The sequence below is a fragment of the Primulina tabacum genome, chromosome 18 (genome assembly GCF_025594145.1).
Source record: "Primulina tabacum isolate GXHZ01 chromosome 18, ASM2559414v2, whole genome shotgun sequence".
NCBI classification, from domain to species: Eukaryota; Viridiplantae; Streptophyta; class Magnoliopsida; order Lamiales; family Gesneriaceae; genus Primulina; species Primulina tabacum.
Window position 1 is genome coordinate 26,152,622 of NC_134567.1, and position 70,384 is coordinate 26,223,005.

The 70,384-nt window shown below is 34.5% G+C and overlaps 7 protein-coding genes and 2 pseudogenes across 11 annotated transcripts; 7 read left to right on the forward strand and 2 right to left on the reverse strand.

Moving 5' to 3' along the window:
• Positions 1 to 2,085: 2,085 nt before the first annotated feature.
• LOC142533160 (high affinity nitrate transporter 2.5-like) lies at positions 2,086 to 4,029 on the reverse strand. The gene is made up of 2 exons (XM_075639825.1): positions 2,623 to 4,029; positions 2,086 to 2,546 (listed from the first exon to the last, which is right to left on the reverse strand). The coding sequence occupies exons 1-2, from the start codon at positions 3,765 to 3,767 to the stop codon at positions 2,198 to 2,200; spliced, it is 1,494 nt and encodes a 497-aa protein (XP_075495940.1). The 5' UTR covers positions 3,768 to 4,029; the 3' UTR covers positions 2,086 to 2,197.
• A 1,994-nt stretch (positions 4,030 to 6,023) lies between these two features.
• LOC142532424 (uncharacterized) lies at positions 6,024 to 6,539 on the forward strand. The gene has a single exon (XM_075638728.1). The coding sequence runs from the start codon at positions 6,024 to 6,026 to the stop codon at positions 6,537 to 6,539; it is 516 nt and encodes a 171-aa protein (XP_075494843.1).
• A 4,567-nt stretch (positions 6,540 to 11,106) lies between these two features.
• On the forward strand, positions 11,107 to 22,260 carry LOC142532207 (alpha-glucan water dikinase, chloroplastic-like). 4 transcript variants are annotated; one of them, XM_075638496.1, is made up of 35 exons: positions 11,108 to 11,260; positions 11,388 to 11,481; positions 11,759 to 12,040; positions 12,371 to 12,415; positions 12,558 to 12,667; positions 12,777 to 12,855; positions 12,974 to 13,065; positions 13,154 to 13,307; positions 13,839 to 14,063; positions 14,241 to 14,579; positions 14,655 to 14,762; positions 14,884 to 14,982; positions 15,082 to 15,222; positions 15,334 to 15,422; positions 15,858 to 15,992; positions 16,194 to 16,356; positions 16,474 to 16,563; positions 16,676 to 16,861; positions 17,182 to 17,244; positions 17,321 to 17,383; positions 17,475 to 17,534; positions 17,650 to 17,802; positions 17,921 to 18,004; positions 18,094 to 18,270; positions 18,357 to 18,463; positions 18,673 to 18,886; positions 18,981 to 19,084; positions 19,262 to 19,394; positions 19,528 to 19,653; positions 20,268 to 20,378; positions 20,691 to 20,789; positions 20,903 to 21,076; positions 21,347 to 21,439; positions 21,692 to 21,807; positions 21,907 to 22,260. In XM_075638496.1, exons 3-35 carry the CDS (start codon positions 11,771 to 11,773, stop codon positions 22,109 to 22,111), a joined length of 4,407 nt encoding a protein of 1,468 aa, XP_075494611.1. In that variant the 5' UTR covers positions 11,108 to 11,260; positions 11,388 to 11,481; positions 11,759 to 11,770; the 3' UTR covers positions 22,112 to 22,260. The 4 variants fall into 4 exon arrangements, with proteins under 4 accessions (XP_075494614.1, XP_075494611.1, XP_075494613.1 ...); XM_075638497.1 differs by lacking the exon at positions 11,388 to 11,481 and having other exon boundaries at positions 11,148 to 11,260; XM_075638499.1 differs by lacking the exons at positions 21,347 to 21,439; positions 21,692 to 21,807; positions 21,907 to 22,260 and adding an exon at positions 21,192 to 21,336 and having other exon boundaries at positions 11,107 to 11,260.
• A 6,465-nt stretch (positions 22,261 to 28,725) lies between these two features.
• On the forward strand, positions 28,726 to 32,497 carry LOC142533815 (protein neprosin-like; annotated as a pseudogene).
• A 4,077-nt stretch (positions 32,498 to 36,574) lies between these two features.
• Positions 36,575 to 39,103, forward strand: LOC142532923 (tryptophan aminotransferase-related protein 2-like). The gene is made up of 5 exons (XM_075639472.1): positions 36,575 to 36,834; positions 37,371 to 37,677; positions 37,898 to 38,178; positions 38,306 to 38,607; positions 38,691 to 39,103. Exons 1-5 carry the CDS (start codon positions 36,716 to 36,718, stop codon positions 38,879 to 38,881), a joined length of 1,200 nt encoding a protein of 399 aa, XP_075495587.1. The 5' UTR covers positions 36,575 to 36,715; the 3' UTR covers positions 38,882 to 39,103.
• A 3,008-nt stretch (positions 39,104 to 42,111) lies between these two features.
• LOC142532815 (glutamate--glyoxylate aminotransferase 2-like) lies at positions 42,112 to 46,035 on the forward strand. 2 transcript variants are annotated; one of them, XM_075639305.1, is made up of 14 exons: positions 42,112 to 42,343; positions 42,784 to 42,965; positions 43,167 to 43,232; positions 43,306 to 43,423; positions 43,634 to 43,715; positions 43,803 to 43,890; positions 43,964 to 44,122; positions 44,217 to 44,390; positions 44,479 to 44,610; positions 44,749 to 44,814; positions 45,093 to 45,157; positions 45,231 to 45,322; positions 45,420 to 45,576; positions 45,674 to 46,035. In XM_075639305.1, exons 2-14 carry the CDS (start codon positions 42,849 to 42,851, stop codon positions 45,801 to 45,803), a joined length of 1,446 nt encoding a protein of 481 aa, XP_075495420.1. In that variant the 5' UTR covers positions 42,112 to 42,343; positions 42,784 to 42,848; the 3' UTR covers positions 45,804 to 46,035. The 2 variants fall into 2 exon arrangements, with proteins under 2 accessions (XP_075495420.1, XP_075495419.1); XM_075639304.1 differs by having other exon boundaries at positions 42,112 to 42,322.
• Positions 46,036 to 50,928: 4,893 nt separating this feature from the next.
• On the reverse strand, positions 50,929 to 54,387 carry LOC142532843 (glycosyl hydrolase 5 family protein-like). The gene is made up of 4 exons (XM_075639360.1): positions 53,854 to 54,387; positions 53,051 to 53,298; positions 52,181 to 52,701; positions 50,929 to 51,582 (listed from the first exon to the last, which is right to left on the reverse strand). Exons 1-4 carry the CDS (start codon positions 54,379 to 54,381, stop codon positions 51,059 to 51,061), a joined length of 1,821 nt encoding a protein of 606 aa, XP_075495475.1. The 5' UTR covers positions 54,382 to 54,387; the 3' UTR covers positions 50,929 to 51,058.
• Positions 54,388 to 56,388: 2,001 nt separating this feature from the next.
• LOC142532742 (uncharacterized protein At3g49055-like) lies at positions 56,389 to 60,339 on the forward strand. Its single transcript, XM_075639163.1, has 5 exons — positions 56,389 to 58,091; positions 58,171 to 58,247; positions 58,777 to 58,888; positions 59,016 to 59,132; positions 59,798 to 60,339. The coding sequence occupies exons 1-5, from the start codon at positions 56,727 to 56,729 to the stop codon at positions 60,149 to 60,151; spliced, it is 2,025 nt and encodes a 674-aa protein (XP_075495278.1). The 5' UTR covers positions 56,389 to 56,726; the 3' UTR covers positions 60,152 to 60,339.
• A 2,959-nt stretch (positions 60,340 to 63,298) lies between these two features.
• LOC142533189 (protein-tyrosine-phosphatase MKP1-like) lies at positions 63,299 to 65,446 on the forward strand (annotated as a pseudogene).
• Positions 65,447 to 70,384: the final 4,938 nt, after the last annotated feature.

A 70,384-nucleotide genomic window follows, 5' to 3' on the forward strand; every position in this document is an offset into this window, starting at 1 on the left:
ACCAGAATTTTAAATAATGAAAAGAGAGAATCCGATAAGATTAAAAGATTCTATTTATTAAATTCATGTTACAAAAATTGATAACACAACAATTAATAATAAAAAATCACAGGAAATCTAGTCTTGAATTTGCATCTCTCTCTCCCTCACAGGGCCACCTTGTTCCTTAAAAAAAAGCTTTCGCCCATATTGATTGAAAAGAAAAACTGAAGTCTCGGCCAATGCTCGGATTAGGGAGTTAATCATAAGAGCCAAATTTTGAGTAAGGAGTTAATAAAAATCTTTGGCCAAATCATTTATTGGTAATAAAAAGTTATCGTCCACTTTTGTGAATATTTATCAAGCAATTCACGGACATGACTCACGTCCACCACTGTGCTGCTGTGGTTCGCGGATCCATGTGGTTCAATGTTTGGAGAATCAATGGTTAAAGGTCAACCTCTTTTGCCGAGATCGAGTGTACGTCTAAAGTTAACGGAAAATCTTACTAAGGTGGATCAATTTGGGGTTAAGAGTCGATGTATACAGTGATTCTCTTATAAAAACTCTCCTATTTGAGCGACTTTTCATTCCATATATAGTCAATGATTCTCGAGATTGATAACTCTTGAAATAGACTTGTCCATGTTTTTTATGCCAAAAATATTATAAAAAAATATGGACTTGTCCATGGCTCTTAAGCTTGGTCCTTATAGTTGAGCTCTCGATAGGGCGATCTATTGGTAGAGGACAAATCGAGTATTCACATTTGGGGCGGGGTATCTTCCAGAGCAATGATTAAAATTTTAATTCTTGTTTTTATTTGTTTTTTTTTTCTGGGAAAATTTAAAAATCTAATTATTTCTATTTTTTAGATAATTTATTTTAAATCAAGTTATTTTTTTAAAAAAATTACTGTTAGATTAAGATTGTTTTAGAATAATTTTTTTTATAATTTATATCAAATATAATAAATGTTATTGATATTATTTTATGATTAAATCTTAAACAAAATACATATATTAAATTTTTATTTTTTTTAAAAAAATCGTCCCCCAAATGATAACGCCTAGCTAGCCTCCGCCCCAGTTTGTTTGCATTGCTTCATCATGCCGTACAACAAGGGGTGGACCATGGAACTCACGTAGACAATGCCACAATGAAATCCACCAATATTTATTGAAATTTATTTTTGGAATCTCGTGTGATTAAGATTATGAAAACGTTAGATATTTTAACAAAGAATTCACGTTGATCCACTTTGGATCATTTCTACTTATATTTCATTATTTGACATTTATACGTTAAAATAAATCTGAATTTGTCATAGGCAAAAACTTGTGTGAGACGGTCTCACGGGTCATATTTTGTGAGACGGATTTTTTATTTGGGTCATTCATGAGAATTATTATTTTTTATGCTAAGAGTATTATTTTTTATCGTGAATATCGGTAGGATTGACCCGTCTCACAGATAAATATTCATAAGATCGTCTCACAAGAGACCTACTATTTGTCGTATTACTAACTCAATGACAACTCTTTTAAAGTTGTGTCTTCGGTTGATCGGTAATCAACAAAGTTGCTAATCTTAGATCATAAACTGAAAAACAAAGAAGCAAATTTAGAAATTGGGAAAAGGAAGTAAAACTATAAAATTACTCGTGTAATTTGGCCTAATTGTGATTTTGATCACGATCACATTTTAGATTTTGTTTTATATTTTAGCTTATTTTAAAATTTTAGTATTTTTTTTCTCGAGATCTGGTACTAATATGAGACCAATAATGTCATGCCAACACTATTTAAAAATTTAAAATAAAAAATTATATGATTAAAACTTAAACATGGCTAGTCAAAGAACCAAAATCTTAAAAAGCCAAGTTATAAGACAAATATTGCCATTTTCTCTAATTTAGAGACAAGTTTATGTGATTGAAAAGACTTTCAAATGTTTACAAACTGAACATTATGATACATAACTGATTTACATTGAAAGAGTAAAACGGGAGAACATAACTACAATACAATCGAAGGATGATTAAAAAAAAGAGAAAAGAAAAGAAAAGGTAAGAGAAATCATAATTTTGACACGTTGTCAAATATATTGGTATGAACAGAATATTAAATTTAACAAAACCATGCAAGAGTTCAACTTCTTTCTGTCCAAGCAGAGACACTAAAAGCAGCGGGTTCAGACAAAAGTATCTGGAGTTGTATCAGCAGGCGATAGGTGCCGAGTCCACTCTTTTACCCCTCTCACTTCTGCTGTTTTCTGAGAATTTCAAGCTTGCCTTGTGAAATCCCTTTTCTTTTTCTGCTGAAGTCCATTCAGACATGTAATAATCTTCTTCAGATACGCCTTTAGAAGACGGCCCGCAGAACATTCCACCCCATTGAGGGAAGTATATCAACATGATCACTGAAGTGCAGCATATAATCATCACCCCCATGAGTACTAATCCTGTCTCGGGAGAGTATCGGGATCCTCGAAAGAATATAACTTGAGTAAGAACCGCTCCCACGTTTCCCCCAGCACCAGTCATCCCAGATATGATGCCTAGAGACCTGGTAAGTAATGAGTAAGGATGCGTAAGGAATACTAAACGTGTGTATATATATATATATATATCTGAAAACATACCTTCTTGAAACAAAGGGAGCAACCCCGAACGTAAGCCCACAAGCAGCTTGAACAAACACTGAAAATATGAGCATCATAGTAACCGATAAGGATAAAGATCCCGCTTTCCCCAAAAGAATACAGAATATTCCTCCCAGTGTCTGCACAACCAACAGAATCCATAGCCTTCCTCGCATTCCAAACTTCTTCGCCATGAGATCCGACAGCATCCCTCCTCCTGGCCTGGAGAAAAGATTTGCTAATCCGAAACTCGCAGCTATAATTCCAGCTGTGTGAAGATTCACATCGAATCTATCATAAAAATACTGTGCAATGATGTTGTCTATCGTAAGTTCAACCCCGAAACAGTATCCGTAAGTAAGTGCCAGGATCCATCCTCTGTAATTCGTAACGGCATGATAGAAAACTTTCGAGAAGTCGTCTTTATGCTTGTCTCCTGACTTGTGAAGCTCAGAGTAGTTTCCATCCGGTAAATCTTGGCCCAGAAAGAAGATACCGAAAGCTGATAGAGTTTGAAACAGGGCAGGGATGAAGAATGCGATCCTCCAAGCCGTAAAATCGGTTGAGCCGACACTGCGTATGAGATTGTATACTAAAGGCATTATAAGCTGTGTTGCGCCACCGCCAAGATTTCCCCAGCCAGCGGACACCCCGTTGGCCGTACCGACCACCTTTGCTGAGAACAAAGAGCTCATCCAAAACTGAGTCGAAACGAAAGTCGCGAGAGAGAAACCGGTGAAGAAGCGAACCAGTAGGAAGGAAACTGGAGAACTGGCTAGTGAAGTAAAGTAAACTGCCGGTGCAGTGATGAGAGTTAGCGCGGAAGAGGCGAGGCGTGGCCCGAATAAGTCGCATGCTGTTCCCATGGCGATTCGGGCAAAAACCGCTCCTGTGACAGCAGCAATCCCTGCGTTTCCGATATCCGTGGCCGTGAGATTAAGGTTGTCACGTATGATCGGCAACAGGGGTGGAGCAGCGAAGGTGGAGACGAAACAGGCAAAGAAAGACACCCAAGAAAGATGGAAGGCTCTCATGTGAGGCGCTGCCACTGAAAATAGCCTGAATTCTGTGGCTTTGTGCTCAGAATCCACTGGAAGTGCAAATTTCCTCTGATTGGACTCGTATTCACTGTTAGAGATCTCCATGTTCGAGGATAAACAAGAAAGCTCTCTTTGAGAAATTGAAACTTTTCCAGGTACGTCTGCATTACAGAACGGGATTCTTATAATGTTGGAGAAGTAACTTCAATTGGCTCTAAAGGGAATTCGAAAGGCTCAAAATCTTGGACTGTCGCCGAGTCTCACTGGCTATTTTACTTTTCGACAGCGGGGAAGTGGAAATATCGAATATCTTGACATGTTAATCGGGTTTCTTGCGGAGAAAGCGCTGCAACAAGTTGGATAAATAATGGCTAGTGGGTGAAAATTAAGAAACAACTGCCTAATCGACAGTGATGTTCAAGCGAACTCCATTTGTTCCATCCATTGACTTTGGAGAAAAGTACGTACGGATCCGATGCTTATAATGTTGAAGAAGTAACCATTAATCTGCCCGCCCCAGCACTTTCAAATTAAAGGATTATCGAAAGGCTAAAAATGTTTCACTATCGCCGAGTCTCACCGATAAATTTACTTTTCGACGGCGGGGAAGTGCAAAAATCGGGTTTCTTGCTGCCTAATGGACAGTGATGTTCAAGGGAACTTCATTTTTTTAATGCTTCGACTTTGGAGACGAGGAATCCAAGGGAATGTGCAGTTCTTTTGACTTGGTTAACGATTCTCTGTCAGAATATTCCTCCATAGACCAAATGACAATTTTGTCCTCCGATTTTGCCGGACTAAAAAAGTAAAAAGAAAAATGGAAGGTCTTTATGACATTTTATTTTCTTTTTCTTTTTGTAGATTAGTTAAATGGCAATTTATTAGCAAATGTTTCCAAAAAAAATATATTAGATGTGACATTAATGGGAATATGCTTGGTGGTGCATAATGTTTCCAATTTTAAAAATATTAGATGTGAACATTTATATAATTATAATTTTTCGACTATATTACTAAAAACAAACTTGGTTACAATGTATATTCTTGGACTTTTCGTCTCCTATATTAAATAACTAATACTATATGTACATCATATTTGTATATCAATTCGTATAACACCAAAAATAGTAAAAGTTTACGATATAATGATTATAAATATTATTGTAATGATATATTAGTTGTATTTTTAATATTATTCACAGTATACAAGGGAGATAATTAAAAACCTAAGTTTCTTATTTTCTTATAAAAAAAGTTTCAATTTCCAACATCTATACGTTTCGTCTGCAACTGGAGGAAGAGTCCATTAATTATAATAAAAACTCCGAGAATATAAAAATTTGCGTACTATATTCCTTAATTAAGGGTTTCCTTCCTGGCTGATTAAGATAGTACATAGATGTGCTAATAATTGAATTTGACGTTCGCTAAAAAAATTGGAAATAACTCTTTCCGCATTGTGACTGAATCAGCTACTACTGATGAATTAAACAAGATTTTTCTCTTATTTTAAAAAATATATGATACATTTTGGAGACCAATTGTCATAAATCTGTCTCTATTTCGCGACCAAATTTTTTATTTGCCTCAAAGTAGCGATTATTTGAAACACTCGGGCCATTAATCTGGGACTGGATTTAAAGAGTGTTTGAAATAGCTTCTACTTATTTTGAAATGATTCTTTTAGAAACTATAAAGAAGTAAAGTAGGATAGTTTTTGAAAATAAAAGTCTATAGGACAAACTAAAGTTTCAATGTTTGGAGAAATATAGTTTACAATCTTAATTTTTAGTAAAATGACAACGATATACTTAACATATATAACATATATTTCCTTCAGTTATATAAAGAACCGATCAGACCAGTTCACCTTTTTCTTAATTTTTTAGAATTTAATTATTTCTTATACTTAAAATATTAAATTTTAAAATCAAAATTTTAATTTTTCCATTTTAAATTTTATATCCCATTAAATTAAATTTAAAGTTATCACGCTAAAATGGCAAAAAAAAAAGAAAGGAAATGGCTTGGTTATTTTTTTAAATTTAAAATTGATGATCACGAGTTTTTTTCAATCCAAATTCCAAACCAAGGATTTATTAAAGAACTAAAATAAAAGCACGAAATTATGTACATCTCTAATTTCTCTCAACCAAGGGGAAGCCCTTCTTTTATCTAGCGTCACACCCCAAAAATTTGCGTGAAATAAGAAAAGTCACTCATTCTTAAACTCCTCCTCAATATATAATCCAAAAATTTGTCAGAAATTCATTCTTTACTCTTTTTTTCCCTTTACACACACAAAGAGAAGAAAAGAGAGACGTAAAGATCGACCAAGAGTCGAAAACAAAAACAATTCAAATGGCTCAGTTGAAGCATCTCTTCCTAGCTGCAGCATCCCTTCTCCTCTGTGCCACCCAGACTCCTTCCGCTGAGGCTCGGAGACTCTTTGAGGTAAACGCCTTCTGCCGCACATCCAGCCACCCGCAACTCTGCACAAAAATGGTGAACGGCGCGAAAAACTGGCACGATGCTTCAGCTAATGCCATGAAGGCGACTCTCACCGCGGCTAAACGTCTCCAGTCCATGGCTCCTCTCTTGAAGCCGGCCGTATCAAACCTGCTGCCGGTTAGCCGAAACTCGATCATGGACACTTGTGTCGAAGATTTCGACACCATTGTTTCGGATCTCGAAGAAAGCATAAAAGCTCTCGATCAGAATGACAAGGGCACCCTTTTAGTACACTTGAGCGCGGCTTATAACAGTGACTGCGAGGATGCGCTAAACGAGTTCGGGGTCGACTTCCCACTAAACAAAATCGCGGGGTACTTGGCTAGAGAGGTTGATAATTGTTTGGCTGTTGTTCAGCAAATATGATCAAGTTTCAACCAAAAGATATGCTATATAATATATATATATATATATACATACTTAAGTACGTTCGTGTGTTTGCATGGACGTTAGGGTTTATTTGTATGTCTGAAGAGAATTGAAAGCCATTCTTTTCTCCGTTTTTTCATGTCTTTTTAGGGTTTGTTCAATTGAGTTATGTCATATTTGATCGTATCATTTGTAAGTGTTAATTTGTTTTAATTTATTTTCTTAATTAACATCATTCACGTTTACTTATCGAATTTTTAATTTTAGAACCACCTCGTGATTAAAATTCACATCCAACCAAATAAGGTTCTAAAATTAAAAATTTTAATCACGAGATTTGATGATATATTCAATATATCATAAATCATTATATATGTGTAACGCCAACGTGCAAGAATTTTAATATTTATTCACATGTTTTTCACAATAGGTTGAGACTAAAAATTATATTATATATCTAAAGTCTACAGATGATAGTGTGATACACACGCGTACATACAAATACATTATAATATAACGTACGCTTTCGAGGTTTATAATACAAGTTATACAAAATAAGGAAAATTGTTTTCTTCGTTCTCTATCTTCACCTCTCCGTGATTGTGGTCCGTCATGTTTAAATTTTTTTTTTGATAATTTTGGTTTTTGTTTTGTGATTTTAGTCATTTTCCCGTGAAATTGTGTACATGAAAATGAACACTTCAATGCTATATCAGAGCACCATTGAAAAAATGAATAAAATTGTCAATAAACATAGATAAGTGACTGAAACTGAAATTGACAACGTAATAACAAAAATTGCAAAAAGACTTACATAAATGACTAAAATTGTAATATTTCCATCAACTATACTTTACGTGATTAAATGATACACATATGTAATTAAAGAAGATATCTAACAATTATTTTAATGGGGTGAGACAAATCCATCGTGAATTTTACATCAACTATACATTACATGATTAAAATATACCCATATGCAATGTTTAATCCAGAAGATGTGAGATATCTAACACACTCACTCATGCCGATGAATGAACAACTCAATCGTGAAATTTACATTATCGGATGACTCATAGTCCAACACATAACAATGGACCGAGCTTTGATAACATTTTAGATTGATACTTGGACCTAAAAATTAGCTCAAGGGATGATGATTGTCCAAATCCATATACAACTCACAAGGACTTAATTCAGTCGGTGTGAGATATCTAACAAATTTACCTAAATGAATGGATTGCAAATAACGGAAAAAGTGGTAAACAACCTAAAAAGACCAAGAAAATAAGAAGGAAATAATATTTAGCAAGAAAAAAAATTCGAGCCAGGACCAGAGCCACCCTATGGTTATGGTGGGCTCAAGCCCCATCTATTTTTATTAAAAAAAAATTTAGAAGTTTTAATTTTTTTCAGTCTCATGTTAAAAAAAATTTAAAAAAGATCAATCCCCACAAATCACGCTCCATTCTCGTCTCTTGGTTGTTTTATTATCGTAATTATGTGACTTTGAGGTAAAATTCGACCATTTTAAAATTAAGTCGAATATTTAGTTGTGATAATATTGACTTATGAGAATATAGTTTTTCGAGTTTGGATTTTTACCATAAAAATCTATTGTTGCGAATTTTCGGAGAAATAATCAATTGGCTGAAATGTTTGAGAATTATTGATGTTGAAATTATTATTGGGCTATATTGTGATTTCTCTAGTTAGAATAACCGAAAATTGAATAATTATGAGATTTGGAAATAATTCTTTGTTTGCAATTTTGGGGATGATTGGATTTTTTTGGTTAGGTAACTTAAGGAATGAAGAAAGAAAGCTATCAAGTTATTTTAAACAAAAGTCCATAAGGGGAATACATCGGTTACAGCCGCAAAATATCAGTTTCAACCAAAATAACTGACTGAATTGAATTAATTTGAGAAATTGGTTTGACTTATTCGGAAGTACAATTTTAGTTTTTAAAATATCGGTTCATTTGGTTCGGTTCAGATTCAGTTTTGAAAATTTAACTTCGGTTAACCTACCATAACAAATTTTATAATTTTTTTAAATATTATTAAATTTTCTAATAAGGTTTATTATGATGTAAATATTACAAATATTTCTAATAAAATTTTATTTGACAATAGAATTAAAGTTAAAAATATGTCATTTTAATAAATAAAATTTAATTTTATTAATTCAAAATTTATATTACATTTTTTAATTAAAACTTGATTTTTTAAAAATCATTCTAAAAGTTCTGTTAATTCGGTCACCGAGTGAAATAATTGATTTTTTTCGGTTTGATTTGTTCGGCTTTTGTAGTAAAGTTCGATATGTTTAGTTTGTCAAAAAAAGTTCGGTTAATTCGATTTTAGAAAATTCAGTTTGTTTTAACTAAATACCCATCTCTATTATTGTCCAAGACAGGCGGAGCCACCCCATTATTCTAACTCCAGTTTAATTAATTAAATTCTTATAAGAACATGGCTTTTACGAGAACATCAATTCTTTCTCGATGACCCTAACCATATAGTCAACTCCCTCGCCCTCTCCTCCGCCCCCATCAACCCTTTCTGCGACACCGCCAATGACAAAGCGCTCTGTTTAAGAAAATATGACACATGCTAAAAGAAGTATCGTGTAGGAATTGGCGATGGCCATTGCCTACATATTTTGACGAAACTTACGTACGTAATCTCAACTTTAGAAAAAATGAGATGCGTACACGTTTCTTCTTCTGAATCTCGTCTCCCGATACACTCATCGATGGTATGAGAAAACGCCTATAAATAGAGCGATTGAGGTCCCTAAGTACACACACCTCATAAAGAAATATACACCATCTATCGAGAGGGTGGAGTGCTTAGAAGACTTCAACCGAGAAGAAAAATAAAGAAATCAAAAATTCTCAATGGCCGGAGGTAACACTCGATTTAAGCTTCCGCATATTATATCATGTTTATATATACGTGAAAACATGATTTTGAGAAAAATCTCTAACACTCTGCACATCCATGGCCGAAGATGCCAAAACCTGGGAGGAAGCCATGACAAATGTGCTCAAAGACACGCTAGTCAAGGCCATAGTCGGCGGCATTGGATCGAATCTGTCCTTGGATTTGCAGCTACAGTCGAAGTAATTAATCCATGGACAGATATAAGAAAACATCATTTACAACGTGAAATCTTGTATGGGATTAGTCAAGGATGGTCCCCAATCTTCCTTGAAAGTTTACCTTTCTGGCAGTTTGTTCTCCGAGTGCAAACCTCAGCTCGATGAATTCGGAGTTTCGTCAACTGAAGTTGATCAGTTGCTGAGAATAAACCATGAATGTCGGTTTATCTGATTAATTAAGATTGTCTCATTTTGATTCAAAATATTTTGGTGGTTTAGTTTAGTTACTATGTTTGCGTAATTATTCAACTATGGAAGTATTGCAAAATATTTTCCATATTCTTTTGAACCCTATGGAGTTTGTCGCCAATACAATAGCATTTAATGAATTAATATAATGCAATCTGACGTTTGCATGAATTCATTCCGATTATAGTGCACTTTTTCGAGTTCCTATCTAAATTAATTTTATAACTTTTTTTCCTATTAAATGATCAATATAATCTGACTTCTGATTGAAATCAAACTCTAATGATGTATAAATTGATAACTCATGTAAATAAAAAAAAAAATAAAAGTCAGTACATCAAAATAAAATTTCGAAAACTTGGCGGAAAAAAAGCCAAGAAAAAATTTTGATCGATGCTTTTATATACAAGGAGAGACATAATAGTCAGGGACGTATGACGTATCATAAGCAACCGCAACCTCATAATTTTAATATAGCAAATTAATCCCAAGAAAATTTTTTTTTGCTCAAAATCAGTAGGCGAGAACAAAAAGTTTTAGACCATATTTTCCAAATTCTCCGCAGGAGAATAGACCCCAAGCAATTAGCATTAATCTCGGCGGCTTTGAGAATAAGAATTGAAGTGTTTCCCATCTGTGGGGCTACTGTGTTTCTCAAGCCACAACCTCCGACCAAAACGGAACAAGTATATCTTAACAGCGTTATAATTTTGTATATTGAAAGAAAAATTGGTCGTGATATTGATTTTGAGAATATAATTGATAGGTCTGTTCTTCTGAAAAAATGGCTGATTGAGTCTAATGTAGTATGTATAATTTAGTTGACTTGACTTGCGAATATTATATTGTTTATGTTTGTTTTGCTTATATTGTTTTGAAATTAAAGTTATAGTTTTTTCAAGTTTTCTATAATTTAGACGTGAAGTCTCTCAAAAAAATTCCGGAGCTTATATTATATGGTAATCAACTTTGGATAAGTACCTTTTTCTCAATTTACAAAATAATATCTTTTCATTTTAATAAAAAATATCTTTAAACCTATTTTATAAAATATATTTTTTTTATTTTATCTACTCATAACATAAAAAAATAACTATTATAAAAACATATTGACAAAAATTTGTGCGACGATCTCACGGGTCGTATCTTGTAACCAAGCTCCATCGCGTCCCGCTCAGAATCCGCCACGTGTGCCTATTCACGATGATATAACAACGCATTCGCTTTCCTTTGCCTATTTGATTTTCCAATTTCTAGCTTCCTTCGGTCGCTTATTTTTACTCTCTGTGAGAGAGAGTGTATTTTTTTATATTATCATTATTGATTTCTGCCACTGAATCCTCGTTGATTCCAGTTTCAGGTTCATAATTTGTAACTCATTTTCCTTCTTTCTTATTTTTTTGGGGGATTGCAGAATCGATTCGATCGTTTTGGATTGGTTCAAGACATCAAGTTATACATTTAACTGCGTGTTTACTGTTTTTTAGAATTCTTGAAGATGAATTCGATAAATATTTGCTCGAAGACGTGAATTTTTTATTGTGGGCTTCAAGGAGTGGAAAATACTTCGTACTGCAATCGGTAAGATCAAGTTTTTTTGCAGAGCATGAGCTAAGCTCTGGTATTGTGTTTGCGATTTCATATCTTCATGCCTGTGGCTGTATGTGCTGCTATTTTTGACGGAGCGACTGTGGTGCATGATACTGTACAATAGAGAATTTCTTGGTGTACGCGTATAGAAATATGCGACTCGATGGGAGTAAAGACGTTACATCTCTGAATATGATCTAATGTAGTTGGTGTAATGGTGTTGAACATAATGACTTAGAGGTGGTGAATTTTCATATTAATCTTGTAGGATTGAAAGAATATGAGCGGTGCTGTAGGGAATAACTTGCTGCTTCAGTATTACTTCTCTCCTACCAGATTCGAGCATAAGAGGAGAACCAATTCTTCGATTTCAAGTTGGAGAAGTTCTTTTTTCCAGCCTCGAGCAATTTCACAAACACACCAATTGCCTTTATCAACTGAACTCCATGGCCAAATATTAACTGTGAAAAAAATTATTTCACGGATGGGAAAGCGGCGTGCTGTTACGAGGTCGTCTCAGGCTGTTTTGGCCACTGATCCATCTTCTGAGGTGAGAGTTCCAAAATATATGTTTGCCTTTTTTAGATGATAGTAATATCAAGCTAAGTCTAAATCAAATAGATTCACAAAACATGGTGTGAGAGAGCCTTTGTCTAATGCTCTCTAATATTAGACAATGATCCTCATGATCACAATTTATCAGATTTTATGGTCTGTTGTTTTGTCACCATTGGAAGAAAAGATTCAAATTGTAAGGCTGAGAATAATTGTCAAAGTATCAGCCAAAAAACCATGTTAAAATGACTGGTGGGTTTCAATGGTGAATGCGGCGAATATGATTAATTGGACATTCATTTGATTTTACTTGTTTTGTTTCCAGCTGCTTGTAGAGAAATTCAACCTGGATGGAAATGTTGAACTAAAGGTATCACAGTAAGATTTATCCTGAGAATGTCGATTACGGATTAATCATCATTCATCCATCGACCCATGTTCTTAGAATACTCCTGCGATGATAGATCATATCATGTCTGTTTTTAAATGTATAATATTGAATAAAAAAACAGGTTGAAGTAAGTAGCCCAACATCAGGATCAGTGGCAGTGGTCAATATTCAAGTAACAAGTGGTGGAGACAGCCTTCTTCTACATTGGGGAGCTGTAAAACCCCAAAACAAGTATGTATAACTGGACTAAGAAATCTTAATCAACCAATATCTTTGAGCATCACTAGATTTGCAAACTAGTACCACCTGCAAATTTTCATTTTTTTTTTGTTTTACCCAGAAATTGGATATTGCCTCAACGCCGTCCAGTTGGAACTATGGTGTATCAAAACCAAGCCCTTAGGAGTCCTTTTGTGAAAGTATGTTTCAGATTGCTGCTTAAGTGAAACTAATTAAATGTGTTCTTAGACCACAGTAAGAATCGTTTTATGACTAATCTTTTAGATAAAATGATTTGATATGGTGATTTTTTCTTAGTTCGGATCAAGTGCAGTCCTGAAACTAGAGATAGATGATCCTTCAATACAAGCTCTGGAGTTTATTATTTTTGATGAATCTCAAAATAAATGGTAAAACAACTCTATGTCCAAGAAATTTCGAGTCCATGCATTGAACCATTAAGTTAATACCATCCCTTTGCACCAATCATGTTTTTAGGTACAAGAACAATGGCGGAAATATTCGTGTTCAATTACCGGCTAGAGAATCAAGGACAAAAAGTGTTTCAGTCCCCGAGGATCTTGTGCAAATTCAGGCATATTTGAGGTGGGAAAGGAATGGAAAACAAATTTATACCCCAGAACAAGAGAAGGTATGCCAGTGCTTACCCTTCAGTTTTTGTCAAGAACAAGCGTGATGCTTTTCTGTTCTGACGCCCCTTTTAATTTTTGAGATTTCTGGAGAAATTTGAATTCAAGCTCCTATTTTTCATTGCTTAAAGTTTAGTTCGTTCTTTTTCTTGTGAAACGTAAAACACATACTTCGTGGATTTTTTTGGTCTGTGACTTTCAGTGTGTAAATTTGAGAAATTGAGCGTGAAATTGTACAATGTGAAACTGGTAAATATGTTTGATATCATCATCACGGACCATAAAATATTTTGCTGGGGCGATCCTAATGATCCAACTTTCCAAAAACAAATGAATTTTCTGTCCTTGTAGTTTGTAGCTTCAGATACATGGAAATGTGCTCACTAGAATTTTTAAAATTCTGTGAACTTCAATAGATTTTTATTGTTTGTGGCAACAATTGTGCTAATTTATTAATTGTCTGGAATATTTAGTTTGCTGTAGGATATTGCTTCTACTGTTGATTATGCATTTGATAAAATCCACAAAAACAGGAGGAATATGAGGCTGCTCGATTGGAGCTGTTTGAAGAAATAGCCAGGGGTTCTTCAATTCAGGACCTTCGAACAAAGTTAACGAGCAAAAATGATATAAGAGAGAGCAAGGAGAAACTTGTTTCAGGAACAAAGAGCGATATTCTAGATGATCTTGTTCAAATACAAGCGTATGTAAGATGGGAGAAAGCAGGCAAGCCAAACTATTCTCCAGAACAGCAACTAGTAAATTTCAAATCTCTCAGATGCTTTATAAATTTGATAATAATGATACTGAATGACAAATAGTTTATTTGCGTCCAATATATTTCTTGTTCTGCTAAATACAGTTGGGTTGCACATGGATTGTTCTCATTGCTTGTTTCAAGTCTTTCGTTTAATCTAGTTTTGTATATTTAACAGAAAGAATTTGAAGAAGCAAGAAAAGAGTTGCAGGTTGAGCTAGACAAGGGATCTTCCCTTGAGGACATACAAAAGAAGATAGTCAAAGGAGAGATAAAAACTCAGGTTGCGAAGCAACTGGCAAAAAAGAAATTTTTCATGGTGGAACGAATTCAACGCAAGAATAGGGATGTGATGCAGCTTTTAACTAAGTTTTCCTCTGAGCCAAAAGAACTAAATGTGTACTCAGAAACACAAGTGCTCTCTGAAGTTCAACAGTTTGTGAAGGAAAAGGAGAATCACATCGCTGACCCTGTTTTGTGCAAAAAAATTTATAAGATTGCTGATAAGGAACTTCAGGTGAATAAGCAACATAATAGCATTTTTCGAGTTAAGAATTGTATCAAAGTGTTTTGATATTTTCTTTTTCAAAAGGTTCTTGTAGCAAAGCCCTCTGGCAAGACGAAAGTTTATCTAGCAACGGATCTTCCGAAATCTGTTGTTCTTCATTGGGCTTTATCTGAAAGACCTGGACAATGGGCAGTATGTATAAAATATTTTTCGTAGATTTTGAATCTTTCATGTTAATTTAGAAAGTGACCCTGTTGAGCTATAGTGGTGACTTGTTGCCAAGAACTGATAAAGACAGTTGGAAATTATTCAGGCTCCTCCTTTAAGTGTACTGCCGGCTGATTCAGTTTCTTTGACTAAGGCTGCTGAAACAAAATTTTCAACCAATTCTGTTGATAATCAATCTTACAAGGTTTGTCAAAGAAAAGTTTGTCAGAATGAGTAGCTTTTAAGATTGATTTCAAATCAATGAGCTATGTGAGATTCATTTCATTGTCTGTTTGACTCACAGGTGCAATCATTAGAAATCACAATTGATGATGAAAAGTTTGTGGGAATGCCATTTGTTCTTTTTTCTGATGGGAAATGGATAAATAACAGTGGGTCAGACTTTTACATCGACTTTAGAGCTGAATCTCGGAAGGTTCAAAAGGTTGTTATTTGAATTCTTGTGATTCTGTCTTCACGCACTATCATGTAGTCTCATATGTTGCTTTAGATTTGCGGTATTGCCAACCTATTCTAAATATTCTGCTCATGAAAGGATGCCGGGGATGGCAGAGGGACATCAAAAGCTCTGTTAGGTAAAATAGCAGAATTAGAGAGTGAAGCACAGAAGTCCTTTATGCATCGGTGAGCAATATCTACTGACAGAGGCGCCCGCGCCCCTTATTTCCTCTAATTATTTGCTTCTCGATTTTTAAATCTATAGGGACGTAACTATTTCCAAAGAAAAACAGTTTTTCTTGCACCACAAACTCATTCAGCTTCGACTGGTGATGCACTTGCCTTCTGTTTCCAATTTCCTTCCTCAGATTATTGTTATTTTAGTTTTTTTTCAATCTTCTGATTCGCTTCTTAGCATAGTTCTGATTTAGACTCGTGCATCCCCTTCTGAATACTGGAAATTGACTTTTTAACTTGAGGGAAAATTCTTTGTAACCTACATGTTTTCTGTTTATCCCCTAATCCATCTGAAATGCTGTTAGATAGTAACACATTTTAATTTCTTAGAAGCTGATGATTGTTGTGTTATATTAAGAGGGCATGCAACAAAATTTCCTGCAGATTCAATATTGCTGCAGACTTGATGGAAGAAGCGACAAATGCTGGTGAACTCGGTCTTGCTGCGATTCTTGTGTGGATGAGATTCATGGCTACTAGACAACTCGTATGGAACAAAAATTACAATGTAAAACCACGGTAAGATTTCTACGCGTTCTCTTTGCTTGATTTTATAGATGTATTTTGGACGTCTGGAAATTTGGATAGAGCTAATTGTATGCTTCAAGAATTTCCTCTCACATCTGTTCTAATAGTTTACGGTTTTTTTACGTTATGAAAAAGAATTTTTTTGTGTAGTATATAAAATTTGTTCGTTCTCATGAATCTTTTGGTGGGCAGTGAGATAAGCAAAGCTCAGGACAGGCTTACGGATTTCCTACAGAAAGTATACGGAAATCATCCACACTATCGTGAAATTACACGTATGATTATGTCCACTGTTGGTCGTGGAGGTGAAGGTGATGTTGGGCAACGTATAAGGGATGAAATTTTAGTCATTCAGGTCATCTTCAGAAGTGTTCTGTTTTGCTCCATCATTTTTCTTCGTTATTTTTTGATTTTTTTCAAATTCGTAACTTTTGGATTTGATGATGTTTCATGCTTTAAAATTGAACCGCAGAGAAACAATGACTGCAAGGGTGGGATGATGGAGGAATGGCATCAAAAGTTACACAATAACACCAGTCCAGATGATGTTGTAATTTGTCAGGTATCTAGAAAGTCAATCTAGTTTCTCGTCACATATAACAATCTCTTTGGTAGATTTTATACCATATATGTGATTTCATTTGTATCGTACTCATGATATTTGTGTATCACAGGCATTGATTGACTATATTGAGAGTGACTTTGACATTAGTATTTACTGGAAGACCTTAAATGATAATGGCATAACAAAAGAGCGCCTTCTTGGTTATGACCGTGCAATCCACAGTGAACCAAATTTTAGAAGAGATCAGAAGGATGGACTGTTGCGTGATCTTCAAAATTACTTGAGAACTCTGAAGGTCAGAGTATGATCAATGGTTGAAACGATATATTAAGTTGCTGGAACATGGTGATTGATTCTAATCTGCATGGTTGTATGCAGCTAAATTTCTAAAACTTGATGCATTTAGCAGAGTACATAAATATGGTATATACTCTAGCTGCTCGAAACTGTTACTTTAAATTTTGTGAGAAGTAATGTCCGAGAAAAGTTCACAATTTAGGGAGTCTTTTTCTGTTTTTCTAATCTTGGCCTGAAGAAGATTGTTTCTGTGAAGCATTCTTCCCTTCGTTATTGGGCCTTTCTCCAAATTTCAATCTAACGTGTACTCGAGTGCAGGCAGTTCATTCAGGGGCAGATCTAGAGGTTGCTATAGCAAATTGTATGGGATACAGAACTGAGGTAATGCATTTAACGTGACTTAATTGTTACTAATTTTCTTTACTTTTAATGTACATGTGTTACTAACTCATATCAGGGACAAGGATTCATGGTTGGAGTGAAGATAAATCCAGTACCCGGTCTGCCATCCGGATTTCAGGTGATATTAAACTAAAACATTTGAATCATGATTCAATCATGGCTTATTCAATAATAAATAAAAGCTTTCTGTATTGTTGTTATTGATATAGGAACTTCTTCAATTTATTCTGGTAAATATCGAAGAGAAAAATGTTGAAGCCCTTCTTGAGGTACATCAATTTTGTTGGTAGTTTCGACTTTCCTTTCCCCAAACCCCTAATTCAGTGATCAAAGCACCGTTATATTTTTTGTTCTCCTGGGTATGGGGAATATTCCTACATTCAGGGATTGCTAGAGGCTCGGGAGGAGCTTAGACCGATGCTTTCCCAATCCAACGAACGGCTTAGGGATCTTATATTCCTGGATATTGCCCTTGATTCTACAGTTAGGACAGCTGTAGAACGTGGATATGAAGAACTGAGCAATGCAAGTTCTGAGGTGTGTTTTGCCAAATTGATTACATTTATCTATGTAACTTTATATTTGTTAAATATTTCAATCTTTAAATGATTTTTCATGCTCGTGTTCCTTCATTTTGGATTATATTCATACACAGAAAATCATGTACTTCATCTCTCTTGTCATTGAAAACCTTGCGCTTTCAGTGGACAATAATGAGGACCTTATTTACTGCTTGAAGGTGAGGTTGAGTTTGAACAAAACATATCCATCACTGCTGCTTTTCTGTTTTAACCTCCAATATTTCATTATTCATTTTCTTTTTGCAAGGGATGGAATCTGGCTTTGACCATGTTGAAGTCCGGCGATGATCACTGGGCAATGTTTGCCAAATCAGTCCTTGACAGAACAAGACTTGCACTTGCAGGCAAGGCCGAGTCATTACATCAACTACTGCAACCATCTGCCCAGTATCTGGGTGCACTGCTTGGCGTGGATCAGGGAGTAGTATGTAATCATAGATATTAAACAGGGTCCTTTTTTCACTATCTGCCGTGGCTTATAGAGTAAATATCTCTAATTGCTTCATGTAGGTCGAAATTTTTACTGAAGAAATTATTCGGGGTGGGTCAGCTGCTTCATTGTCCTCACTTCTTAATAGACTCGATCCGATTCTCCGACAAACCGCCCATCTAGGAAGGTTGATATGTTATGTTCTATTTTTTCAGTCTAAATAGATTATATCTTTGTTTGATGCATCAATCTAAACCACATTATTTTCAGATGAAAACCTCACAAATTTTATTACCAGAATCCGATTTTATTTGCTCAGTTCAGGCATTTTTTTAGCGAACATGAATCCTTACATTAGGATTTTCCTGATGATATGAGTTTTATGTTCTGAAACAGCTGGCAGGTCATTAGCCCCATTGAAGCTATTGGATATGTTGTTGTGGTTGATGAGTTGCTGTCCGTCCAGAACAAATCTTTCTCAAAACCAACAATTTTGGTGGCCAAATCTGTTAGAGGGGAAGAAGAAATTCCTGATGGTGCTGTGGCAGTACTGACCCCAGATATGCCTGATGTTCTATCCCATGTTTCTGTTCGAGCACGGAACAGTAAGGTAGTATTTTGTTAGCTTTTGGGTTTCAAAAGTGTGATTGCTGACAATCAAAAGTATCCCGGTGACATGCCACTTGAGTTCTCTCCTTGTGTAGGTTTGTTTCGCCACATGCTTTGATTCCAATATATTGGCTGATATCCAGGCAAATGAAGGAAAGTTATTACTCTTAAAACCTACATCTGCAGATGTAGTATACAGGTATTTTGTGGTGGAAATTAATTAGCCGCTGACTTGCTTTTATATTCCAGATAAAAATTATATTTGTTTCGTTTGTTCTTTATTCAGATTTTGTACTCTTGGTCAAATCTAAACTATAAAGCTGACAAACTTTACCATTTATGCGGAGATGAATGTTTCCCTTTTACATAACTGCAGCGAGATGCAAGAGGATGATCTAGAAAATTCAGTTGACTCCAAAATTGTTTCTTCTGCACCACCTGTGGCTTTGGTTAGAAAGCAATTTGCTGGAAGATATGCAATACGTTCCGAGGAATTTACCAGTGATATGGTCAGCCCATAGTACTGTTGAAAATATTATTTCATTCTTATGCTTAATGTGTAGCAGAATGAAATATGAACAACAAATGTTATTGAAGGTTCAGTTGTCTTGTGTTAAGCATTGCATGATTGTATCTGTACAGGTTGGAGCTAAATCACGCAATATTGCTCATCTTAAAGTGAAAGTGCCGAGTTGGATCAATGTTCCAACTTCTGTTGCCTTGCCATTTGGTGTCTTTGAAACAGTCCTTTCAGATGATTTGAACGAGGTCATTTCGTGCATCTCATGTTTACTACCCTATCCTTTTGTTTGTTTTCGCTAAACAAAGTAAAAATTTTGCATGGTTTATTTGGAATGACACATATATTTTAAATTCCAAGCATTTTCTTCTCATTCCTTTATCTTACTGCTAGAATAGAATTTTTATTTTACCTAGGAAAGTTCTATCATTTCTGTAAGAGCCTCTAACTTTAAGAATGAGAATTTTAGATTTTTACGAAAAAGATATTATCGCGGTTTGGAGCAAACTGAGGTTGAAGGAATGTCCTTGGTTGTCATCTACTTGTTAATAAATTGTTACTTTCTTCTGTTTCTTGTTAAGTAGTTGTCATTCTTCCTGTTCTAGATGCTTTACATATTAGACATTGCAATAAATTGGAGAAAAATGTTACTTTGTCAGTTATATAAACAATGCCATGTGCCTTGGCTCACACTGGATCACCTCCAAGTTTAACTGACATGAAGTTTGTTCTCTGTGTGATCAATTTTCTTGTATAAGGTGGTTTCTTTGGATGTACTTGTTTGCACATTGCTGAAATATGTGTCAACTCAGTAATAAAATGAATCAATCTCGCAGAATTGTGAAGTTGTCTTGTTTTGCAGATAGTGGCTACTAAGTTGCAAGTTCTGAAAACAAAATTAGATGGAGGGGATTTCAGTGCTCTCGGTGAAATTAGAGACAAGGTTCTTGAACTTTCAGCTCCACCTCAGTTGGTATGTTCTTCTTGGACCACCACTTGGTTTGATGATAAACAAACTTCGAATATTTGTCAGAAAGAGATACCTGCAGGCACATCTATTCCAGTTTTAGTTTGAGAGCGTTTCCTTTCCTTTCAAATCAATTGCTTCTAATTATGAATTTGATCGCAAAGGCTAGATTCTGAACCTAAGTTTTGGTGATTGAATGTATATGATTATTTTTTGGAGAAGATGACCAAGTTATCAAGAATTGACCCCGTTTTCGTTGAAAAAAATGATTCCACATCCAAATGTCAGGTGAATTTTACTTGCATAATCTTGTTCCAGGTCAAAGAGCTTAAAGATGTGATGCAACAGTCGGACATGCCTTGGCCCGGTGATGAAGGTTCACAAAGATGGGAACAAGCATGGATGGCCATAAAGAAGGTGAGCATTTACAATACCTTACTCTTTTTACGGTGGAATTTCTTCTGGTTTCATCTAAATTCTGCTGATTATTTTAGTATGGCCTTATACTTCATCATTTTCTGTGTTTTTAGGTATGGGCTTCTAAATGGAACGATAGGGCATACTTCAGCACAAGAAAAGTGAAACTTGATCATGACTATCTTTGCATGGCGATCCTTGTCCAAGAAATAATAAATGCTGATTACGCATTCGTTATCCACACTACTAATCCTTCTTCTGGGGATTCATCAGAAATATATTGTGAGGTACCCCAGATTATGTCCTCTCACTTTAATCTTTGGTGTCAATTATATGGCAAATAAGAGGGAAATGTTGATTTACTAAGTGACTTGGACATATCTTTGTACCACTTATATACAGATTCTACAGAGAAAGACATGCCTTGTTAAATATTCTATGGCTACAACTTGAACTCCTGATGAATCTTACCAAAGGCTTGTAACCTTGGACGAGCAGTGTCTCTCGATGCTTTTATATATGCATGTCCTGAATAAATTATACATCTCATCTAATAGGTGGTTAAGGGGCTTGGAGAGACACTGGTGGGAGCGTATCCAGGCCGTGCTTTGAGCTTTGTTTGCAAGAAAAATGATCTCAATTCTCCTCAGGTAAATCAATTATCTCGGACTCGAACCACTTCTGAATGTTATCCCTTTTGGATTATGAACTATCTGGATAGTGAAATTGCGATCCGCCTTTTTTATTAGGTCATCCATATTTTAAAAATGGAATCAGTGAAATTGTTGTTTTAGTACTCGAGAAATTACAGGCAAGCCGCATCATGAAAAGAAGATGAGTGTGATTTGTGTTCAGTATATGGAGCCTAACTCTGTACATGTACATCCTTTGAACCTTTTCAGGTTTTGGGATACCCCAGCAAACCTGTTGGCCTTTATATAAAGCGGTCTATGATATTCAGGTCAGATTCAAATGGTGAAGATCTAGAAGGTTATGCTGGTGCTGGGCTCTATGATAGGTAGCACTTGACAGAATTTATAGAATTGATGAGCTTATGTTTTTTAAAAAAAATTGTGATTCACCTTTATACATGTTCTTTTTTTATCGTTTCTTACAGTGTGCCAATGGATGAAGAGGAGGAAGTAGTGCTTGATTACTCATCTGACCCATTGATTGTCGACAATAATTTCCGGTGCTCAATCCTCAGCACCATAGCCCAAGCAGGAAGTGCTATTGAGGATATTTATGGATCGGCACAAGATGTTGAAGGTGTCGTTAAGGATGGTAAGATCTATGTTGTCCAAACGAGACCTCAGATGTGATCATGCATGGTCAAACATCATATACATGAAGAATTTGTCCGTGGATCGATATACTGCAGGACTTGAATTATATACACTCTAAACATAGCTTAGTTTTATTGAACTCAGTCATCATGTACCAGTAATAAAGAACATTGCATTTGGCATAAGCTTTAGAATCCCAAAATAACTCTCAATTACTTACAGCATTACACACAGGCATTGAGGATAACTAATATTTTTCTTGATGAAGTACTCATTGAAGCGTGTTCAAATTTGTAGTTTATATATTTGTGTAGGAAAAAAGTGTTGATGACTGAAAAAAATTGGTGCTGGTTGTTTTTTCAAAAAGTTTGAACTGATATGAGAAATGGCTGGTTAACGATTATATTCTTACTTTTAACACATTCCAACATGCAAATATTGGAGACAAGAAATGTATACGTGGGATGATATCCTAGTAAAATATTAAAATTTTAGTTGGTATCAGACAACAAATGATACAGAATACCAACTCGATGAGATATAAGTGACTTTGCACATAATATGCTTTGAACTTGTAACTTTTGGCGTTGATATCATGCTAAAAATCGTTTTAAAAAGAAAATTTGAAATTGAAGGAGTTGCCCCTTACGAAAAGATTAATTTTTTAACCACATGTGCTGCTTGGAATTAAAGAACAGAGAAACGTCCAAACTAAATTGGACAAAATTATTAAATTGTAAGATCGTTATGAAGCATTGAAGATACGATTAAATTTTATTAGGCGCGCATAGTGGTGGATGCGGGTTGGGTTTTGTCCGGTCGGTTGTTATACTCGGGTATGCGGCATGTTGGGTAGAAAAAAAATGCCAACTATGACCCGAATAATATCGGGACTAAATGCATTATTTAAAAAATATTTTGATTTCATAATTTATAACAAAAAATTATAAAAAGAGATGTTTTCAAAATATACATGTAAATGACTTATTAGTTACATTAGTTTAAATAACCTGTGAGGGCAAAAACTTGTGTTAGATGGTCTCATGGGTCGTATTTGTAAGACAGATCTCTTATTTGGGTCATGCATGAAAAAAGTATTACTTTTTATGCTAAGAGTATTACTTTTTATTGTGAATATCGGTAGGGTTGACGTGTCTCACAGATAAAGATTCGTGTCATCGTTTCACAAGAGACCTACTCCCACGAAGACATTCCTTTGACCCCCGACAGCCTTGTTTCATGTAAACTCACTATATCTCCTGAAGTCTGAAAGATATGATATTTTTGACTATTTGTTTCTTCTTTTATTAACCCATTTGCTTGATTAGAGTTTAGTCAATTCATCATTATATCGATTTTTTTGATACAAAAAAATCGAGATTTATCTGGTGATCTTTACCAAAGACTACAAAAAAATCGAGATTTATCTGGTGATCTTTACCAAAGACTAAAATTTATTTAGTGCATTCCAATATCAATACGCTCTTACTAAAATGATATAAATTATCAATACTAAATCGATCTGAAATACTCGATCATAATCGTCATCGTCGAAACATTTTATCTCGTACCTGCTAATTTCTAAATGGATCCATTCTTGTGTAAAGTGTTAATCCATGTTTTCCCGAAGTGGGTCAATGTTTTTAACATATGTTTAGCTTTTAAGAAGCTAATTAAAGCTGGATGAGTTTTGCATTGGATCAATCTTATCCCTGATTAATATTGTACGTACATGCATCAACCATACCTAATTAAACTGATGACAAGATCAAGAAATCAGGCGGAATAAAGTTCAAACCTAATCATGGTTGATGCCTCAAAAATCAAAAGAATTTGTGTATTAATTAACACCATCATCTTGTGCATCGATCTTCATGATTCAATGGAGCATAATTCACCTAGCATGCCCATTATGACATTTTCCAAAAGAAAGATAGGGCACAAAAACACTCTCTCTTATGCTTTTCCTTTTCAACACTATTCAATCATGGCTTAGGAAGATCTCCACTTTGTGCTTATTTATGAATATGTTAACTTATAAATCTTCATCATGTTGGCATGCAAAGATGGGACATAATGATTGTTTAACCCAATCTCTTTAGGAGTTTATGATCTTTTTCCATTGGTAAAGCACTTTGAAAGTAAAGTTTGACATAAACTCTGGGACTATAACGTCCCAAATTCGACTACGGTCCTCATTGTATCAAGATGAGTCTTTTCAACATGCTTATGTCCTCACTCACTTGCACTCTAGGAAGCTTTCCAGGGGGTCACACATCCCAGAATTACCTTAAATCAAGCGCGCTTAACTTTAGAGCTCTTCTGTGATGAGCTCCGGAAAAAAATATGCATCTTCTTTATATGAATAGTACATATCGAATCATTTAAGCACTCATCAACTGCACAGTTTCATACCTAAATAGTTTTGGAATCCCTATCATTATAGTGTATGATCGGTTCATTCATGTTATCTTCTCTTATAAGTCTGCCAAGAGCCCTCATTATTCGTGCAATCTCATGGCACCAACGATCACAGGGCCTCACATGCAAACGATTCTATTTGATGGTATTTATGATATAAACTGATTTTAGTTTATACTATAATATAAAATTTGTTGTTTGATGATTATGTGATTATTGAACGATGTTGGTGTCGAGTAGTCCGGTCTCGGGACATGACAAGGGCACATTGATCCGATGTTATTTGCTATATAACAGTTCAATTTTCGCCTTTTAAATTTGTAGTAATTGTGATATTAACTTTATTTCCAAGCCTACCATATATGGATGTTAAAGATTCTTTTCGAAAAGCTTAGGTAGCTCGATGATCTCGGTCCCGACACACATTTTGGAGTTAATTCCACCATTGATTGCATGTTTGAGGACCTAAATTATAAGGGCATTATCTCTTTTAACAAATGGAATTATTCGTCTCTCTTTTCAAGTGTGGATATATTCCTCGGTACTAAATAAAGGAGAAATTGTAATGGATGAAAATAATTGGGAAGGTCATCTCTAAGAATATGAATCCGACCACTTTGTCAATAAAGTGGAGAAAGGTTGGGCATTTAACTAAAATTTGCATGCTAGTAGCAAATTATTATCTGGTGCATTGATAACTAAATCTTGGCCTTTCGTTTACTGTGTAATAATAGCAGAAAAAATATGCACGATGAAGGGTAGTTCGGTGAGGCACCATTTAAAGTTAAATATATGATAATATTATTCAATATCGTAATTCTCGAAAGAAAATGAAATGCTGTAAACTTTTTAAAAAATATAGAAACATACGAGCCCAGCCCGCAAGTTGACATAATGAGATATTGTCAACTCAACTTATTTATTTGACCGAGTGAGATAAGTCAACCCGTCACTTTTATTTATATCTAACGGTCGGAGCAAGTTGTCCTGCAACCCACCATTTGGTGAAATGACAGGACCAAAATATTGTCAATCCAATCTGTGCTATTTGGTCGGATGATCAACTACACGTACATGATTCATTTTCACAATTCTAATTGTTCAAAATATTGTTTCGTTTGTACCATATTTATTTTAATGCAAATAAAATCAAATGGAAAATTATAAAATTAATATTTATTTTATTAAAAAAAATTGGAGCAACTGTAACTCACCATCTTGTCAAATATTTAATGAAAATAGTAATTATAGTAACAAGATTTTATATATATAGTAACTTTCTAATGCCCAAAATGAATTCAAGAAAAAACAAAAGTGACTTCTCCTTCCAACAATTAGTAGTCCACATCCCTTGACTACTACCAACATAGGAGACCACTTTAAATGTAACTACATAAGTGGTTAAAGGTCAGACTCCATTTTTGCTCCCCATTTATTAGATGATTAAATTTAATCAGAAAATTAAAAAGGCAATCTCATTTAGTTCCAAAACCAACAAGAAATACATTATTATTATAAATCTCTACTCATCCAAAACATTTTTATACAAATTGAGTGCTTCAATTTAGTTTATGGCAAAAATTTGTGTGAGACGGTCTCACATGTCGTATTTTGTGAGACAGATCTCTTATTTGAGTCGTCAATAAAAAAATATTATTTTTTATGCTAAGAATATTACTTTTTATTGTGAATATCGGTAGGGTTGACCTATCTCACTAGATAAAGATTCGTGAGATCGTCTCACAAGAGACTTACTCTTAAGGTTATACCACTATTATTTTTTGTGACGAGGGACCGCACTCAGAATATGTAACCCAATTTCATGAACAAATTATATTATAGTATAATAAATGGTATATATATTATATATATACAACCAATAGTACCCTCATTATGTTTCTTTGTGAAGAAATATTTCTGTGTTTTCGGCTTTACTACTCTCAGATTTCCGCCCAAAACAGACACACATTAGGAGGTGGCCTACCCTATTTACTTTTTTGGCAAATCTAAAAATCAAATAGTAGATCTTTTGTGATAAAGTCTCGTGAATTTTTATATGTGAGACGAGTCAACCCTATCGATATTCACAATAAAAAATAATACTCCTAGCATAAAAAGTAATATTTTTTCATGGATGATCCTAAATAAGATATCTGTCTCACAAAATACGACCCGTGAAACCATCTCACACGAGTTTTTTTTGTCAAAATTGAAATTGGGCAATATGTTTTATTGTATTGGCATGAAAATAAATAAATATATACATTATGGAGAATGCACACGCATGGTATGATTATGTTGATTACCAAAGGTTGCTTTATTAAAAAATTTGATATTATTTAAGATTTATCATGTGGCCTAATAATCCTAAACTGGCCCTTTTCATTTCAAGAATCCATCTGTTGTCCCCTGTTCCTGAACCAACCTAAGCCTTTTGCAGCCTTTCAATCACCTATTTGGAGGGGTTAATTTTTGCCCACCTTTTAATTTGAACCCCTGAATAAATATAAACACTTAATTTCCAGCCAATTAATCAGAGGATATGTTAATCCTCCAACCAGTTAGTTGATTATATTGTAATTTATGGAAAACGATAATTGAAGTCATATATGTTTATTTCTTAAGATTTTGGTCTTTTGTGTTGTCTAATTTCAGTCTTAGTCATGTATCTTTCAATTTTTGGCAGTTTTAATTTTTATTTTTGTCAGAAATGTTTATGTGATAGTGCACACATCAATGTCATGTCAGAGCTACGTATGTGTCACATATAGGGCGACGTTGGAAAATTAATACAATTGCAAAAAATAACAAAGATAACAGATAAGTACTGAAATTTGACAACACAGAAGACTAAAATCACATAGATATAAATATACATAACTAATATTGATGTTTTCTCTATAACTCACATATCTTGACAATAAATTGGTGATATAGTTTTAAAAAAATATAGTTATAATATTAAATAACTTATTTTGGCAAGAGCATGTCTCCCATGAAACTGTCGTTCAGATATATATCTGTGAGACAGGTCAAACAGATTCGTACCTGACCAACAACCGAACAATGAGACATTATTTAGACGGGCACGCATTATTAATATAAACCTTTTTCTTTCATCTGTTAAGCGTAAATGAGCAGGTGCGCATGCTAACATCGACAATTATGTGGGAACATTAAAAGGTTCGTCTTCGCCAAATGAGACATTAGAAACGAGGACTGTGCAATAAAATCTTATCTATTTATATTTTACTAACTAATAATTACAAGCAACTATTTTCTTTCCTTTCTATAAGAAATGCGCCTCTTTGACGTAAGGTTACAATTTTATTTTCTTGGAAACTTTTGCTCTAAGAAAATGGCAAAAAGAAAAACCAAATTAAATGAAAAGGGTCCTATTTTGTAGTATCTTTAATTGTGTATTTAGAGATTAAATCTAAAATTTCACAGACAATTATACTTTAGCTGGCATAAAGAACATCTAGGGAAAGGGGAAAGAAAACCCACCCAAAGCGAGAACCTTTGGAATGAACAGAATCAACTTAATTCTTTTGTGTCTTCAAACCCCAAAAAAAAGAATAACATAAATATGTATAATACATATTATTTGTTAGAATTAATTATGACAAAAAAACCAATATAAAAATTTCAATCCGACAAGTTTAAAAAGTTTCGATCTATCATTCGTTTCAAATTTCTTATATATTTTTAGTAAAATTAAAAGCAATATACTTATATACTTTCTGATTTAGAACATTAGGAATCTTACAACCATGTGAAAGAAAGCAGTTCAAAATAATAGAGAAGATCATAGACGGATTTAGCGAGAAAAGTCTTTAGCTCACATATTTGTCTTCCTTGTTTGCTTTAACTTCCGGTCGAATAGAAACTATTAAAACAAAGGAGAAAATGAAAATATTATTACAATATGGATTTAATGGGTTTTACATTTGAAGATGGACGAAATTATTAAGAAAACCAAAACTTGGATATAAAGAGATTGATTCCTTATAGAAAAGAATTGATCGAACATAATTTTTATTTTAAAATTATGCAAAATATTTATTACATTATTTTTTTTAAAAAAAATTAAAAGTAAAAGAGATCGATTGTGCTCTATGTACCATGCTTGAATTGGCCACTGATCTTCGGATTCTTGATCCTAGCCTCATCCTTACTTATACCCCTCGCCCCACATGGACAGAATTCTAAAAATTCTCACACACACTCACACATACAATTTCTCAGGTTTATATATATATATATATATATATATATATATATATATATATATACTCATGCTTAGTCGTACATTGTGAGAATATTAAACAAGATCATGGAAGCGTGGGAAGTGATAAAATAATAGGAGGGATTCGATTTTATTTTATTTTTAAAGCTTGGAAGCTTCGGAAATGGCGAGTGAGCTGTTGTGACATGTTACTTGCCTTAATTCGAGGTGTGAAATTTGGAAAATCCATGGAGATGGTTTTCTGCTGTTCGGATCACGGAAGAAGACAAAATCAATGTACTCGAATACAGACACTTCTGTTCCGAGGAAAAAGATACAAAAATCCCGCAAAAATGGCGTCTAGTTGCTGCAAGATCTCCCCAATCATTTCATTTTTCGTTCTTTTCTTGTTGTTTGTTTCCTCTGTTCAATCTGCTCGATTCAACGAGACTGAACAGAGTTTTCGGCCCGAGAAAGAGTCGAAGAAATTGAAGTTCATCAGAGCCCATTTGGCGAGAATCAATAAGCCTTCTGTAAAGACAATTCAGGCAGATTTTCTTGGGTTTGATTCAGTTTTTTTTGGGTTAGATTTTTTGCTCATCTGATCCTAGAATTTGACGTACTTCCCCTGTTTTCAACTCCGCAGAGTCCTGATGGTGATACCATAGACTGTGTATTAGCAGACAAGCAACCAGCTTTTGATCATCCAGAATTAAAAGGCCAAAAACCATTGGTAAAAAATCAAATCAAAATCATTCAAGAAAATTGAGTTTGCATTATTATTATTATTATTTTTCTTATTGAATTTTGTAGGATCCACCAGAGAGGCCGAAAGGGTACGCCGCCACCACACGAATCTTTGAAGAGAACTTTCAAATTTGGAGCATTTCCAATGAATTTTGTCCCGAAGGCACGATTCCGATTCGAAGAACGACTGAGCAAGATGTTTTACGGGCAAGCTCGATTCGGAGATTCGGAACCAAAATTCGAAAACCAATTAGAAGGGATTCTTCCAGCGGGGGACACGAGGTTAGAAGTTCTAACCATTACTGCAAATTAATGAATGATATTGCTTATAGATTATCCTCTTCTTTATTCCATAAATGTTCACTCATATATTTCAATTCCTTCTCAACTGATAATTTAATATTTGCGTTTTATGTATTTAAAGTTAACCAAGAAATAATGGAATTTTTTTAAAAAAATAAAAATAAAAAGCGAACCCCCGTCATTTTCGCTTCCACTCTCCCTTGGAATTAAGAAGATTTAATATTCTGGTCAACTAATTCCACAGCAAACTTTAATTTATATTCATTTTCCAAATAATTTTTTTTTCTTCAGATTTTCATGATTCTTTACCATGTGCTACAGTTGAATTGAATTAATTTATATATATACATATATATAGATTTGATTTTGTTATAATATTGTATGGGAATGACAGCATGCGGTTGGGTACGTGACTGGTGATGCGTACTATGGAGCCAAAGCAAGTTTAAATGTGTGGGCGGCACGAGTTGCCAATCAATACGAATTTAGCTTGTCTCAAATTTGGGTCATCTCTGGTTCATTCGGCGATGATCTTAATACTATCGAAGCTGGCTGGCAGGCATGTTAATTTTGCTATTCATTTAATATTATAATGCACAACAAGAAAGTCGTATTTTTGTTTGGTTTCTATATATTGTTATGTTTCAGTTTTAATATGCTAGCTTTGGTTTTTTTTTAATACAATTTGAGTCATTTTCTTCCGACATATCATCAATATAGTGCTGACATATGCAATATCAGGTGGTATGCAATGGATTTGCTGATTTTTATTCAATTTCCAACAGGTAAGTCCAGAGCTGTATGGGGACAATTATCCAAGATTCTTCACATATTGGACTGTAAGTTTCATTAATTAATCCTTATTCTCATTCTTATATATAACAATATAGTCAAATATGTCACTAGAGTGTACAAGTTGGTGAAATTTGTGACCGTTTGGTCAATGGACAGCGGTAGTTTCCCTCTGTCATATTTTCTCGGATTAGTTTGTCGCACATGACTTGTCTATTACGATTTACCTTATTAAAATAATTTGCAGGCTACTGTATTAAACCGGACACACTGAATGATGGCTGCTACAATTTTTCACGTCATAAAAAAAATATAGTCAAATATATAATATTTAAATTCGATTATGCATGCATAATATGGTTAATTAATTATAAGTTATGCTAATTAAATGGCGCAGAACGATGCATATCAGGCCACGGGATGTTACAATCTGCTGTGCTCAGGCTTTGTTCAGACCAACAGCAGAATAGCAATTGGGGCTGCTATTTCCCCAGTCTCTTCTTACAATGCTGGCCAATTTGACATTAGCTTGTTAATGTGGAAGGTAATTATTTCTCTGAATAAATTCAATTTGTTTATATAATTTTAGTTTTATTTAAAAAAATGGATTCATCTTTTATTTTATTTATTTTTTTTTTGGGCTTATTTCTCGATTTCGTTGTATGGAAAATTTGTGGCTGACATAGGGAGGGTAGTTTACCATTGTACCGGTTTCAAGAATCTGGCCTAAGATAATTAATTATTTAATTGAGTTGTAAGATTAATTTTGATGAAGATAAATAATTTATTATCTGTCCTTTATTTTTTAAATATATTATTTTAGAATAAGGTCAATATGTACAGTAACATGATAGTTTCATGTGAAAGGTACTATAATTATTGGACATCTTAACTAAGGTGTAGAATCTTCAATATTTTTGTTAGGTCAAAGCCAATTTAGTCCCAAAAAAATAATTTTGTTTACTTAAAATATAAAAATTGTTTTGAATAAACTTTTTTAAAAAATTTATTTTTATTTATTTATTGTTATTTCTTGGGTTTTGTGTGTGGATAGAAAAGGGAGAGTGAAGCTTAACTTTCATTATGAGTGTTTAATTTTCCAACATACGCATGTTGTAAGAAGACACACAAAATACAAGATTGTTATTCACTCGATGGACACAATTATTTTGCTTGTGCCTTTATAAGATTCTGCCCTATTCTTCTTTTTTCACCAAAGATCTCACTCGTAGCTCTTTTACCCTTTTCTTGGAATTCCTATTTGGATTCATTTTCAAGATCTTTAGAATCATTATTCATTTATATAACTTTGTATAAAATGAATAGATAATACTAATACTATGTTGCCATTAATTTGTAGGATCCAAAGCATGGGAATTGGTGGCTAGAGTTTGGTCATGGGATTTTGGTGGGTTATTGGCCATCATTTTTATTCACACATCTTAGGGATCATGCAAGCATGATCCAATTTGGGGGCGAAGTTGTTAATAGTCGGAACTCGGGTCAGCACACGTCGACACAAATGGGAAGCGGGCATTTCGCAGGAGAAGGGTTCGGGAGAGCATCGTATTTCCGCAACCTACAAGTTGTAGATTGGGATAATAGCTTGATTTCTTTGTCGAATCTTCGGGTTTTGGCGGATCATCCCAGTTGCTACGATATACAAAGGGGGAATCAATCGAGTTTGGGGAAATTATTTTTATTACGGAGGGCCAGGGAAAAATCCAAGATGCCCTTGAAAAAAGAACACCATTATATGTATATCTCCTACTTTCTCTTTATTTTTATACTTTTTGGGTGAATTCATCACATGGCTTATTCTTTCTAGTTTTCTTTGGGCCTGACAAGTGATCCATTAGTTATACCACCTCATCAGCATTGTATATTGGTGAATGGAAATAGTGAATACACTTTGTTTTGTTGTCTTTTGAGCCCATTATCCCTTGCCAAAATCAATAATGTTATACACACACACACACACACACACACACACATACACAAAAAATAAATAGGGGCAGGAGACTTTAATCCAAGATTTCTTGGGTTTTGATATCTGATCTTGTCTTTAAACCAAGAGATGATTGACAAATTAATAATGTTTTAACGATGGAAGTAAATTGATTGAATAAATAAATGGTTCAAGCATCAAAGAAAATGGTATTGATATAAATAAATTATGACCATTAATATTGTTGACTATAATTTATTTGGATGTCGGAAGTAGTATTGAGATGTTTTGATGGAGGCTAGTATCCGTATTATCCATTTTTTTAATGAATCCACCCACCCTCACTAATGTTGAAAGATAATCTTGAAAGATATGCCATAGTGGCCGTCATTTCATTTCACATTTAGTATCTAACTGAACGATCACACGATCCATCATACAAACTAAGATATGGTGATACCAATCAAACTTGGAAACTCAAGATTTTGTATTTTATAAGATGTTGCTCACTAATCGTGTCTATCAAATTGGTTGAATGTCACTTCATTGATGGACACAGAGATTGACACGATTGATAAAACACGATTGGTGAGCAACATCTTACAAAATACAAAATCTGCTATGAATAAGAAACTATACACATTCTCTTATGTGTTATCACAATCTTCCCCATTTTAATATCCTATGACTTTCTTACTTTGGAACATGCTAATTTTTTAAATATATGATGTTAGATCAATTTTATTTATATGAACTTATATGTGAATAATAATGCAATGTGAATTTTCTATTAAGTTAAGCTCAAAATAAAGTGATCAACTAAGGTTTATGGCTATTGGGCGTTAATGTATCTAATAGATTGTGAGTCTTTAATGTGTAGAGACATAAGTGTAATTTCTGTTTTTATAATGGGCTAAAACAGAAATATCAGTAGATAATGATAAACATTATCTATATATATGGGTCATGGTCCCCAGATCATGTGCTATCACGTTCCTTATTCTCTTCTCCATTTAAAAAATAGGGCAAAAATTTGTGTGAGACTGTCTCACGAACCGTATTTTGTGAGACGGATCTCTTGTTTGGATCATCCATGAAAAAATATTATTTTTTATGCTAAGAGTATTACTTTTTATTGTGAATATCGGTAAGGTTGACCGTCTCACAGATAAAGATTCGTGAGAGCTTCTCACAAGAGACCTACTCAAAAAATAGCTCAGAAGAGAAAACTAAAGGATTCTCTCAGATAAAGAGCGCATAGATCTGGAAGGTCAAGACACGTCCTAAAAAATTCATGATTTTGGCTTCAGGTACACTCCTGTTTAAGTTTTTATTCAGATTCGTGAGACCATCTCACAAGAGACCTACTCAAAAAATAATTTAGATGGGAAAACTAAAGGATTCTCTCAAGGAAAGAGCGCGTAGATTTGGAAGTTCAAGACACATTATAAAAAATTCAGGATTATGGCTTCAGGTACACTTCTACTTAAGTTTTTAGTCAAATTCTTGATTATTTAACATGATGGATTATGTGATTTATAGATTTTTCCTAACATACTTTTCATGCGTCATCAAGTATAAATGTTTTTTTTATGTTTTATTATTTTTTTGTTATTAGATATTGACATTGGGCCTAAGCTATAATCTCTTTTGGAATATGTCTCTAGGCATTGTAGATTTACGAGTTATAGTTTTTTCGACCATAAAGTAAGTTGATCTTGAACGGGCCAATAATAATTTTGATATTACCCTCCTCGAATAAGCCCAACAATTTTTAAACGTTCAAGATTTAAGGCCATAGAACAAATAACTTTTATTTGTTTTTGCTTTTCTTTATTGGATCCTTGCACCATAAAATGTAAACAACTCAAACTCGGAAAAATTCCCCCACTTGGACCCTGAGTTGAGACTTGAGACTTGAGACTTGAGACTTCAGACATGTATGTATCACAGAAGATGGCACATGGGGATGATGGTCAATCTTCAGTGGCACATGCCCTTCGTCCTACTCGGAGACATACATCAATTCATCAATGTTTTTTCATATAATATTGATATGTTGTCCATCAGCCGCGTCAACATCTGTGTCCATAACTGATATGATACTCACATAATAAATGTAAATTTTTGTATATACAAAACTCCTATCCAAATTTTTAAAAAAATAAAAATAAAAAAATTAATTAGTTATTATTTAATGTAAAATGGCCCCACAGCTACAACAATAATAACATAAAATCATGGAAGTTGTAAGGAATGAAGGATGGATTGAATTGTTTCCTAAAAGCTCTTTCAAAGTAAATAGAGAATTGTGGTTGAAATATTGTTTTTTTGTCAATAGTTAGTTGGTTTATCATGGACCTACATCAATCATGAAACATGTCGATGGTCCATTAATTTAATGATCTTTGCAAATGATTGGTATCAGCATGTTCGAACTTTTCTCGATTCTAAAATATTCAAGTCTTTGTTGATATAAGTTTTTTTAAAAATATATATTTTTTGAACAATGAACTTAGTACAGTAAATTTATATTGAGAGGATATATTTATATTTTCTTTATTTCTTTATGTTATGGTTGACTTAGACAATACGCAGTTGGAATAAGTTACAATAATTCGTTTTGACCTCACTTTGTTAAGTAAATTATGTGTTTAGTAACATGGTCAATTATTTTTATAAAATATAGAAATAATTTATAAAATGGATTTCTAAAAATAGTAGATGGTAACCACACACAAAAAAAAAAGGTCGTGGGGGGTGGGGGGTGGGGGGGGGGGGGGTGTTGGGTTTGATTATGGACGTCGAAAGTCAAATAAAGATGATGTGATTTTCACAATTCTATAAATTTAATTTCATAGATAATATGACAAAGGCAATTCAAGTATTGATTCACGCCTAACATCATTATCTTATATTATTAATCACATTTATTAATTATGGCTACCTGTTAGAAAAGACCCACCGGAGCACAAAGATCAATAATAAACATTAATAACTTTTTACTTTTTATTATAGATATATACTGAGTCGATTCGTCTCGAGGATATAGATCTTTGAGACCGTAGCATGATACATATTCAAGAAATTGTTGCAATTTTTTAATGAAAAAATTGGTAAATGGATGATATTTCTAACTAAATTTAAAAGTAGAAATCGATGATGAGCTCATCTACAAGTAGATATCAAATTTAAGATGAGATATTAGAAAAATATCAGATATGATTTCAAAATAACAGATGTGAAGGTGGATCAATGTGACGATGGGGATAAACTTCGTTATCGTGAGAAAAACAACCCATATTACCAACTATGCCCTCAACAAAAAATAAATAAATAAAAATTGCATTTACATCTTTTTATTTACTACACCAAGTTAATGTGAGAGTTTAAGAAATGGCTTTGGTCAAGTAAATTTTTTAATTTTTTTAAATAAATTTCTTTGCCCTTTTGTGATCCATGTTCTTATATAATTTTCGTTGAAACAAAAAATTTGTACTATGTCCGGTACAACACTCAAATACTTAAAAACTATAAACATGTGATGAAATGTATGAGATATTATTTTTTTTTAAAAAAAATGAGAATGTCATATTTTGAAATTAAACTGTATAAGAAATTTTATATCAAATTCCCCCTTTACTTATCCACCTCCTTCCTTTATAAAATTGTAACACAAAAACTTATGTGAAATGATTTCATATGTCAATTTTATGATACAGATATTTTATTTAGGTCACCTATTAAAAAATATTACTTTTTATGCCAAAAATATAGTTGATCCGTCCCATGAATGAAGATCCGTGAGATCGTTTCATAAAAGATCTACTCAAATCGTAATAGGTGATTGGCTAATATGTTTTATATTTTACAAGATATTATATTAGTTCAAATATTTACTCGGAGATTGTAATAGATAACTATGATATTCACTAAATTGTAATAGGTATTAATTAGTAGTTCATAGATATCATGATGATACTTACCATGTGTACCATTATACATTTTCCAATCAATTTATTTTAAGCAAACCAACTTTTACGAGGAGAAAATAATATGGATGCATTAATTCCCTATAAATACCGATGCAAACAGTCATGAAAATATGCAAAACATAGATGTTACTTGTTGCAGCCGTAAAAGAGTAAAAATTCACTTCAGAATTAGAAAATTGCACAAAATATAATACAGAATAATCGATATGTGCGGCACAGAGCAGGCAGTTGTGATAAAAAGCTCAAATACTTCATCTTTTGCTGGAAAAAAAGAAAATGGCTCCGTGAAAAATCATGCCTTTGAAGAAATTATCAATCTTGATCAGTAAGTGTTTCCAATGGTGTGTTGCCCTGCGCATTCTTGATGGGTTTTCGTTGATGCTTATGTGTTTTTGTAGTCGGCAAGATTATAAACACAGTGCAGTAGGCTTCTTGGAATGTGAATTTGTGCCTGTGCTGCTATTAGCCTATTCCTACTGTTTACTGATATGGGGTTCTTTTTTTATTGTGTGTTTATAATGTTGAGGCGATGTTAATGATTCTGGAGATTGAAATAAAACATTGTGCCGCCGTATAATGGGTGAGGTGCATGTTAAATTTCCCACTACGTATGTCTCACTTTTTGTGTTTCTTTATGTTTTTACTCTTTTAGTCGTTCTAACAATTGAAGGTTCTACTTTTATTTCTTTATTGATTGTTGAGAGGAAAAAGTGTGGTGATTTGATATTAATAGGTATGTGATCGTCTTTACTAGGTTCAAAACAAATACGATGGGTCCAAGATGTGATCTCTCTTTAGCGGATAAATTGAGAATGACTCAACTGTTTTTTTTTTTTTTTTGTGTTCCTTTTCATGTGACAGTGGTGATCCTACAATGTATGAATCTTACTGGAAGAATGTTGGCAGCAAGTGCACAGTCACAATCCCTGCATACCAATCTCTCAGTTATTTTGCCAACGCTAAGAACCTGTGCTGGTTTTTGGAGCCAAAACTCGAGGAAGAAATAAAGATGCTGCACAACGTGGTCGGTAACGCGATAGTCCAAGATCATTACATTGTTGTGGGAACAGGTTCAAGTCAGTTAATTATGGCGGCATTGTATGCCCTTTGTGATTCTTTAAATGAGCCGAATCCTATCAGTGTTGTGTCGGCTGCTCCATATTATTCGGTGAGATTAATATTCATCAAATCATTGCCTTGGATCTTGATTGATATGATTCAAGCAAAATGGATCAAGAAAAGAGTATACTGTTTCATTGTCCTGAGACAAATATTTTCCTGTCTCGGGTTCTAGCATGGAAAAGTACAATTGTGTTCCAATGATTTGGTGTGACGAAAATATTGCAATCTTTATTAAACTCATTTAGTCTTTTGCGGTTTTCTTGCAGTCGTATCCTGAGGTCACGGATTTTTTGCGTTCTAGGCTCTTCAAATGGGGAGGTGATGCACGTAGCTTTGATGAAGATGGACCATATATAGAGATGGTTACATCTCCGAATAACCCTGACGGGGTTATTCGTGTACCGGTGGTTAAAGGAGCTAAAGGGGTGCTCGTTCATGACTTTGCATACTACTGGCCGCAATACACAGCCATCACGTCTCCAGCAGATCATGACATTATGTTGTTTACAGTTTCCAAATGCACTGGCCATGCAGGTTCACGAATTGGGTACGCTACAATTACCGTATTGCTAATCGATTAGCCAAGAAAAATCTAGTATGCAAACAATGTCCTTAGAGCTTATATCTCATTTATCTGGTGCTGATTGTTGTTTGGTTATTTTTATTCTATGAAGATGGGCTCTTGTTAGGGACGAAAATGTAGCTAAAAAGATGGTGAAATTCATCGAAATCAACACGATTGGAGTGTCAAAAGAAGCCCAACTCAGAGCAGCCAAGATCCTTGAAGTGATTTCTGCTAGCTGCCAAAGATTCAAGCCTCATGACTTGAAAAATTTCTTCGAATACACCCACAATCTCATGGCTGAAAGGTGGAAGCAACTGCGGGATTCTATCAAGAGCAACAAACTCTTTTATGTCCCAAAGTTTCCCCTACAATACTGCCATTTCACCAGAGACTTCACTGAAACATACCCCGGTAACATACTTTTCCGAAAACTGAATTACTAAAACACAGAACATGTTACATGTACTGATCAATGATTTCCGGTTATTCCACAGCTTTTGCGTGGTTGAAATGCAAGGAGGGCATTGACTGTGAAAAACTTTTAAGAGGGCACAAGATTTTGACGAGAAGCGGGAGGCGATTCGGTAGTGATCAAGAGTATGTTAGAATAAGCATGTTGGCTAGGGACGAAGAATTTGATCTATTTCTTCAGAGGTTGTCTACTATTCACGGGGTCTCCAATTGAAATTCAGAGCTTTAAGCCTATATATGTTCACATGTGACTACTAGGAGTTTCTTTTGACTTAGACAGGACTTGGGCTTTGGAAAAGTTTTTGCAACAGCATTACTACAAATTTATGGACCACTTGGACCATTTCTTGTTATGGTGGCAATCTAAAAATGTACTGTTGAAATATCGTCCATAATACAACATCTGTTAAAAACAATGATTGCATCAGTCAAGAAAGTTTTTATATACATTGAAATGAATGTGGCAAAACATTTTACAGCTCTGAGAATCTTATTATTTTTTTCTTTGGAAACTGTCTCACGTATTGATCGTGTTTGTCAGCGGAAAGCTCCAGCATATAACTTGTGTTGAGCGTCACTAGCCATAGGCAACGAATGGGGGCAGGTCTTATTATGTATATATTCATGAATATAAATTCGTAAAACCGTCACATATGAAACATAATGAACAGACGTGGTAAGATTTAACTGAAAAACCAAAATTCGTTTTTCATTTCTGTTTTTAAAATCGAAATCAAAGTTGAAGATTTGTCATGTACGGTTTGATTTTGCTTCCTAAAAAGAAGAAACTAGATCTAAAACTAAGACCGTTCGGACCCCATTTTTATTTTAAACATTTTTTTGTAATTTAATTAGTGTCATTATTCACGAGATTCACTTTATTAAGAAGGTATATGGTAAATTTATTTAAAGCATATTATAAGATCTCATATCTTATAAGTTCTTTATGAGCTTATAAGTTGCATGATCTTATTTTAAAAATAAATTGTTAAAGCGTTTGTATAAAATAAAGTAGTGAAATTTAAAATTATTAACGTGTTTTGTATTACGAGATATGTTTGTTATGATTATTACCAAAAAGCATAACATTATGAAACTAATAAACATGATTAATTTTAACATGCATATTTAATATATAGATTATTATTCATGTAATAATAAAAAATAAGAATTATTAATATAATTTTACATAATTAATGGTATCAATTATTATTATTAGAATAATAATAATACAAATAATAATAATATAATGATAATTAATTAGTTATTATTAATTACAATAATAATTGTACACTTATATTATAATTATTAATAAGTAAAGTAACGATAATATTAATATACAAATGATAATGGTAGTTATTATTTAAATAATTACAAATAGTCATATTGATTTATTAATATAACAACAAAATATTTATAATATGATTATAACGTTAATAATCACTTATTTATGTTAACTAATAATTATTGTTGTTAAAAATGAAACAATATTAATAATAATCATAATTATATTTATCACAGAATTTGTATTAAAAATAATAATAAATATAATTTAATAATTATTATTCGCTATTAATCTATTTATATATTATGTAGATGATGATATGTTTGAATTGTTATAAAATATATGAAGATAATTTTATATTTAAAACAAATTCAAATAAGATCTTAAAAAAGGTGGGGGTGAGAATATTTTTTGTCAAACGACTTATTTTGATAGCTCATAAGTTGTTTTTTAAAATATTTACCAAACAAAATTTCAAAGATTATAAGCTTTCAAATAACTTATAAGATATTTAAGAATACTTATAAGCTCTGTCAAACATCGTATAAATAAAATTTGTTCCATTGAAATAAGTTAGTTCTAGCTAGCTAGCTAATCCTATCATTGGTTGGAACCAGAATAATTGATTTTTGGATCAAACTCGGACCTTAAAAAAAGTGAAGAAAGTAAAAAAAATGTGTTTAGGTTAACGGATTGAGGTTGTTGTTTATAGTTTATCTGACACCAAGTTTAAATCGAGATCTCAAGTTCAAGATTTATTTATAAAAATCAAACAATTTAAATATGCAATAATATTCATTACAATTCAAAATTATAAAATCGATTAAAAACCAATATATGATATTATATTATATATATTATTAATTAATTAAAAGAAACCCCATAAGCCCGTTTGATTGGATGGATGTCATTTGTTGTGATAAAAAAAAATTGTGATTATTAAAAACGTTGGATATGGAAGAGTGAGATGTGATTACAAGTGGATAAATTAAACTGAGATTAGTAAACTAATTTTATTGGACGGGAATAATTATAGATAAGCACCAAAATATTTATTTTGATTGATAAATAATGATTAAGTGATGAGTTATAATTTGGTGATATGTCTATAATAAATAATCTTATTTTTAGTTTGTGTTTGTAACATTGAGATTATGATTTGTATTTAAAAATATAAATTATTATTAATTCACATATAAGTTATTTTCATTTACCAAAATTGATGGATATAAATATTATTTATTTCTAAAAAATTAAATTAATAAATAGATTAAAAATTATATGAGTAAATATAAAATAAAAATAAATGTACTAAATAATATCTTAAATTATTTGATTTTTATTCGTGTTTTATAAATTTGAATATGTCTCTTTTGAGACGGCTGTGAGATGAGTTGACCTGGTCTAGAGTTAAAAGTAATACTTTTGACATGAAAATAATATTTATCATGGGTCAGGTCGGATAAGAGATCTGTTTCACAAAATTGATCCGTAAGACGGTCTCATAAAAATATTTGTGCACATTTTTTAATAATATGCATTTCATATATTATTTTTTGAGAAGTAAATGTATTAATATAATTTTCTTCCGTTGGAAAGAATATTAGTTGAAAATGATTATTTATCATACTTTTTATTTCTAATTAATAATCATCAAGTTTAAAGTTCAAATTATGTACATATCGACGATCTTTATGACTTGGTACGAACTATAATAAAAAAAAAAAACAAGTGTACACGAGATCGATAGAATTAGCGATATAATCCTATGTTTATCATAGGAAATAAACACAATCTTAATTTAATCGATTAAATTTAAGATTAGATGATAAATTATAATTTTATCATTTTAATAATTAATTAATATAAATAAAAGTTGTATATTAAATGTAATAGTGTAATTTCATGTGCAATGATTTGGATTGATGTTTGATAAATATTTAATATATTGATAAATTATAGATTAATGTTAAGAGTACAACAAATATATTATATATCGATATTTACAATAATTATATAATGCGATTTTATTATTATTTCATGATATTTTATATTGAAATTATCATTATATTTTGATAAAATTTGAAGAGAAACTGCATCCGCAAATAAGAACTGAGTTTGAGTCGAAGTTGAGCCACTCTTCATCCATCACAAACTCCAAAATATTTCCCTAAAATTCCAAAAAAATCCATCCAACCCTCTTCAGTGGTTGTGGTCCTGCCGCAGAACATATGTCTTCTCATCTTGCCACATAAACATGAATATCCACTTTACAAATGCTGATTTCGAAAAATATACCCAAAAAATAAAACATAATTTTGTTTTCAGTGGGTTTTTATGTGACAGAGCCCACCCAGGAGAGCTTCAGAGGTAGCTAAGCTACTCTTCATGGTGAACATGCTCATGAGAAAAATAAACGCATCAAGAAGATATTTAGCAGTGCTCAATCATGCCAATTGGTGTTTGTTTGTTCATGGGGGATATAAGTCTGGGTTTATGTTTATAAAGATTGATTTTTTTTCCCCTCATTTTCTTGATCGGTTGTGTGTTTTATGTGGGGGCCGACCCAGAAACCCCGGGATTGTGGCTCCACGGAATCGAGGCGTAACTTATATGTTTTAGATGCGTTTGTTTAAAAATATTGCTCGTAAATGGGCTACTGTGAAAGAGTTTGTATCTCTGTTTATGGTGGGGGGGGGGGGGGGGGGGGGGGGGGGGGGGTGCCAAAGATGCTATTGGAAATGCGAGTTTTAGCCATTCTCATAATTCGTCTTGCATATTCACACCTTATTCCCAGACCAAATAAATGAATTTCTTTGCACAATTTTCAGGTGCATAGCAATTAGCTCTCCGTATCTGATAATTTGCTCGGTTGTGAGAAAGCTCGCGGTGCATCATGTCGTCCAAGTCAATGGATTACGAGAATTTGAATGAAAATGTCAAGAAATGTCAGTATGCTGTCCGAGGAGAGCTGTATCTTCGTGCTTCTGAGCTTCAGATGGAAGGGAAGAAGGTAAATTTTAACTGTTACAACAGAGGGCTTATAGTACCATTTTTGTTACTAAATGGCTTTTTTTATTCCCTTGAAAATTGTTTCAAATATGATGGACTTTAGTTGATGAAAATAAATGATAGTATTCGACAGACATAAACTAAAAGAATTATCTACTGGTGCTTCTCTCGCGGTCTCACAATCTTGCTACTCTGACTGCAGATCATTTTCACCAATGTTGGCAATCCTCATGCTCTCGGGCAGAAACCTCTCACCTTTCCTCGGCAGGTTTTAGATAGTGTGTGTTTCTCTGTTGTTTTTGCCACTGTGGTTTGTTTATTTAGTAGAAAGAACGATGCAGGTAATTGCCCTCTGCCAAGCTCCATTCCTGCTCGATGATCCAAACGTGGGGCTCTTATTTCCTGCTGATGCTATTGCTAGAGCCAAGCATTATCTTACAATGACTCCAGGGGGTCTAGGTAACATTTGAAAAGTTTCAATTTTTGTTCTGTTATAGAACCTGTATAATGTATCTGAATCTGCTTGTCTTGTCAAGATTGAATTTTCCACATAAAGGAAATGCATCAAGAATAGCTGAATTCATTATTAAGCATGACATTGTTTAGTGGGTCGTTGTAACATGGAAGATGGTGTAAGTTAAGGCCAATCAAATATTTATAATTGATCAGGTGCTTACAGCGATTCACGGGGACTTCCTGGAGTGAGGAAAGAAGTTGCAGAGTTCATTGAGAGACGTGATGGGTATCCAAGGTTGTAATACTTGAACGATGCTTACGGCTTTTTTATACTCGATTTATTGATTTCAAATTGATTGTTTAAATTGTTGCATCCATGCAGTGATCCGGAACTCATATTTCTAACAGATGGTGCCAGCAAAGGAGTCATGCAGATTTTAAATGCCATTATTCGTGGCCCGGTTGATGGGGTAATTTTCCTTGGAACTTCTTGTACCCTTGTGCATTTTATGCTATAAGATTGCTGACAAATTTGTTTCATAGATTTTGGTCCCTGTCCCACAATATCCTCTTTACTCAGCTACAATATCTTTAATGGGTGGTTCTCTGGTTCCATATTATCTTGAAGAGACTGCAAATTGGGGTCTTGACACTGTGAACCTTAATCAGTCCATTGCAAAAGCTCGGTCTCAAGGAATTACGGTATGCATTATTTTGGTTTCTTCTTAACATTGACGTATAAAGAATTTGATTAGTTTTTCTATTTTGCATCTTCTAACTTTTTGGTTGTGGTAAGGTAAGAGCCATGGTGATCATAAACCCTGGAAACCCTACTGGACAGTGTCTGAGTGAAGCAAATCTCAAAGAAGTGTTGAAATTCTGTTACCAAAACAATTTGGTATTGATTGGTGATGAAGTTTATCAACAAAATGTGTACCAAGATGAGCGCCCATTCATAAGTTCAAGGAAGGTATATATAATCTAATGTTAAATGCTATCACATAATTTTCTTATATCTTTTATGCGCTGATGGCTCCTCGTTGTACAATACTCTAAAGGTTCTGATGGATATGGGACCACCAATAAGTAAAGAGCTTGAACTTGTTTCTTTTCACACTGTCTCAAAAGGTTATTTTGGAGAATGCGGGCAACGTGGTGGATACTTCGAGATGACCAATATATCTCCGAAGGTTTAAAGTGAAATATTAGATATTACATAACATCTCAAGGTTTTAAGGCCTTAATCTAGCAATATGTCTGCAGATATTCATGTATATACATACAGGATTTTAGTTCCTTTCTCATGCTTTTGCCTTTGGTTATTTCAGACAGTAGATGAGATATACAAGGTTGCCTCCATAGCACTCAGTCCTACAGTCCCTGGACAAATATTTGTAAGTCAAATGATGCATATTTGTTTGTCAATGACGTTTAGGTTGTGCTGGGATTGGTAGATTTGAAGTGATGTGTTTCAAATTTCTTGACTTATGTGTCATTTGAAATTCATTCGTGAACTCTTTACTCAAATCAAACCCCTTCTCCACAAATTCTATCAATCCACGTGGAAACTTATGAATTATCAGACCAGACAAATCTGTCAAGGTAATTTCTCCGGCTTACATTTTTAAAAAACGGAGCTAAAATCTTGTTTGTTGTATTATTCCATTTGTAGATGGGACTTATGGTGAATCCTCTTAAACCTGGAGATATCTCGTACGAAAAATTTATTAGCGAGAGGTATGTTTCTTGTATCCATAATCATATATGCAAATGTGGGACCTCTGATGATTGTTTTTTGGTCCCTATTCAGCAATGGTATCCTAGAGTCATTGAGGAGGAGGGCTCGGGTGATGACAGATGGATTCAATAGCTGTAGAAATGTGGTTTGCAATTTTACAGAAGGTACAGTACACTTAAGAGATTATGAAACCAATTACCTATAGTTTTCCATTTTCGTGACCGAAGAAAATTTATTGATTCGATTGTAAATATAATTCAGGTGCCATGTATTCTTTCCCACAAATACGGTTACCCCCGAAAGCGATAGAGGCTGCTAAAAAGGCTGGTAAAGTACCTGATGTTTTCTACTGTCTCAAACTTCTTGAAGCCACAGGCATTTCCACGGTCCCTGGTTCAGGTTTTGGGCAAAAGGAAGGGTGAGTTCATCCATACTTCACCAATATTTGTGTCCTCGCGGTTTAGTTTATGAGAATTGCATTTGAAACGATGCTTAATTGAGCAACTTCTTACCAGGGATTTTCATTTGAGAACCACCATCTTACCAGCTGAGGAAGATATGCCTGAAATTATGACGAGTTTCAAGAAATTCAACGACGAATTCATGGAGCAGTATGAAAACTACAAAGGCTATTCCAGAATGTAAAAGGTTATGGATGTCTTGCATATTGCCTTCACGTAGTGAATCTCACGCTACCCTGTTCAAAAATTTGTCATATGCTGTTACGTTTTATCTCATTTTGTTCAAAAAGACATGAATCTTACAGTTACCTTATGCTTAATAGAATTGTAAAATAACTCAGCTCTGTCGAATATTATACATTCTACAGACAAATTGGTGGGCTTCCTGTTATAGCATATTAGTACATATTGCCTGGTATTGAGGTTGATTCGGTTCGACATCATAGTAATACCCTGAGGAGTATACAACTAGCCAATTTTTTTGGGCCATACAGAAAACATTCACCCGCATTTTCTTGACCATGATAAAAATTTGGACCATTGGATGCTCCGGAGGTAGTACCCCGAGGGTAGCTTGTGTTAACCGGCATCGACCTGATTTTGTTGTTGCTCTGGCGAATTTCCCCTTATGATTACATGATATAAATTTATCAGGACCATTAAAACACAAGTTTTCTTATAATTTCGAATTAATTCCTGGCAAAAACTTGTGTGAGATGTTCTGACGGGTCGTATTTTGTGAGACGAATCTCTTATTTGGAGACTCACAGATAAAGATTCGTGAGACCGTTTCACAAGATACATATTCTTAATTCTTGGTCCATCTTGGGGCCTAAACACGTTCTCTTTGCGGGCAAACTCTCATATTTAATTGATTTATGAGAAAGTGCATGAACGTGTGAACAATTAATTACGTTTAAAGAAGTATTTAATTGGTTTATTCCTGAATCCATTAACTTAATTAATTTTCTCGACTCTTGGTATCACGGGTGTGGGTCACATTGACTTGTCAAATATTGGTTATTCAATAATCCAAAATTTATTTTAAAAAACCGCAGCTAATTAATATGTACCAGATTAAGGGTAAACTTTATATTGAATTAAAAGAATTTGTAACATATTTTTTAAATGAATTCAATAATTATTTCACAAGAATTTCATAACTCGAAAAAAATAATTACCTTCACGGTCCTAGTAGGTATCTTCCACTATATATAGCACAAAACTCAATTCTGAGAAATTTTATGATACTCAAACTTCACCTTCGAACCAATAAATATTCAACCTTTTCAAACCCTTGTGGTCTCAAGATATTTCATGCGTATATTTTCAAAAATCTTCGAAAATCTCGATACGAAGGTAAGATGGGTATTTCGGAAAAGACCAATCAACCCGAGGTAGATGCTGCGGAGACAGAAAGACGTGGAATTGCTGTCCTATCTCTGAGCAGTCCAGTGAAGCCCATGATAAAGGCGGAAACATTGGAGGAAAAAGATGAGGATCATGGAGAAGAAGATGGTTCCATGACTCCAACTTCTCCAAATTCGAAAATTCCGAGAGTACTGCAATGCCCGCCGGCCCCTAGGAAACGAAAACCATCTTCTCCGATTCGCTATCCTCGTGGGAAAGGCCAAAGAATTTCCAAACGCCTGTGTCGTAATAGTATTAGCTAACTCTCCACTTTATACGTATTGATTCTCAGAAAAAAATTAAACGAGTAAATTTCTGAAGTTCTTTTTCTCCTTCTTTTGTTTGTTTTTGAATTTCTTTGTCCCGTTCTATGGTACGAAGTCCTTCGATCATCTCTTTTTCTTCTTATGAACAAAAGCGTAGGTTTTTGTGAGCTGGTCTCACGAATCTTTATCTGTGAGACGGTCTCACGAATCTTTATCTGTGAGACGGGATATTAACATAAAAAGTAATATTTTTTCATAAATGACCCAAATAAGATATTTGTCTCACAAAATATCCTTGAGATCGTCTCACACAAGTTTTTGCTTAAAAAAAAAACCGTGGAAGGTTTTAAAATAGTATCAAATTAAAGTTATTTTCCGATAAATCTTCTATTCATGATCAACGTTTGTTGGATTCTTGTATGCGGCGCTTGGTTATGGCGGGTACATTGACGCAAATATTTGGTAATTAGATTTACTTTCTTTATTTGATTTGATTTGAATAAATTCTAATTCATTCAGTGATCTTTGTGGGAATTTTTCTGATCATGTTTCCATTTAAATGGCAACGGCAATCTATATAAAAATAAGGGGAACTTAGGATAGAGTTCATTTGTATTTTTTTTAGTCTTGTTAATGGTGATTAATTTGCATACTCCTTTAACTTGTTTTTTATTTCAATTTTGCTCCTGTTATAGTGAATTTTCAATTTTTAAACTTATATATATATGTATATATATATATATATATATATATATGTGTGTGTGTGTGTGTGTGTAAACACACACATAGGAAAACCATTTAGTCGAAACTAATTATTTTATTTGACCTGAGAACTGATCTTAAATATGTTTATTGTTGAGGACTGAATCCAACTAATCGTGTAATAATGATATACAAATAAAAATTTAATTTTCTTTTTCAAGCATATCAAATTAATTTCTTTTTTATATAAAAAAATCTTTTCTAAAATTTATTTGTTTTTGAGATCAAGATAAAACTAAAAATAGTCATATTTGCTAAAAAAAATTTACGTGCCTACAAACAATTTTTATAAATGATTGTGAGATGCCACAGATATTCATTGGGCCTACTAAGACGTAGATCGAGCAAAATAGCACGATGAGCTGAGTTCTGTCAGATACAAGACAACATCAGAAGAGATTGTTTCCCTAAGTTGATGGTAGCAGTGTTCGGGAAGTCTGAAGTATGAGATAGAGCAGAGAAGGCAAGATTCCCCTTGGTCATGGTATTTGGGGATCTTGGGACCATATTAACATATTTATCAAAATATTTAGAAGATGATATCCTTTACTTAATTATTGTATTTTGTCCTAGAAAATTCTCATGCATCAAGTTGCTCATGTGATGTTACTTGATCTGATTGACTAGGTGGGTTGTAAAAGAATGATGTCAGATTTTAAGGGGTAATACTATCTATATTGGGGACATGATCAGCGGTAACGAAATTATATGACTGATCGCTAATGGATATGAGACAACGCCAGCAAATAGACACACACATCCCCAGACTCTTGAGCATAACAGATCGACCTATTAGAACTTAAATAGATGCACTCTGAGCTGCCACAAATATAAGAGAATAAAGTTGCGTCTTGACTAGCAGCTATATGTTTGGGTCCAGTGGTAAACTTTTAATCTTAATAATTGGTATCAGAGCCAAGTCACGAGTTCAAGTCTCCCAAGAAGCATATTATATACTTATTGGGTGAAATATTGGGTTAAATATACAGGACTGAAAGTAGTACTGATATGAGTGATCTCCTGGAAAATTTCCGTGCGTCAAACTGCTAACATTGCGCCGCTTGATCTAGTTGGTTAGGTGGACAATAAAAGAGTGATGTCAGATCTTAACGAGTAATATTTTCTCTGTTGAAGACATGACCGACGGTAGATAAATGATAAAACTGGTCTTTAAGCGATATGAGACACCATGATCAGATAGACACACAACAACTTTAAACTCATGGGTCTAATATCCAAACTCATTTGCATCCAAAAAGGTGTATCGTATGTTGTCACGAATATAAGATAATAAAATTGTGTGTTGATAAGATGTACTATCTTGATTAAGCATGACAGTGCAATCATGCGTATGCAGCATGTGGATAAAGAAAAAATTGGAGGAAAATCATGGTAATTCAAACACAGAATTCACGGATGTCCCATTTTTTTATTGATCGTTCTTATTAAAAAATATTTGAGATAAAAGAATGCAGAAAATGATTTTTCGGATAAGCTCTTTTTCAAAAAAGGATTTGATTCCGATATCTCTCTCACTTGCATTTATGTTCTCCGGAGTGTTATATTTTTCGTCTGTCTGTTATTGATTTGAGCGTCAATCAAAGTGAGCAAGTCGGAAACCTTTCCGGCACCCATTCACGTCTGTTGTTTGTTTTGTGTGCAGGAGTTCGGCTTCATAGAGCTCAGGTATCCGAGTGCCGACCTACGAGAGAGGAACAACTCTGAGCTCGGAATTGGGCACCCATGCTACCCCCAATTTTCCCGAACCACTTCAGACTGCAGTCTGCTTGCTGAGAACATTTTTTAGTCGGATTTTGAATTCATGTTGGTAGAAATTGTTTCGCTGCATATGATCATTACGCTTATGGATCCTGAGGTTAGAAACTACTCTAAATTTGTAATTTCATGGCTAAATGTCAGCTGCTTTGCAGGTTTGTATCCTGTTTTCATCCAGTTGAGGTTTATATTTGCATCAAATTTGAGTTTCTCTTCCATAACTGAGTGAAATAGAGAGTGTATTCAATAAAAGAACGAATTTTTGGGTGGAAACTAATTTCTGCGTAATGGGCATGTAATCTGGATTTGACATTTTGGAGGGTTAAGTTTCATTTACGATTCTATGTTTCTTGTTTCAAGTTTGAGTCTTGGGTTTGGTTAAAGTTCGAATTTTGGGGCTAAATTGGGTTAATTTAGGGTTTTCCTTGTGTGTTCCATCAACCCGAGAGGGATGTGGCACAGAAGAATCAAATTTCATTCTTTTGCCGCCCCCACTAAATCCACGCCTGGTATCACAGACGATGTGGGCACTAAAGCTCGAGTTGTTCCAAAAGCTTGTGTTGAAAACAACGAATGAAGCAATGCTGAGGAAGAATATGAGACGAGAAGAAAGGAGTTTGTGTTGAAACAAGATATAAAATCCTTCTCTGCGCTTTTATTCCTAGACTAAGGATACATATTCCTCGTGTTTCTGGTAACTATGAGCTGTTCCAGGTCTCCTGGGGGCTGTAGGTTAAATAATTATGTTATCTAATTTGCATTTTCTAGTAGATTGACATAATGGGAGTTCACATTTTTTAGGAATAACAGCTTACGGCTTAGGCTTCTTGAATCAGAAACCACTGTCAACGAAAGAACTATAGCTTTATTCACAATTCCCACAAACCATTCAATTCAATATCTTGCAATTTTTTTTCATGTTTTAAATAATAACAGAGAAATGACAAATATATGTGTGGCAAACTCCATTGAATACTTACTGCTTATAATTCATCTCTTTTAAGTTATCTCCTTGAATAAGAATCCAAATGGGCCATCATAGATTTTGTTAATGATGGGGCAAAAATGGGAAGACATAAATCTGTAGGTCAAGAGTTCAAGTTCTGTTGAAATCTGTGGTTCTGTTTTAGTTCTCTGTTATCTTGCGACAAGTATCTTGATTTTTGAACTTTATACAACAATACAATAGATATAACTATAGAATTGAATATGCCCATGCAAATCATCATCTTGTCGAAATATGCCACAGCTGGATAAAACTAAGCAAATTCTTGGCTATGTTTCTCACCATTAAGTTCATCGCTAGGAAGAAGTTCATATCAGTAGTACGTCTAGTGCTGTTGATAATTTTGAACCACTGGCTTCCTGGGTCACACTCATGGTCGCTCTTGTTCAAGCATCTGCAACTACTAGTGACAATTGCGTTATCTGAATCTATGTCCAAGCAAACAGTGCTACCATTTCTAAGTTTTGAAGATAGATGCATCTCAGAGTCTGAAATAGCTTCCCATTTCGAACTGGCGTCGCTGCAGATAAAACCGAGCTTTACAGGTTGTTGCATATCATCTGCTTGTAGACACAAATATTTACCCATTATTGTTAAGGTTTTTTGACTCGTATAGCTCCAAGCTTCGGCCTTGGAACATGGACCTAAAACCAGTGGTTCTAGTAACGACATCTTCTTGACACACAGGCCTGTCATAGGATGAAAGAGTATTTTGTGTTCATCTGCTTCGGTGTACCCTGGTCCTGCATTTTTTCACCAAAAACTTTTCATTAGAATTTGACACGAATACTCAAGTTATTGTTTCATGTAGCAACAACCTAGTAGTCTAGAATGGCAAGTGGTAGATGCTCAAAGCATCAGTATCACTTCACTGCATTAAAGACATATGCCATGGGTGCAAACGAAATCGATCGAGCCGAACATTTGAACTCTAGCTCAAAATTCTTTAACCGGCTCGAAGATGGCTCAGTTAATTATTTGATTTCGATCGCAATTTGTTTGGTTTGTAGTAAATCCTGAGATCTAATAAACAAAGGTTTGAACTATAGCTCTAGTTCATAAACTTGTATTTTTAATTATATTTGTAAAAATATTAAGCAATATATTCCTGCTAGCTGTTAGTCAAATAGCTGGGGCAAAAAAATTATTTGAACAGTCTATAGCTTAGCAAAGTTCGATGAGTTTGAACATGAGTTGAACCATGTTCAAGCCGATTCGAAAAGATCAACAACGTGCTAGATTTGTTGATACCCTTGGCAACAACCATATGTTTATTCTTCTCCAATCCTTGACAAACTAACAAGTCAGGAGATTTATCCGTCTTGAGAACTTTTGAATTACCTCTAAAAGGATACTGAAGAACAGATATCTTTTGAAGCAAACTTATGTTTCTTACTCCATTCCAATCCCAATTATATATTCCATAAGTTTCATCAAATCCAACGACTCCATCTCTAAGATAATAGCTCCCAGTAAGTGTCCACAATGCCCAATCCACATCTAATTCAGCTGCCCACCCCAGAAAGCAATTCAAGTACCTGTTGTCATTGACATTAGTTCCCCTCATGTCCACCCCAAACTCACTCAAAAACAACGGATACCCTTGGTCTATCAAGAAACACGCCTCTTTTTTAATGTCATTTACTATTTCCCCGCATAATTGGTTTGGGTTTCCTGTTTGCCATGCGTTGCCGTCTGAGAAACCATACCAGTGAAGCTCAAATACAGTCTTGTTGGTGAAACTTAAGCTAACTGGTTTCTTATTGAGAAAAGAAAGATCCCTGTCAAATTTCAACCCTGATAAAATGACAAGAACATTTGGGTTTGCTGCGTGCACTGCTTCTGCTCCTTTCTGCATGTACCTATCGATTATAATGACATGAACAAAACTTTTATTATCAAGATAAGTAAACAGTCAGAAAAATGGTTTTGTTACAATTTTCTATGATGGTTTTGTTTTCAATTTAAAATTCAAATGGAACCATTCTCGGTCAAGCAACTGAGTTCCTTAGCGCAAGTTTACAAAGTTTTTGAACTTTTTCTTTCACTTGCATGATGAGGAATATCGTGCAAACCATATTCTGACACACTGTGTTGTTTGAATCGAACATGTTCTAATGTTACATCTAGTAGTTGGGGACATTACTAATTAAATTCACGTAGTTTGCTATATATTCTTCAAATTTGTATTTGTATAAGAAGTATATACACCTGTACCAATCATTGACATTCTGTTTAGGGCCTCTGAGTTCATTCCTCAAGCTCATTGCAACTACATTCTCGGTGCCATTGAAAATGGTGGCAACTTTGGTTAGGCCCTTGATCCACACGTCCGGGTCAAAAAACACGTCTCCGAAGAAACCATTGCCATCAAGCTTGCTGCAACACCATCCGGGCTTGCTCGTGTGGTTGTCCAACACGATCATCACATTGTTCTTCGCAAGACTAGCCACCACTGCCTGAAATACCTCGAAGTTTAACATCAGGTGATTTAAATGTAATGAAATTATATGGTGACATATTAATCATGAGTAGATGAGAAAAAATCCTTCGAATTGCGTTCAAATAAAAAAATTTACGGCTGTAAAAAGGTTTTTGGGATATGGGTCTCTTACAAGTTTAAAATATTAGCGTACAGTAACAAAAATATGTGATTAATCGCAAATATGATTTTTTTTCAAGAATATTATATCCAAACACACCGTAATACTAGTCAACTAGTTGAGTAAGAATATGTCGTAATAACTTTAATTGCCCGGCATTTGCTCATTTGTCATGGTTATGGGTCACCATCCATTTACATCTTGAACCAGTCAAGAACATTTATACTTTATATGCTTGCACTGAAAAAAAAAACGCTAATTTAGAGACGGTTTTAAAACATGGACCAACAACGAAATGGAACAACACAATAATCGTAATCCTAAAAAAATAGATCTTCGCCATACTGCATACTTGTCTGTAAAATATATTGTTATCAGTTGAATGTTGATCATGTATATGTATTGACTAACCTGATAGGCACTGATGAGAGTAAGATCAATGATGGATGGATTATTTTTCTGAAAACCTGAGATGGAACCTGTTAACCCAAGATTCTTGAAAGATTGTCTTACACTAGTAGAAGCCAATGTCTCATTAGTAAACAAGAAGAGTGGCCATGTTAGCCTCACACAGTTAAATCCCATGTCAATTATTTCTTTAGAAATAACATCCACAGGTTTCTTGCTCAGCCCTTCCGCCACCACCACTTCTAGATGTGACGGCCAGTTAACGCAGGCGAGTTTCACTCGATGGCCAGATTCATCCACGACCCACCGCGAGTCTGTGGAGAGTGGCTGTGCCGCCACGAGAGCTCCGGTGGATAACAAGAAAAGTTGAGTGACCAAAACATAAAAACAGAGATGGAAGAACATCCTCGTATTTGTTTTTTGTTCTTTTGGATCAAAGACTTTTGGGAGGGCGTTGAATGTGTAAACACCATGCTGTTCATATATTAGTGGTGTAAGTTCATAAACGAGTTTTTTAAATGTGGTAGTCATTTTCGAAAGCAATAAAATATATATATATATATATATATATATATACCTATATAATAGTTTTTAGAGCAAAAGTCTCCCCTTCGATTCGTGCAAGGAGGAAAGTGTATATATTAAGGATGCCCCTAATAGAGACAAAAGTGGACACCAAATTTATTTCCCAATTCTGCCTTTTTTTTTTTACTTTTGTTTTTTTTTTAATTTCAATAATTCAAATATCACTTTAATCCCTCGATAATTTGTCAAATTTCACTTTAGTCTATCGATAATTATAAAAAAGTGATTAAGGAGCAAAAGTTGATAATGATCGGAAATAAAATTTCCAAAGTAATATAAGCTAAATTTTGAATATTTTGAAAAAAATTGATTGCAATTGCTTAATTTTTAATAAAATGAAACAGCATTCTTAACTTATATAACACGTAATATTTATGTAATTATGATTATATTTTGAATCTTTTGTATCATATTAATTTATCTTGTTATATGAGTGCTTGAAAATTTATATAAGATTGATAATTTATTTTTTAAAAAACAAATGACAAAATTTGTATAAATTCACAAAATATGTAAAAAAAAAATTAGAAATGAAAATTATAAAAAATGTAAAATATTATTTTTAAATATAAATGTTTGTAATAAAATATGATTGGGATTTAATAAATTCAATAAGAAATTCTTAAAAATTCGTATATAAATAAAACATTAAATTAAAAATATCCAAAAATATTTATAAAAAGACGTGAATCTAAAAGAAAAATATGGTAAAAATAATTGAATATAATTGTGGAATGTAATAATTTTTTACGGGGATATAAATGTCATATTATAATTTAAAATTATTAACAAAACGGTAAATTTGATTTAAATCCTTACACTTAAACTTAAATTTGCATTCAGTACCTCTTTGAAAAATTATTTGTTTGCACTCTTTGACCCACATGTCTTTTTCGAATAGAAATTGGTACATTGTATTAAAAATATAATACTAATATATGATATTTGAGTATCAGTAATTTCAGATCAGATATTAATATATAATATTTGAATACTCAAAAATATATAATAAATACTGATATTAATAACACATATGTCTTTTCGGATGAAAATCGATATAAAACATTAAAAATATGATAATATATAGATCTTTGAGCATCAAATATTTCATATCTGGTACTAATATATGATATTTTTTTTAGTACCCAAACATGTGCAAATGTTGCTATTAATAAAGTTGTTACAATTTTGTGCTCAAAATGTTATCTTTTATATACATATCTAAAATAATTAGTACTAAAATATCATATATTAATACTGGATTTCAATATTTTGTACCTTTTTTTGTCCGAAAAGATAAATGTGTCATTAATACCAATATTTGTTATACATAAGATACTCAAAAATAATATATTAGTAACATATTTGAAACAATTGATAATCAAATATCATATATAAATATAATATTTTAAATGCCTTGTAGTTTCAAATACGTTTTTCTGACATAGAGACTGAAAACAAATTTTTGTTGCTTTTCGAGATTTTTGAGTAATTTATTATTAACAAAAAAAATCAAAAGAAAAAAATCACAATATTTCTTCTAACTTTTGCTTAAAATTCACCGAATTTGAAAAATAAATATGTATTCAAAAACTCTCCCAAACACTACTTTAGACTCGAGAATAATTGGATTAAAATCAATCAACCTATGAGCTATTTCAATTCTTATTATATACATATATTGCGCAATGTGAAATTCGAAGATGTCAATATAGTTTCATAATTTGAAATTCGTAGACTAAGTTATAATTTCCAATTACTTATTATATATGTTCTCTGGAGACACATTATTTATTATTATTTTTTGAAATGAATTAGTTATATTTTTCATTTAATTATTAATATATATATATATATATATATATTGAGACAAATTATTTATTATAAAATAACAAAATTGCCTGTTCGGAATAAAATTAATAAATATATTGAAAATAATAATAAAATTATTAGCAAAGGAAGGAGACTGATCGGTACCTTGTTTGTTCTTTCTGCAACTTTTTTTCCTCCTCTTTTGCTGGGCTCAATAGATTGGCTGGGTTCGATTTCCTGCTCAAACGTTTACTTCTTAACTTTCGATCATCATCTTCCCTGTCAATCAATCCCAATTCTTCTCGTGGGTATTGATTTTTATTTTTTTTGGGTTACTCTACCCTAGGCCCTCGCAATATCCCGATCTTTATTGTTGCTATTTTTGTTTGATTGTTTGTTTGGAGTTAAATGATGTACCTTCGTGGTGGGTGCTTGCTATTTCTGTGAATTGTTGTGTATATTGTTTTGCTTGATATTGAATGATGTCGAGTGCCGAGGAAAACGATGTATTGAGCGATGTCGAGGCAGATGATCCGGTGCATATTGATATTAAGACACCAGAAAGTTTATCTGTGGAGAATTTTAGGGAAATTCTTGCAGAGCTTGATCGTGAGAGAATAGCTCGTGAGGCGGCTGAGAATTCGAAAAATGATATCCAAGTTTCGTTTAATCGGCTTAAGGTGTTGTGCCATGAGGCCATCAAGAAACGGGATGAGTGCTCACGGCAGCGTGATGAGGCAGTGAATGGGAAGGAGGAAGCTTTGAGGAAATTGGATAGTGTCAGTAAGGAGTTGAAAGAAGAAATTAAATTGAAAGAAGAGGCATTGAGACAAAAAGATGAGCTTTTGAAGCAGCTAGAGGAGGTAGAGAAGGTGAGGGAGGCGACAAGGGTAGAAATGGAAACGGGGTCGTCAATGCTTGTCAGTGGCACTGAGAAGATATCAAGGAAGGTTAGTAGTTATAAAGATTTTAGTGGGAATGGGTTGCCAAAGTCTAATAAGTATTCTGGATTGCCAGCCGTGGCATATAGTGTGATTAAGAGGACAAATGATATCGTGGAGGAGCTTGTAAAACAGATTGAATCAAGTGTCAAAGCAAGAAATGAGGCTCGGGAATTGGTCGACCATAGGAATTATGAGATTGCCATCGAAGTTTCACAGCTTGAGGCAACAATTGGTGGGTTGAGAGAGGAAGTGGCGAAGAAAAGTGAGGAAATTGAGAATTTGAAACAATCAATAGATGAGAAAAATGGGAAAATAGCTGAATTCGAAAGAGAATTTTTTGAGAAGCATGACACAATAGAGAGTGAGCTGTCAAGATTGAGATTATTGGCGAGCGATTATGAATCGAAAATGGAGACACAAAGGCCGTTGTTGATTGATCAATTGAATTTTGTGTCTAGTATCCATGAAGAAATGTGTAAAGCTATGAAAATTGTTGATGCTAAAAAATCATCAGAATTGTCTGAGTCCTTATTCCTTGCTCAAGAGTCAAATGAGGAAAATATTAGAGCGTCTTTAGCCGGAATGGAGTCCATTTATGAGTTGAGTAAAATCGTTGTGGAGAAAACAAGGGATTCAATAGAGGATAAGACTCGTGAAGTGAAAAGTCTGAGTGAGACTATTACGCAATTAGTAAATGAGAAAGAACAAATTGGCTCTTTATTAAGAAGTACATTGTCGAAGCGAAGTTCAGTTGACTTGTCATCTAAAACAAACCAACTGTTTAAAGTTGCAGAAAAAGGTTTGAAAGAGGCAGGTATAGATTATAAGTTCAGCAAATTCCAGCCTTCTAAAGAAAAATTGGGTACTGGCGAATCAGAGGAAGATGAAGTATATGCTCTGGTACTCATTTTTCTTAGCATTAAATTTCGTTTTCTTCTTGCTTTTCTTTTCCCGTTGTTAATCATTAGTCTACGTGCAGGCCAGTGCACTGGAGAATATCATTAAGCAGTCACAGCTTGAGATTATCGAGCTAAAGCATTCTGTGGAGGAACTAAGGTACCTTTGTTCCAAAATTTTACAGTGCCATTGCCATCTTTTTTTTCCTGCACGTGTAAATATAATAGGACTGTCCACTGAACTTTCGATTTGCTATGATATGATCAAAATATTGACACGGTATGCTAGTCGTCCATCATGACAATTATTTGGATTTTAACGAGCAATATGTTGGCCAATGGAACAAGGGCTAGTCTAGCTTGTACTACATTTCCTGGAACATTGTCCTACATCATCCAAGGATTCAAGATTTCAACTAGAGTATAATGCATATGTTTTCACTGATCTTAGGAACTCCAAAACTCTGACTTACCGGCTGTGCATCAAAGATAAGCTGACTAAAAATAACTGAACTTAGTGAACGCAACTTTGTAAAGTTTTTGCTGCAAGGACATACAAACTAAGTTAAATTTTTTTGGTAAAATGAGCAACGCATTGTATCGCTAGATTTTACTTTGATATTATGATAGTATTAAACAAGCCTTTCCTGACTGTTAGTATTGTGTGAATTCAATGATGCTGGATTAAGGAAAGAGTCAAGTTTATACAAGGAGCATGTAGATGCTCAAGCCAAGGAACTCAATGAGTGGAGACATCGTGTGGAAGAACTCGAAGAGAAGGAGCGAGTGGCAAATGAAAATGTAGGTCACAGGTTCTATATCCTTGATGACATCAGCCTCTAGAAATCAAAGTTTTACATCCAATTTAATTTACGGTACCCTGAAAATGCATAGATTTGATACTTGTTCTGCTGCTTGGTGTGCCTAGGTTGAAGGGCTTATGATGGATATTGCATCTGCAGAAGAAGAAATAATGCGCTGGAAGGTGGCAGCACAGCAAGAAGCTGCTGCTGGTCAAGCAGTGGAACAGGAGTATGTCGCCCAGGTATCATAGAGGATAAATGATGAGCTAGAACAAGTTAATCAATGTTAATTTTAATTCATTTTAGTTTACCGTGCATTTGAACATCTAAAAGAAAAATTGGCGTGAAAAAAAATTGTATTGCTCTCTAAGATGGCCAAAAATTTCTGCTTGAATGCTGAAAAGCGAGATATTTTTTACTGTCTGAATTGGAAGTTTTACTGTATCTCCTTATTTCATTCCTTTCAAGTTTCATGTGTTCTATTTCTTAGACATTTGGCCATGAATGTCAATTTTTACGATACTTCAAGTAGGACAAACTAGAGGAGCAGCGATTGGCCGGTGTAGCTGTCTATGTATGCAATAAAACGTGGCATATTTAAATTGTATTATTGCTACCGATTATAACTTTTGTAGAATGGCAAATATCCACTCCTCAGTCGGTACCAAAGTCATCGTCACGTATTTTATCATAATTAGATGTTGTAAGTTGAAGCAATTATTCGATAGGAATTGTTGGAGGGCATTAAGTCTCTTGTAGGTAGGCCACAACGATGAAAATGTCTCAATTATGGTTTTCGGTCTCTTATATTAGAATTCCTCGATTACGATTATAGTTACATTGTGTGTATACATTCATATTCTCATGTTACTGAGTCAATTCAGACAAGAGTTTTGTGGTTCTGTAGTTGGCAGCAGCACGTCGAGAACTAGAGGAGGCAAGGCAAGCCGTAACCGAGTCAGAGAAGAAACTCAAATTCAAAGAAGAAACCGCAGAAGCTGCCATGGTAGCAAGAGATGCAGCCGAGAAGTCATTGAAGTTGGCAGATATGAGGACATCCAGGCTGAGGGATCGAGTGGAAGAACTCACACGTCAATTGGACGAACTCGATACACGGGGTAACTCAATAACCGGCCTAAGCAGACCTAGATACATCTGCTGGCCATGGCAATGGCTTGGTTTAAATATTGTAGGCTCTCATCGCTCTGAAACACATCAAGAATCTGCGAATGAAATGGAACTCTCTGAACCACTTCTTTGATTCTGTTTCTCCCTTTATCCTTGTTGTGTTTTTTTTTCTTCTCATGTTTTTCGAGTAAGCATTCAAAGATGAAGTTGAATGAGCAGACTAATGTTCTCTTTAGTTGATTTTAAAGGAAAAAATATATATAGGCAGGAAAAAGCTTAGGAGTATTGATTTGATAATTGTTGATGTTTTCATTTGCAATATATTTCACTTTGATATTACTAAAAAATTGGGAAGGTATATTAATTGATTTTGATTTTCTTTTTTCCATTTACCACCATTAAATTTTGTATCCCAATTCCCAGCACAGTGGCACTGAATATAACATATAACCAACACAATCAGCTTAATCAGAGTCTTATAATGATACCATATTTTTTTTAAGTAGGTCAGGACAATATTACAATTTTGATCATGTATTTTTTTTCCTTTATTTTGATCATTTCCGTTATCAAATTTTTAATACTAATTTTTTCATTGAAATTTTTTATATTTGCAAGAATGTTTACGTGATATCGCACACTTATCAAAATCAAATAAAAAAATAAAGAAATTGTAAAAATAACTAAGATAAATGACTAAAATTAAATTCACTATTAAAACAAATATACAAACCAAAATGGAAGCTTTTTTCGTAAAAACAATGCATTGATATCAATTAATTCAAAATGAAGAATATATATTCTCAAAAGGACAACAAATGTATTCTGGAAAATTGATTATCAGTATTGAAGTCAATAAATTCATGCTATATGCTTGATTTTGTCTAATATTCGCAATGTACTATGAATTTCAATATACCGATTATTCAAAAACAACAGTTGTCTACTTTTACAACAGAGAATTAAAGGGACATTAAAAATAAGTTTTTTTGCTCACTTTTCTTGACTTTAAAACACTTGATATTAGTTTAATTATGTGCAAACAAAATATTTAGTTTGAATCTAAGATCACTTTCCAATTGGTATTCTCTGGATTTTTTTTAATAAAAAAAAATACATTATATTTGTTGGATACAAAATTGAAAATTGAAACCAAGTAACTGATTTTTAGACCATGAACGAGATCAGGTGATATATTTTTATTAAATGCATGGTTTGATCAGGTAATAGACGGTGATTATTAGTAGAGTATTTATTGTGAGACGGTCTCACAAATTTTTATATATGAGACGAATCAACCCTACCGATATTCACAATAAAAAAGTAATACACTTAGCATAAAAAGTAATATTTTTTCATGGATGACCCAAATAAGAGATCCGTCCCATAAAATACGACATTTGAGACCGTCTCACACAAGTTTTTGCTATATTAATAATACCCTATTAAATCATTTGTGCTTTTTATTTGGAATTGTTCAATTGATTTATTTAATATGACACCATCTCACAAATCAATTTTGTTTGATTTGTGAGACATGTCTTCAATCGATCTGATTAATGAAAAAAAATATTATTTTTCATTGTAAATATGAACCGAGTCAAACTGTCTCACGGATATAGATTCATGAGACAGTTTCACAGTAAATCAACTATATATTTAATGAGCTAAAGAATATGCTAATCAAGTGCTTTAAAATTTGACTACTTGACCATTAATTTAATTAGTAGTTTAGTATGATAAGCCACACAAAAATATTATTTAATTCTATTAAAATATTGCATTTCTAACGATACTTTAATGTACTATTTCATATCCTTTTTTAACATTCATGCACACACATATTTCAACTACACTAGACATACGAAATTATGTAGGAAGGGTACTTGTCAGGATGATATATAAACACGAGATTCAACAGGAAATGGTTAGTGCTTTTTTTTTAAAAAAAAAATTGAATGCTTGGATTGTCAATTTGTTTTAGCAAATTATACTTGGGAAAAATGAAATCGCTTGTACTTGAGAGAAAATATAAATTGGTATGTCTGTTAATTGAAGTCGTGAAACAATTAAATTAATGAGATCTCTAACGTATATATTTATCATATTGTCGTTCAATTTTGATGATATTAGAATTTTATCCTGAGTTCGGTCAAGAGCATGTCTTCAAATATTCGTAGTTGAGTAGATCGGATCATTGTTTTGGATTCTGCACATACAAAAATAGGGTTATGAGGGTCCTGAAAGTTTTTCGTCGTGAACTCTACGATGTTTAAGTCAGTTCGAATAGAAAATTTATGAGTAAGAGATAGTGGTGTCAAGTGAGCAAGAGAATGCGAGTGAGTAAAATTGTAGCCAATATCTGGTATTTATAGAAGTATGAGGGATTAATTAACTTATATGAATATAATTCTTGTTATGATAGAACTCTACTTGAGATAAGAAACATCATGCGATCAACGACCACAACAGTTAAGATTTTTTATGGCGGGTAGGACTTTTGTCTTATATCGAAGAAATTTGATCGAATCTCGTATTTATCGGAATTTCTAATTTATCGACAAAGATGTCTTCATATTCTTTAGTCGCGTTAGAGCTCTGACTTCCCGACCACATTAATGGGCTCAGACCTCTAGTAAACAGTTGTGAGATCGACCCTATTAGAGATTCATAAGCCCATATATATGAGTTCAAACTTTTGGGCTCAGTAGCCAGGCCCTTGATCCACAATAAGGCCCGGACCTTATTGGGCTGGAGTCAATTCTGGGATGCACTTGGATCCGTCTAGACGTAGCAATTTCAAGGGCATCAAATTTATTGTCTTAGTTCATTAATAGTCATTTTTTATCGGATTGCTGACGTGATATATAAAATATCGACGGGTCACTGAAAAAATATTGATGTAGCGACGGGCATTGTTGACTGTAGATGTGTTTTGATAAAAAACAAAAGTGACTAAAATTTAAAAAATAATGCAAGTCTCAATACTAAGTATGTATTTATATTAATGATTAAAAATTTAATGCTGATTAATATAATGACTCTATAATCAATTAAAGCGAGGTATAAGAGAATGAGGAATGTAATATTAAAAAATCGACGTGCGAAATTATATTCACAACTAAAAGGAAATAAAAAATAAATAAATAAAGGAAATGAGAAAATCCCGCTTGAATATTTAATGTGGTCAACACGATGACGTGGCAAGTTTGACCTCTTCATTTTCCAGATCTATAAAATCGCCAGACCTATTTATTTACTCTCTCTCTCTGCACACAATTTATGTTCGAAGGATTCGTCGTCCCCCCCGCCCCCTTTCTCCGATTCTTTTCAAATTCATGTTCGCGATTTGGAAGGACATCGAGTTCACGTATGTATTCTTTCGGTTACTCTGGTTTTCTCGGGAAATGTTTTGTATCGATTTATGATTTTCGGTGTGTTCTTGTGTTTATGAATTTAGTGTTTGATTGAATTTATGCGTGCTTTTGTGGGAAAAAAAATTGATCTTTGTGCTGAAAGTATTAGCTTTTGATGCTGTTGAGTTGTTGGGTTTTTACTGAATCATATTTGTGTTCGATTTCGTGTGTTCTCAATGTCATGGAAGTGAAGAATTTTGGTGATGGGTTTAGTGTGAGAAAGATTTGTTGAAAATCGTACGTTATTATATACCTGTTTTTTGGATTGATTGTATTTGGAGGCTTTCCTTTAAGAATTGGCAATGGATGATCTTGAGATTTAGCCTTTTGTGTATATAAACTTCAATTTGATGGCTCGGTTGGCTTCATTTTTCTTCAATCTTGGGGCTTGAAATTGATGATACTGGATTGCCTTGACCTATATGTTGATCGGTTTAATTTGTTTTACAGTTTGTACGCTTAAATTTTGAAATGTCGAGGGAAGAAGAGAAGGATCCAGCATCAGTCGGAAGTTGGAAGTCATTCTCGAGGTCAGCTTCATGGACTGAACGCCCTCCAAGAAAGTCACATTCTAAGCAGCTATTGAACAGCAAAGCACGGGCATGTTTGCCACCACTTCAGCCTCTTTCTATCATCAGACCGACTGTCGAGAATTGGCCCAAAGCTGGGTCAGATGATATTGGCATATGGCCAAATCCTCCTCCAACTCCTGGTTCAATGACACCCTTTGGAAATTTAACTTCAGAACAACCGCCTCGAGAGTTTGATTTTCAAAGAGAGAAGCTAGCCTTTTTTGATAAGGAATGCTCAAGGATATTAGACCATGTATATTTGGGAAGTGACGCGGTTGCAAAGGATCGCGAAATTCTCCGCCAGAATGGGATCACCCATGTGCTGAACTGTGTGGGTTTTGTTTGCCCGGAATATTTTAAGAGTGAACTAGTGTATAAGACACTTTGGCTGCAGGACTGCCCTTCTGAGGATATTACGAGTATTCTCTATGATGTGTTCGATTATTTTGAAGACGTTCGAGAACAAGGGAAGCATGTCCTAGTCCACTGTTGTCAGGGAGTTTCTCGATCAACGTCATTGGTTATTGCATATCTTATGTGGAAAGAGGGCAAAAGCTTTGATGATGCATACCAGCTCGTCAAAAAAGCCAGAGGAGTTACAGATCCAAATGTGGGATTTGCTTGCCAACTTCTGCAGTGCCAGAAACGTGTACATGCCCTTCCCGCAAGTCCTATGTCTCTGATTAGGATGTATCGAATGGCGCCTCACTCGTCATATGACCCGCTTCACCTTGTACCGAAAATGCTGTGTGACCCTGGTGAATGGAGTCTTGATTCTCGGGGCGCATTCATCATTCTCATTCCTTCTGCTATATATGTCTGGACCGGGAAGCATTGCTCCCAAATGATGTCAGATAATGCGATGACAGCAACAGCTCAGTTTATTCGTTATGAAATGGCCAAGGGTCCGGTTATAAATGTCAGAGAAGGTGAAGAGTCGTGTGAATTTTGGGATGCATTCAACTACGGAAAGGGTTTAACAGGGGGCCATTTTGTAAAGTCTGAGGAACAAAACAGGTCGGTGGAGTCTGACATGGTGCCGGAAACTGCTCCTCAATGTCTCAATCAAAGGAAGTGTTCCGAGTATGATTTAGACTTTGAAATCTTTCACCGTGCGCTTGGTGGCGGTGTTATACCACCTTTCCCATTATCAGAAGCAGGGTCAGAGACACGTCTTCCGGCAAGAGAGAATGATTGGAACAGATTGAGGAGAAAGCTACCAGCAATATAGATAAGGAATTGATCACCTCTTCAAAATTGAACCCTAGTACCTTAAAAACATGTAACGCACCGGATTCCATTCATATCTGTAAAAAAATTGATGGCTTTGTGTCTCCCACCGACATTTCATCGTCTTTGAATAGCCAGTGCTATTCATCAGAATCATTCGCTTCCTGTGTAACTAGCAGCAGCTCAAAAAGTAATCGCAAGGACATGTGACCTCTCTATTATCCCTCAACGTCACGCTGACCGTCATCCAATAAACTGAATTCCAGTTCAACATCGCTGTCAACCTCTGATATTTCGGGCTCATTCAACTTCTCCCCCCATCATCCAACTGTTCTGACTCATCGTCTGTATCTGCTCGGTAATCTCCCTATGCACCTTAACGCCGAGATACCAATCCTTGTAAGAATGGTCCTATGGAGGAAAGTGTTGCCTCTGCAGATGGGAGTACCTGTTTAGATTACAATGTGATTTCGCCTTATAGCAAGATGATACGATTTCGCCTTATGTTGACTACAGTCTACTAGTGGATGCGATTGCGGCAAAAATTAGCTGTTGGCCGAGGCATTCTTTATCTTATGCGGGGAAGATTGAGCTTATCAAATTGGTAATTCAGGAAGTCGAGTGTTTTTGGTTATCCATCTTTCCTATCCCGATTTGTGTTGTCAACACCATAAAATCTTTGTGTAGGAAGTTTGTTTGGCCAACAAAGCATCCAAAAATTGCATGGGATGTGTTGTGCAAGCCTTTGGAGGATGGATGTCTGGGACTCAGAGACTTACGAGCTTGGAACAAAGCACTTTTGGCTAAAACATTGTGGAAAATACACTTGAAAAAAGACAGTTTGTGGATCCGTTGGGTTAACCACATATATAGCAGCCTTGGAGAATGTGGCATTGGAGTTGGCATAGAGATGATTCACCTTTAATCAAGCAAATCCTATCTATTCGGGATGAATTATTGAGACGACTAGGATCGGTTGACGCAGCTATAAGTGACTTAAACAATTGGTTCGATGGTAATCAGGGGATAGGGAGTGCTTACAAATTCTTCGTGAACTCCAGGGGCTGTTGGCCATTGAAACCATTTATGGGGAAATCGAGCATCCTTCTCAAGCATAGATTTCTGCTTTGGTTATTTGCACATGGGAAGCTACTCACTCGAGATAGATTGCCATTCGTGGTGGAAAAATCTTGCGTTCTTTGTGATGCGGCGGAGGAAACTCTTCTACATCTTTATTTCGATTGTCATGTCTCTAGGAACATTTGGAATAGCATTTGTGCATAGTTACACATGAAGAAAATTATGGGCTCACCTTTGGCTGTGTTAAGAGGTTTCAGATCCCTCTACAGAGGAAATTCTATATTGTCAAAGATGCGTATTGCAGCCCTAACAGCAACCGTCTACGAGTATTTGTACAATAATTCTTTTTACCTATTTAATGAATGCTAAATTCATTAAAAAAAAAGATGATACGACTGACAGACAGACAAAATAGCTTGAGCAGTTAACTATCTTAGTGTGTTCCCCAGTAGCCTTGTTTGCATAGAAATGGAGATGCATTTTGGCATCCTTTGTAAAATCCAGGATTTTAGATTTTATCATGATAATATTTTGTATCAAGATTTGCGAGATTTTCGGAATTTGTGATGTGGCATTTTTTGGAAACTCAAGAATTTAAATAATATCGTGTATATTTTTTCGGAATTTGAGATATGCAGAATTTTATCGGATATAGATCTAAGATTTGATATACCTGGATAAAGATTTAAGCAAGAAGATAACCCAATCTTGGAACTAAAAATCTTGAGGATTTTATCATGGGATTTTCGAAAATAATATTGAAAGAATATTAGGGAATTTTCGAAAATCATAGATAAAGGGAAAAGCTTACACGATAAATGCAGCTTGGGAAAGACTTAACTACCAGGATTTTAGGAAAAATAATCAAAATCTTATTTGGGAAAAATACTACTAAATTTCGGGTTTAAGTCAGCAAATTTGTGGGATTTAAGAAATATAATTTTTATATTTTAGGAAATAAAAAGTCTACCGAATATTGGGAATTAGACACAAAAGTTGAAATTTTGCAGGCTGGGCAAAGCATAAATTTCGAAATTTATCCTTGAGATACATACATGAATTTCGAAATTTAGGTCTAGGATAAAGAATAAAATTTAGATTTGATCACGATTTTGGATGGAGATTTGATTCAAGTTTAAACACGAGGATGACATCTATCGAGATAGCAGCCAACCCCTATAAATAGGAGGGCCTATAACTCGAAAATTCACACCATTTTCTACTCCAGTTTTTCGAGTTTCTCTCCTAGTTTTCTTAGGATTTTCGAGAGCTTGCTCTCTCAGTGTGCGAAGAAGCGAAGCGCTGCTGCAGTCCAACCCCGAAGCTAGGGTTCGAAATTCCAGTGCAGGAATTCCCTCTATTCACGTTTTCTACGATATCTAAGGTAAGTGGGCTTGTTTTAAATGTGTAATTTCGGTGTATGCATTTTCGTATTTTCGAAATTTCGGTCGAGTACAATTCTTCTTCTACCCCTTCTGGCTACGATTTGTGCATGAGTTTTATGTTGACACTGTGAGGATTCAACTTGATATGGGAGGGAATCCCAACTATGATATGACCCTCATACGGTGGGGATATAACCGATCCGGCCTCGCCCCCTTAGAGGAATAAAAATTAGGGACTGACGTCAGTAAACCATTGAAAGTAGAGGAATCTCAGTGTCAGGTCAAGGATACGAATGTGGTATGAGTCAATTTATGCATGATGTGTGTGTGTACGTATTTCGAATTTTATATGCATGTTGTTGTGTACTCGAACGGCCCCCACTTGCTGAGTATTTCCCAAAATACTCACCCCTTACAACCTTCCCAGATAAATCCGAAGATAAAACAGAGGAACAGGTTGAGGAAGAAGAGTCGGATCAATTTTGGGGCTGGTGAAATTATTTAAATTTTGAGAATTTTGCTGCAAGGATTTAAGAATTTTAGTAGGTTTATTTTAATTGTAAACGCTTCCGCAATTTATTCAATTTATTCAGTTATAAAGACAATGGTTGTTTTTGCGAATTTATGAAATAAACTGGTTTCGGTTTATACTGTGCTACGAGGCTGGTTGTTATTCGATTGTGTGATTGATGAACAACGCCGGTATCAAATCCCGAGTTTCGGGGCATGACATTTAAGTGGTATCAGAGCCGTCAGGTTCAAAATCCGAGTGGAAGAATAGAGTTTCAAAAAAAAAAATTCGGATTTCGGCCAAACAGCACCTTACGTGCGCCGCCGAGCTTTTCCGCCGATTCCGGCCGAGTCCGGTAATGTGTGTTTGATCAGAGACCAGTTCCGAAATCGTCTCAACGAAACGAACAATAGCCCTCAACCAATTTCAGATTTAGTGTTAGGGTGAAGCCGTAATTTCAGATCTAAGAAATAGGGGGTGTAAACCCTAAACGCCGAATATTGTTTTTTCCAATTACCCTACCAATCCTACTCCGATTTTAAATTAATTTTACACAAACGATACACAATCCATGGGTAACGTTTCTCAACAATCAATTTTGGGATCGGATCAAGAAATCAAAAACCCAATTTCAAGGGAGTTGACCGATTTTGAGCGAGTTCCGGCCAAATTAGGCAGTTTTCCGACCGATTCTGGCCATGCCGTCACCGGTTCCGTAACCCCTACCCCGTCGCCGACATACGCCTCTGCTCCGACCGTACTCCGGCGAGTCAACCCAGCGAGTCAACTCGGCCGAATCATCGAGTCAACCGGCCAGCTTTAACCTCCTATTTTCGGAAATTTTCGAAAAATACATATAAATTTCGATACCTTGCTCTATTAGTTCTTGATATTTATTTTATCCTATTTTTGATATTCTGAGCGTTTCCTTTCTTTATTGTTTCAGGAAATGGCACGTTTTCGTGTCACTGCTCGTAAGAAAGTAACCCCGATTACCCATAGGGAGACTATTCAGTTGGATTACCACCAGCATCGCACACGCGCTCAGGCTGCTATACGTTTAGTGTACCATTTCTTTTTGTAGTATTTCCTTTGTTGCTACATTTTCTTTTCTTCAGTACATTTATTTATTTAGATTGATCATGTTCATTTATTTTCCTGTTTGAGAAATCAATAAAATATTTTATTTGTTCCATTGATTTCAATTTACTTCTGCGCAATCTATTGCATGAACCTACTCGTACCAATTCTTAGAATTTGCGATTGTAGGAAATGGCCGGCAGACCCCCAAGGCAAAACCGCAACCCGCGTTACGCTAATGCCGATCGCGAAGAGAGACAGGAGAATCGACAAGAGAATGGACCACCGCCCGCAGTTAATCTAAGCCAAGCTGATCTTATGGCCATAGCCACCATAGTGGCCACGACACTGCAAGGGTTGGGAAACCCAAATGCCAATCAACCACCTCCACCACCACCACCGAATGGAATCAAATTTCATTATGAATCCCTCCGAAAGAACAGGTGTCCGATATTCAGAGGGGACGCTGATCCCGAAGTTGGCCAGAGTTGGCTAAAGAGTGTCGAGACTCAGTTAAGGCTTTTGGAAGTTCCCGAGGCACTCAAAGTGGATGTGATTGTGCCTTTCCTGGAAGACAGAGCAGCTAAATGGTGGGAAGCAGTCTCGCCAGCCATGATCGCTGCTGGACCAATCACATGGCGAAACTTCCGAGAAACATTTCTGAAACAGTACTACCCGGCAGAAGTCAGATTGCAGAAGTTAAGTGACTTTGAAAATCTTACTCAAGCTCCAGACATGTCAGTAGTGGAGTACACGTCTCAGTTTAATGCCCTTGGATCTTATGCTCCGGCCATCATGGCGGACGAAGTTTTGAAGCTGCACCGCTTCAAGACAGGATTAAACAGTAGAATCCAGTCAGCCTTAGCAGTTTATCAGCCCGCCAATTTTGCAGATCTTATGGGCGCAGCTATCCGAGCTGAAACCGACATCCACCGCAGGGAGGGAGAGAATAAGAATAAGCGACCCCATGCCGGTCAGTCTTCTCAGGGCGGTCAGAAGTTCAGAAAGCCAAACCAATCAGGCGGACCTTCCTCAGGGCAAACCTCAGCGGCCAACCATCAAGGAGCCAAGCCATGCCCGAAGTGCGGTTTC

Coding starts and splice junctions, on each gene's coding strand:
- LOC142533160 (XM_075639825.1), bottom strand. CDS start 3,767: ATGGAGATCTCTAACAGTGAATACGAGTCCAATCAGAGGAAATTTGCA. Junction 2,547..2,622: donor GCTCCCTTTGTTTCAAGAAG/GTATGTTTTCAG, acceptor ATTACTTACCAG/GTCTCTAGGCATCATATCTG.
- LOC142532424 (XM_075638728.1), top strand. CDS start 6,024: ATGGCTCAGTTGAAGCATCTCTTCCTAGCTGCAGCATCCCTTCTCCTC.
- LOC142532207 (XM_075638496.1), top strand. CDS start 11,771: ATGAGCGGTGCTGTAGGGAATAACTTGCTGCTTCAGTATTACTTCTCT. Junction 16,564..16,675: donor ATGATGTTGTAATTTGTCAG/GTATCTAGAAAG, acceptor TGTGTATCACAG/GCATTGATTGACTATATTGA. Junction 18,887..18,980: donor TTCGAGCACGGAACAGTAAG/GTAGTATTTTGT, acceptor CTCCTTGTGTAG/GTTTGTTTCGCCACATGCTT.
- LOC142532923 (XM_075639472.1), top strand. CDS start 36,716: ATGTGCGGCACAGAGCAGGCAGTTGTGATAAAAAGCTCAAATACTTCA. Junction 36,835..37,370: donor GAAATTATCAATCTTGATCA/GTAAGTGTTTCC, acceptor TTCATGTGACAG/TGGTGATCCTACAATGTATG. Junction 38,179..38,305: donor CATGCAGGTTCACGAATTGG/GTACGCTACAAT, acceptor TATTCTATGAAG/ATGGGCTCTTGTTAGGGACG.
- LOC142532815 (XM_075639305.1), top strand. CDS start 42,849: ATGTCGTCCAAGTCAATGGATTACGAGAATTTGAATGAAAATGTCAAG. Junction 43,716..43,802: donor AGACGTGATGGGTATCCAAG/GTTGTAATACTT, acceptor GCATCCATGCAG/TGATCCGGAACTCATATTTC. Junction 43,891..43,963: donor TTCGTGGCCCGGTTGATGGG/GTAATTTTCCTT, acceptor TTTGTTTCATAG/ATTTTGGTCCCTGTCCCACA.
- LOC142532843 (XM_075639360.1), bottom strand. CDS start 54,381: ATGACTACCACATTTAAAAAACTCGTTTATGAACTTACACCACTAATA. Junction 53,299..53,853: donor CTCTCATCAGTGCCTATCAG/GTTAGTCAATAC, acceptor GAGGTATTTCAG/GCAGTGGTGGCTAGTCTTGC. Junction 52,702..53,050: donor AATGTCAATGATTGGTACAG/GTGTATATACTT, acceptor TATAATCGATAG/GTACATGCAGAAAGGAGCAG.
- LOC142532742 (XM_075639163.1), top strand. CDS start 56,727: ATGATGTCGAGTGCCGAGGAAAACGATGTATTGAGCGATGTCGAGGCA. Junction 58,889..59,015: donor AGCGAGTGGCAAATGAAAAT/GTAGGTCACAGG, acceptor TGGTGTGCCTAG/GTTGAAGGGCTTATGATGGA. Junction 59,133..59,797: donor AACAGGAGTATGTCGCCCAG/GTATCATAGAGG, acceptor GTGGTTCTGTAG/TTGGCAGCAGCACGTCGAGA.